This window comes from Lycorma delicatula, chromosome 1 (assembly GCF_047948215.1).
Source record: "Lycorma delicatula isolate Av1 chromosome 1, ASM4794821v1, whole genome shotgun sequence".
NCBI lineage: Eukaryota > Metazoa > Arthropoda > Insecta > Hemiptera > Fulgoridae > Lycorma > Lycorma delicatula.
Window position 1 is genome coordinate 89507088 of NC_134455.1, and position 72089 is coordinate 89579176.

Consider the following 72089-nt stretch of genomic DNA (forward strand, 5'->3'; position numbering starts at 1 on the left):
TAAAAAACTGTGTACAATCACAGGTTAATAATTATTAATAAATCAATATATTTAAATAAAAAAAAAGTTAAAAAAAGAAAGGAAATGAAGTAGGATTCGAACCGATGTGCCATCCCTTTGTAAGATAAAAAAATTTCATTAATTAAAGTCTTATTTAGCTATAACTCTGAAACCGATGAAAATAAGTACCGCTTATAAAATATCGTTGAAAAGCTCTCAAGGAGGGCTTATTACTGAAGTTAAGAAAAATTCCAAAATGCAAATTATTTTGAATTTTGAGCTTTTTTGTACATTTATGGTCAAATCGATTGCAATAAAAAGGGGAGGTGCACAATTAGATGTTACAAAAGTACTAAATCCAAAATTTTATCGTCCTACAGCTAATCGTTTTTGAGAGATATATGAATACATTCATATATGAATACATATATGAATACATTCATATATCTCTCAAAAACGTCTGTACATAAGTACAGACGTCACGCTGAAACTGGGCAAAATGAATTCAGGGATGTTCAAAATGTATATTTACGTTGAAATCCGGAAACTGACATTTTTCGTGATCACAGTACTTCCTTTACTTCGTACACGGAAATTAAAATGTTGGTTTTATAGAAAAATTAAAAACAAACTGTTTTTAAAATTTATGGAATTTAATGTTTGTTTTTACACTCGGCAAGAATTAAAAAGAACTAGGGTTAGAAGGGTTATTCAACCCTTCTATAAATATTTTTGGGTTCGAAACTTTGCCCGATTCACGTTTCTAATATTTAAATATCCTGTTGGGATATTTTACATATTTAAATTCCACGTTATTTAATTAATCGGATTATTTAATTACAGGATATATTTAATATTTAAATATCCCAACGTGGTATTTAAATATTAAAAATATGTTATTTCTTAAAATCGACCAAATTAATTATTAAATATAAAAGGAAATAGATCTTAAATAAAGAATTTAATAAACGATTTTAGAGATCGATTTCTGCAAAATATTTCTAAATGTTCTGACATCATTTCACTAGGCGATAGAAACGCTGTATATAGCGATGTTTATCTCACGTAAAAATTAATATCGCCTTATATTATTCACTGATAAGGAAATTGTATTTTAATTAAATTTTACGATTTTAATATAAAACCTGTTTTATGATATTACCAGAAAAATAATAAAATGTAATATCCGGTACCACGTTACACATTTGCATGTAGGGACCTTAATCGTAATACAATTAGGGTCTTATTCGTATAAATAATTTCACCTAATTTGATTTTTAGTGGTTAATCAGTTTTAGAATTATTACAATATCAAAAAAAATTATTTCTAAAATCCCTTTTCCGATCAAGTAGTGATCTGACTTGATAGTCTAATTGAAGCCAGATATAGGAAGAGCTTTTGTGCGATATCTTTGGTGTTAGAGGAAGGTGCAGGGATCGCGCTTCTGTAAATCTGTTAATTTGATAGTCGATCGTAAGTTGTGTAAATACATGCAAATCTGTTAATTTGATAGTTGAGGGTTGTAAGTCGATCGTAAGTTGTGTAAATACACCGATCGAAATGTCTGCCGAAGCATTTGCATCTGTGGTGCGCTGACAGAGACTAAACTGATTACCGTGTTGGGTTATCAAGTTTAAAGGGTTTAAAAGACGACCTCCGGTAAAAGCCATCAGGGCTTTAATCGGAGGGGGTGATGGTGTGGCAACCCGGATCATCACAAGGCGGCTCATTCCCTACGGGGATCATTGTTATAGTTATTGCTGGGAAACTAAAATCGAATAAATTTTTAAGTCATCCTTTTAAATTGATTTTAGGTTTCTTGTAACTTTTCGAGATTAACGATTTTCTTAAGGATCTAAGAAAAAAAATAATTTAAACAAAACTTTTATAAATATTGTTTTCCTATAATTTGTGTTTTCTTTTTACTTCATTGTACGAAGTAAAGGAAGTATTGTGATCGCGAAAAATTAAGCGAAAGATGTAGGTCATCATTACTTTCATCGATATGATTGTAATATATTTGATCGTTATTTACCGTTCAAACTTAAAATCATTGTTGGTTTTTATAATCTAATAGCTACTCAGATAACGCTGTAAATTTACAACGATGTTCTGCATCAATCAGTCTTCATTATTTTCAGCGAAAGCGAGTGATGTGGATTTTTGATTTTTTATAGTTGCGATAGCTAATTATTCCGGGAGATCGCAAACTCCCCTTTGCGATCTCCCGGAACGATAGGTCCTAGTTCCATGTATCTAGGTCCAACCGTTCTCGAGATACTAGCGCGAGCGAAATTCGCATATGACAATTCACCTCAAACCCGCTTTTCACTACGAATTTTTCAATAAATCTACTCCTTCGTCTAACAAATTTAAGAAAAATTACGATGAGGTTCTGCATCAATCGGTTATCATTACTTTCAGCGAAAAAGGGGTGCAAACATCTGATTCTTTATTTTATATGTTCCTTCAGATTTGCGAGCCTAAAATAATTTCATATAATGCCGCAAAATACAGTAAATTTGTCGATCAAACAATTTCTACATCGCAATTCATAGTTTGTTATAAATGTATTTAGTAATATTAACATACTATTGACCGTCTACGACGTCGGGGATTCTCTATAGCAACAGTCAGTCATTCATAATTAATTGCTTTTTTTTTTACATATATTGGTTTAGAATATTACAATAGCACGCATCGATCTTTAATCTGTACTTAATGTAAATTAGTTTTTCTACGCATGCGCAGTAGCATATTAATTGTTGTATGTTTCGAACAAATAAAATATATTATTCGTATGGTATTTTCACCGATTTTAAAGTAATTTCAGTACAAATACGGGTTTTTTAACGCTAAAATTATGTCAAAATGGTGGGAAACAATTTAAAGGAAGGTATAATAATAAAGAAAAGAATTAATTGAATTCTAAAATAATAAAGCCGACCCTCAGATTCGAGGATCGGCTTTTTATGAGGTTAAAGACGAAACGATTAAAATTATTTGCGACATGTTTATTTAGAGCCGTGTTAAAAACCACGACTCGCGTGTCACAACTCAAGAGACAGCTAAAAATGGACTTTGAAGCTTTTCGTTGTAAACGTTATGCTAAATTCGTGAACGTTTTTTAGTTACAATAGGTAAAAATATTTAACAAAATCATGCGTAATGAAACATAAACCGTGTAACATTTTCGCGGCGTGTCACAGTTCGCCTTTTTTCTAATTAAAATAATTAAATATATATATGTAGTAGCGGATGCTTGCCGGTTGAAGCAACAAATTTTAACGAATTGTGAACTGCGATTCTCTATCGCTATGCGAGCTGGGTTTGAACCGAACGATTCGAATCGATCGAGTGAATAATATTACAAAATTAAAAGAATTAAATTTACGTTAAATAAAATAAAATAGATCCTAAAAATCTACCTAAAATTATATTTGTGTTTTGGAAATATTAAAAAATAATGTGTCGGTTTAATTATTTCCCGTTTTTTTCAGTTCTTTAGAGCGCGAGGGTCGATCGGAAAGTGAACGCCAGCGCTATTTGAAACGCACCGCTAAACAAATTACCAAGGCATCATGATGTTAGCTTAGAGAAAAGGTGTCACGAAAAAAACTTTAAACCTGTTTTTAAACATTTTAATTTTCAACAAAATAATATGTATAAATTTGTCTATTTTCGTAAAACCGCAATGAAAAGCATAGGACGCGCTTTCGTATTAAATATCTACGTATTAAATTTGAATCTAATAATGTGTTAAACAAAGATGGTGTGGTACACCAATATATAATACGAAAGGTAAAGTCGATAGATGGGTGGAATATATTGAAGAGTTATACGGAGGAAATGAATTAGAAAATGGTGTTATAGAGGACGAAGAGGAAGTTGAGGAGGATGAAATGGGAGAAACAATACTGAGATCTGAATTTAAGAGAGCATTAAAAGATTTAAATGGCAGAAAGGCTCCTGGAATAGACGGAATACCTGTAGAATTACTGCGCAGTGCAGGTGAGGAAGCCATTGATAGATTATACAAACTGGTGTGTAATATTTATGAAAAAGGGGAATTTCCGTCAGATTTCAAAAAAATGTTATAGTAATGATACCAAAGAAAGCAGGGGCAGATAAATGTGAAGAATACAGAACAATTAGTTTAACTAGTCATGCATCAAAAATCTTAACTAGAATTCTATACAGAAGAATTGAGAGGAGAGTGGAAGAAGTGTTAGGAGAAGACCAATTTGGTTTCAGGAAAAGTATAGGGACAAGGGAAGCAATTTTAGGCATCAGATTAATAGTAGAAGGAAGATTAAAGAAAAACAAACCGACATACTTGACGTTTATAGATCTAGAAAAGGCATTCGATAACGCAGACTGGAATAAAATCTTCAGCATTTTAAAAGAATTAGGGTTCAAATACAGAGATAGAAGAACAATTGCTAACATGTACAGGAACCAAACACCAACAGTAACAATTGAAGAACATAAGAAAGAAGCCGTAATAAGAAAGGGAGTCCGACAAGGATGTTACCTATCTCCGTTACTTTTTAATCTTAACATGGAACGAGCAGTTGATGATGTTAAAGAACAATTTAGATTCGGCGTAACAGTACAAGGTGAAAAGATAAAGATGCTACGATTTGCTGATGATATAGTAATTTTAGCCGAGAGTAAAAAGGATTTAGAAGAAACAATGAACGGCGTAGATGAAGTCCTACGCAAGAACTATCACGTGAAAATAAACAAGAACAAAACAAAAGTAATGAAATGTAGTAGAAATAACAAAGATGGACCACTGAATGTGAAAATAGGAGGAGAAAAGATTATGGAGGTAGAAGAATTTTTTTATTTGGGAAGTAGAATTACTAAAGATGGACGAAGCAGGAGCGATATAAAATGACGAATAGCACAAGCGAAACGAGCCTTCAGTAAGAAATATAATTTGTTTACATCAAAAATTAATTTAAATATCAGGAAAAGATTTTTGAAAGTATATGATTGGAGTGTCGCTTTATATGGAAGTGAAACTTGGACGATCGGAGTACCTGTGAAGAAAAGATTAGACGCTTTTGAAATGCGGTGCTATAGGAGAATGTTAAAAATCAGATGGGTGGATAAAGTGACAAATGAAGAGGTATTGCGGCAAATAGATGAAGAAAGAAGCGTTTGGAAAAATATGGTTAAAAGAAGAGACAGACTTATAGGCTACATACTAAGGCATCCTGGAATAGTCGCTTTAATATTGGAAGGGCAAGTAGACGGAAAAAATTGTTTAGGCAGGCCACGTTTGGAATATGTAAAACAAATTGTTAGGGATGTAGGATTTAGAGGGTATACTGAAATGAAACGACTAGCACTAGATAAGGAATCTTGGAGAGCTGCATCAAACCAGTCAAATGAATGAAGACAAAAAAAAAATCTACATAATTTCTTTAAATACGACAAACCTGTTGATGCAAAATGTAAATGATAGCTTCAATATACAATATCTAGAGTAAATCTCTTTCGATTGGCTAAAGTTAAGGTGCAAAATAGAACTGAATTCGCACCCCGTGCTTTTCATTGTGATCTTGTGAAAATAGACCGCTTATATGTATAATTTTGTCGAAACAAAAACGTTCGAAAGAATGATTTTTAAATTTATTTTTATTTTTCAACGAATAAAACCGGTTGAAATTCAGTCGGGGATGTTATATTAGTATTTTAAAAATTGTGTTAACCGTGTAAATAAATATTTATAAATGGATCAAACAATTTAAATCGGGTAGAACAAAAATCATGGATTTTTCATCGTACCGGAAAACCGGTAGAAGTTTTAAAAATGCATTAATGGTTTTATTAATAATTTCAGCCTCGTACAAATTTGGGAAACTACTGAATTTTATAGCGGGAGTATTGGCATTTTCCATTCGGTTGCGTATTTTAATAATTTTATGGGGTCGAGCAATTAAAAACAATGAAATATTTAAATACGCTTCCGTTTGATGATCATTTTGGATGGGTAAAGAAATTTTTCCTGTATTTTATATTTCACTATAACGACCAAAATTAAAAATTTATTTTTAATTTTCAGTAAAACTTATAATCGAATCGAATGTTGTAACATTTTATATAAAACTGTGAATTAAATTGATTTGCTCTTTTGTTTGGAACCGAATTAAAAGTTTAATAATGAAAAATCTTTTCGGTTTTAATTCTCAACTAATTACATCGGTATGCATCATTACATTTTAATTTTTAAATGACCGGTATAATTTTACACCCTTTTAATGTTTAAATGAACATGTTTATTTCCTGCTTTATTAAAATTTCTTATATTTCACATCATATGGTCCAAATAATTGTAATAAAAAAAAGGTGTGTGTTTGTTTGTAACCAAATACGATATAATAATATTAAATAAAGAATAATGTATGTACTTATATTAAGTTAAAATTTTAGAACCGCTGAATCTATTTAAATGATTCTTTAAACTGTATAACTATTTTTTTTTTATTTTACTTTATTATGTTTTAGACATATTATTTATTAATACTAACTCCTTGTTGCAGCTTCGCCCGCGCTATTTGGTTACTTGCGTTTCCCGTAGCATCAATCTTTTTATTTTATGTTCTTTAGTCAAGTAACCGGAGACAAGTGGAGCCAGCCACACATACAGTAACGATGGCATCGGCTGTGTTGGTCGAGCCTCAGCGCCGAACACATTCGCACCCCTTAAAAAATGAAGTTACAAAAATCCAAAAATGGATTTTAATATTTATCTGAAGAGTATTTTGAAGCCCGACTCTACTGAATATCTCGTTTCCTATAGTCGGAATTGGGAAAATTTACAATCGTTGTTGAAAAGTTCTCTTACCTTCCTTCATCCCCTTTCAAGATCGAGTCTCAAAAATCAACACTCGGTTTATGGACGGTGAACATTGCACTCGCTAAAGATCAGAGATAAACTTGTTACCGTGAAATTAAAAAAATAACTGGATTTCGAAAAAATTCAAACATCCATTTTAACCCTTGAAACTTTAAATTTCAAAAATTCTAGAAATCGGTGTTTAGATATTCACGATCGTTCAGTTCAAATCCATCTCACACAGTGATACACACTCGCAGTTCACAGTTCATTAAAGTTTATCCTCGACCTGAAAATCTGCATTACTACGTAAGTATATATTTTTTTTCGAAAAGTGTGAGTAGTTTATAACTGTCGCTTACACTGTTGTTCCTGTTAACATTATAATAATTAATAAAAAAAGAAATTTGCAATTTGTAATTACGAAAAAGCAAAAATAACATTATTTTCTTTTTATAACAAACTTAACCTTAAAATAAAACTTCAGGACTACGGTCTATGTGTTAGTAACAGCTTTCACATTCATTTGATGCATTTTAGACAGAAGGGTTGTGAATCTTGGTGGAATTTACATTTCACACGATTTGTTTGCATCTGCTAACTTCTTCGTATTTATTAAAAAAATATAACCCGATTAATATCACCGAAGTCAGTTTTTTCTTCAAATCATTAAAAGTTTCTTTTAGTATCCTAGTGAAAAAATAATATTGGTACTTACGTATTAACGCCACCGCAGCTACAGCTTTATTTAAAAACGAAGTAGTCAATCGGATTTCGGTGGAAAATGGGCCGATATAGAGTTTAACATAGATTCAAAACAGTCTCTTTATTAATTTTAATAAATGGTTATTTATTTTATAAATATAATTTAACCAAACTTAACCTACGCTCGCTAACCTTGACTAATTAACAGGAGTGTTTTGATTATTTAAATAATAAATAATTGCAATAATTACTGAATTATTAAATAAATACTCAAAAAATTACGGTGTTAATTATTCAAGGTTAGCGAGCGAAGCGAGCGTAGGTTAAGTTTGGTTAAATTATATTTATAATATAAATAACCATTTCTTAAAATGAATAAAGAGACTCAATAAAATAAATACTCAATTTTAAATAAAGCTGTAGCTGCGGTGGCGTTAATACGTAAGTACCCTTATATTCGTATTTAAAAACGAAAATGTTATATATATTCTGATACCCGAATGGTTTGTCATTTTTATTGATTTTTCAAAGAAGGATTTGTTACTCTTCGGAACATTAATCGATTGAAATTTTTTTTAAGAACATAAAACAAGCGAGTCCCACTCGTCTGGAATATACAATTTTTTTTATTATTTAAAGTAAAATAGTTAAAAACAAATATATTACTGAAGTTTCTACAATAAAAAATAGAATAAATTAACGTCACATATATTGTAATAAAATAAATATTAGGTCACGAAAAAAGTTTCTTTGTTTTTTAATGCGAAAGTAAAAGGAATTTTTTATTTCAAATGAAGCTTAATAAACGAAATACATGTCGTTCTGATCGACCACCTTTGCTAATTTTTTAGGTAAAACATAAACCCATCGCTATACAACTTATGTGTTTTCTGGATGAAAAACTGTGATAAGTGATTTTCTCAGGCCTCTTTTGAAGTCAACGCTTATACCGTTAAGAGAGGTTCTGCAGAGACTGAAACAAGCGGTGGTATGATGTAAGATCAGGAATGTACAGCAGATTCATCAAAACTTTCTTTCAATTTTCAACAGCTCATTAAAGATGTCTAGATTTGGTCTTGGCATAATGGAAGACGATACGTTTTCTATTGACTGCTTTATCTCAAACACTTTGCGTAATCTTTCCAATTGTTAGCGATAGAAGGTTAGAATCAATCGATTGATTGGGCAGCAGCAAGTCATAGCTGTAATTCCTTTCCAACCCCACAGTGCACACAGTATTACTTTTCTTTGCATCAATCCTCTCTTTTCCACCATTTGCAAATTTTTACCTCTCTTCGACCTAATTTTTTTTGGTTTACAGATTTCACATGCATTCATGTACCCACAAAATGATGATATCATAAGCAAATTTGGGTTGGGGATAGTTATTGGGATCTTTTCTTTGAGAACAACATTGGTATTACTATTACGGTGAATACTGTGCAATGCTTGAGAATTTTTTTTGTCAGAATTTGACGTGGAAGATATATCTAACAGGACAATGCAGCCTGCTACACAAGTGAAATCACCCAAATATTGCAGACCAAATTTACAATTTCTTAGTTTGGAGATTAGAACTGGCCAGCAAGGTCATGTGATCTAACACCTTACAATTACTTTTGATGAGGTTGTTTGAAGAGTAACTATATGCCAATAACCCACAAACACTCCCTGGAATTGAAGAATTAAATTCACCACTGTATTGAAGAAACTGACTTGCCAACATATGAATATACGCTTGAAAAATTTTGTAAAAAGACACTGCCAACAGAACTATGGTGCACTAGGTGGACATATTTTTTCATATTCATACCTTCTCCTACATTGTACCTTAGATTGCAATAAAAATATTATTAAATACTGTTGAAAAGAAAGAGTATTTCTTAATTAACATACTGGTTCTTATTGAAATACCTGTTACACAAATAATGGGTAACCCATATTAAAATTACGGGTACCATTATGTCCCTTGTCCAATAGGGTTGAAAAATAAGGCCAAAACTGGGATATATATATATATATATATATATATAGCAAAATATTTGTGCCGAGTTTCAACATTTCAGTCAATGATTTTTTGAGACACGAGGTAAAAACTATTTAGAAATAAAAGACTTAAAATTTAAAATAATTTAATAAGTATTTTCATTGTACTCTAGCTCAATTATTTATGATCACCACTACACAAAAATTCAAAATGGTTAAATCCACTCCTCCCACCTTTTTCATTTTTCCAAAAATTTAATGCCACCAATGCTTGATAAAGATATTTTAGGGGCCATTTTCAAAGAATTTACGTTAGTATAGAGATATTAATTAAAATACTGGCTAACACTTTGCACGTATACACATGTTCCAGAGATTAATATGCTGTTTTGGACTCATGGGGTCGTGAATAAACGATATTTATTTAAAACAACCGACACTGAAATTTTGGATGGATCTATAAGCATTCCCTTTGTAGCTACAGCTGCTATATAGCAGCAATAGAACTATAACTACAAAAGTAAAAATTAGTATTTAATTTAAAAAAAAAAAACTGTTGAAAAGTTCATTCTATTTGAAAACATTCAGAATTTCAATAATGAAGTTACAAAAATTTAACAGATGATTTGGGCCTACCGAAATTTACACCCAAGCTTTTCTTTGCTGAGCAAAAAGAATTCGCATTGATTTTGTATAAGATTGCAGTGAACAGCAATTCTGATTTTCTTAAAGTATAATAATATAATATACTATATAATATAAGCGAACTGGGAGAGAGTTACATCGACGTCACTTTGGTGACGGATGACTTGCTTCAGAGGATAGGTAGTTGGACTGTCTGGCCCGAGGCTAGTGTGAGCGATCATAGGCTTATAACCTATGATATTGCTTACGGAGGCGGTCTAAGGGCACCAAATCCAGGTCGCTACAACCTAAGGGGCCTGGATCAGCGCAGGCTGAGGCGGGTATGCGATGCTGCATTGCAGGGATTGCAGTGGAGCATGAAGTCTAGGGAGGAGGTGGAATTGATGGCGGAGCTAATCAGCCGGGCCATCAAGACTGGTTGCGACGCGGTCCTACAGCGGCCTAGGCCAATGGACGGACCCGTCACAAGCAGCCAGTCCGCTGATCTGAGCGTGCCTGGAGCCGTAATGACCCCATTTTCCGGGGGGTCGTCTGTGGAAGGCAGATGGAGGCCCGGCAAGAAATGGTGGTCCTCTGACCTTAGCGTGCTGCGCGCAAGAGTGAGGTCCGCGCGAATAAGGTACCAGCGTAGCCCCCCAACGGGGATTATCGTTAACCACGTTCACGCTGAGCGTCTTCGGATCTACCGGCGTGCCCGTAATACATATGTTCACGCCATCAAGGAAGCCAAACTCAAGTTTTGGAGAGACTCCATGCGCGAATTGCAGCGCGATCCCTGGCAGTTCGCAAAGACTTGTTACAAGCCAAAGCCATTGCACGTGTTGTCCAGTGTTCGATGCGGGTTAGGTGGTCGTGACCACACATTAACATCTGTGGCGACTTACCGGGCGTTCCTGGATACTCTGTTTCCAGATGCTCCGGAGGGTGAAGCGGAAATCGGCGTTAGGGCGGGTGAAACACCATTCCCTGGCGTTTGGACCGTGGAACCCGAAGATATAGACCGAGTGGTTTCTCGAATGGCATTAAAGAAGGCACCGGGGATTGACCAACTTGACCCGGATATTTTCCATCATTTATTGCCTGTCATAAGGGAGCCTCTCGGCAGACTGTTCACGGGATGCCTAAGCTGGGGCTGCTTTCCGGGTTGCTGGAAGGTGGCTTTGGTAAGGGTACTCCTGAAACCTGGAAAGGATCCTGGTGAGGTCGGCAGTTATCGACCCATCAGCCTCTTGCCGGTTCTCGGCAAGTTGCTTGAAAGGCTGGTTGTGGAACGGCTCGAAGAAAGCATCGATATGAACTGTATTCTAAATCGAGGCCAGTACGGCTTCATGAAAGGGGTTGGCACCGAGGATTGCATCTTAAATGCTCTTACCGAGGTGGAAAGCGCCGACTGCAAATACGTTTTGGCTATTTTTATTGATATAGAGGCAGCATTTCCTTCCTTGTGTTGGAGTTCTGTCCTCTATGCTTTGGAACGCCGCAATGTTCCCGAAGCCACACAGGCCGTGGTAAGAGACTATTTGTCTGACAGTACGGCTCTGTTTAAAGATGCGCACCTAGTTGTGGAAAAATCCGTCACCAGGGGAAGCCCGCAGGGTTCCGTTCTCGGTCCCCTGCTGTGGAACCTGGTGTTTGACGGATTTCTGGGATTGACTTTCCCAGAAGGAGTCACGGCCCAGGCTGTCGCCGATGACTGTCTCCTTTTAGTTCGTGGAGATTCACGACCACAGCTAGAAAGCAGAGCGCAGGCGGCCTTGTCAACCGCCGAAGGCTGGATGGACATGCAAAATTTAAAGATTTCTGGGCCCAAAACGAAGTTTATGCTTCTAAACGGCGCAGACAAATTATCATGCAGTCGAAACCCCCACATTAAGTATAAAGGCTGTGTAATCAGCCGAGTAAGGGTTCATAAGTACCTAGGTGTTTTGTTTGATGACAAGTTGCTTTTTAGTAACCATATTAAACAAGTTGCGGCGGACGCTGTCTCTGTGATGCACAAACTTAGAAGGATTGCTCGGAAAGATTACGGGCTGTCGGGCCGCCAAATGTACTTGGTGTACCGAGGCGTCTTCGAAAGTATGATCGCATACGCGGCGCCAGTTTGGGCGCATAGGTTGGATAGAAATAGAGCACTACTTCAAAATTTAAGGAGTGCCCAGCGCAGAGCCATGATGGTATGCACTGGTGTATTTAAAACAACCTCCTACGAGGCTACTACTGTATTGGGAAAGGCTCTCCCAATCGATTTAGTGGTGAAAATTCGGGCAGTCATGTGGAAGTTGCGAAGAGGTCGGGAGGCCGAGGCATTTGGGATGCGGTTTCGAGCCGGGCCAGAACCGGAGCGGAACGGTGATCACAATGCACTGGAGTAAAATTTCGTCCAGTTGCACATCTCCCGTCTGCGGAAAAGGCTACAAAGCCTCGCGATGGAGGCATGGCAGCTTGAATGGCACACCACGACTAAGGGAAGATCCTTGTATAGTTTTATACAGGATTTGGGGGGATGGTATGCCTCGAGTTCTTTTTTAAGGGCGTCGGGTGCCCAGGTGCTCACCAACCATGTGAATCTAAACCAATATCTGTTTCGGTTTTGCCTGGTGGCTGATGAGTTGTGCGTCTGCGGGGAGGTCCAGTCAAATGTACATATGATGTACGACTGCCCTGCTCTTGGGGGGGCCAGAGACCGAGCCACCCTGGAACTTAGAGGTCAGGGGGAAACCTGGCCGCTCACAAGCGGCGAGGCAGTGTGGCGAGAGCCGCACTGTCGGGCCGTGTGGGAGTTCCTCGATGAGGTTGCTATGTTCAACCGTCATCGGTAAATTTAAGGGATTATTAAATGTAAATGCAAATGGACTCCTACAGCTCTGCTGCTGGAAACCAACCTTGGGAATAGGGCTGGCCATCAGCCAAATCAGCTCCAAGCGCTGTTAAATGTTGGACAGGTACTAGCTGACATACAGCGACCGAGGCGTGGCAGCCAAAATTGCTGTCTTTTTATTGATAGATATATAGTTTTAAATTGTTACAAGGGGTGCGCCTCCCCGATCTAGTTTTATGTTGGACAAGTGAACGATTGGGACAGTTAAGCGGGTGCTGTACGGCACCTTGCTTGATTCGCTCACGCATGTTAGGTAGCTCACTAGGAGCTTTTAGGATATTGGGTCGCTAAACCGATTTGAGGCACAGTAGCCGTTCTTGGCACGGAACATTTGGTCTATGCTCTAGGGCGACCGAATGGGGTGGTGGTGGGAGAAATGCCAGTTAACCAAATACGCTGCATATTCGTCTAACATTTTGCATTTGGTGTTGTCAAACTATTTTCGAGTGGTTACATTTATCGTCGGTAACATGCGAATCGGTTAACGAATTGTAAAATTTTTCTTTTACCGGCAACTGTTTTCGTTCAATTTTGATCATGAATCAGTATATTCATAAGGATACACGCCCTTTTTGTGACCAACGCTAAATCGTCCGTGTTGAAATGCTGTTTGACGTGAGCGAACAATTTCTTTGGTAAGTTGGACGCTAATTTTTCCAAATTCAGCCATAAATTGAAAATAAATGATAAATTATTAAAAGTTCAGGAGAGATTAAATGAAAAAATACATTTGTTCATGTCAGTCTTACACATAAAGATAATGATTTATCAATTACTATTGCACCTACTCCCTACTATCGCACCAAAAACAATCCACACTTACATGACCCGTTGCAAGACATTATTGTAGGCAGACATATCCAAGTCTTAGGGAGACTGTAAATACAAACACACATGGATAAACCAAAGCTAATAAGTAAGTAGCTATATGTAATTTAATATCACCCCATGAATTGGTTTACCGTATCCACAGATGATATACCGGCATAGTGCAATATAAGCAGTAAAGCTTTACTATTAAAAATTATTTTTTTCGTTTTAATCTCATTTAAATTAATCGTAATAATTATCAATTGTGACATCTTAACACTTGAATGACTAATTTTGATAGACATTCCGGACTTCCTTTCAATCATTTTAACTAATAAAAATAAATAAACAAACAAAATGTTGAAATTTTTGTTGAATTTGTTTAATTTTGCTTTTCTGGCCAATTCATATTAGTGGAATAAATGTATTTTCTATAATTCAAAATATTTTTTTATTTATTGGGTAGAAAGAATTTTTTTGAAGTTTCTTTTTTAATGGAAAAAAATAATGATATGATAATTAAGATTGGTATTAATTATTAATGCAATTACTCCACCTAATCTTCTAAGAATTAATTTTATTTATATAATATTATTAGTTTATTGATCGGCTTACCAACCTTAACCGATAACAGTTTCTTCCATGACTACAAACACTGGTTTACTCATAGTAACTGAAGTAGAATCTCAAACAGATCCATCAAAAAATTCTCTAACTTATTTACGCTACCATTACCTCTCTAATACGAGTTTAAATCTGATGTAACGTTAATTGACAGTCAGACCTAAAGTCACCTTATAAATCTGCGTCTATTTGCTGCAGAGAAAAACAATAGTGTTAACTGCTTTATGCATAAACTTAAATAATGATCAAGGAAATATTGTACGTGAGGAAACAAACACTGTCTTATAGTTTAAAAATATTTTAATGTAGGATAACTTGAGAACTTTTAATTTTTTGCTTTTTTTTTAAATAACTTATTATGTTTATGAAATGACTCAAAGACCTTATCTGTGTTTTTTATACAAAATTAAATTTCATTGATCACCTTTTATTGGTAATATTTCATTCTATTTTTATCAAATCATATAGACTACTCTTTTAATTTAAAACACTACTTAATAAAATATAATAAGCTGTGACCATATTAAAATTAATTTATTACTAAATCTTTCTTCTAATTTTGAATGCATTGTACATAACTAAATTAATCGTCAATAATTGCGATAACTAAATTTATTGATTTTACTGATTTAATTATTCTACTAATTAGCGTTTTCACAGTAGCCTTTTTACGTGTATATTACGTATTCATACAAATAAATCAATTTCTACATTTGCCCACGTTCTAGATTTAATATCTATACATTATTCTAAATACATTTTTTCATACTTTGAAGAAATTCAACAAAAGATTATTTCCTCACTAACTGATCTTTGGGTAGTGTTATTAAAAATTTTATCCGATCTGTCTTATATACATATATATATATATATATATATATATATTTAAAAAAAAATTTTTATTCTTCTTCTCTGGGCCGTATCCTACAGTTAAGTATTACACAGCCCAGGGAAGTGTCCTTTACTCTAACGGGCCTTCACGTCTCGGCCCGCCGGTCGAATCTCATTTGAGATTCTGGGGGTTTGAGGCAGGCGCCTCAAACCCCCAGAGTAGGATCTAGCAGGCCCGGCTATGCCGTCCCTGGGTCCCCACTTCGGGAGCCGGGACTCAGTCTTTATGCCAAAGTCTCTAACAGGGCCACCCCGCCAGGACTCGGTCTTTTTCGCTTGTCTTATATTTGTATTATATTATATATATATATATATTTGTCTTATATTTGTGATTCTACAACACCATTATTAATTAATTCTAATTCCCCTTCTTACAATTTTCATATTCTACATGTCTTACTGACATGCAGTGCTACAGTCAATAAAATTACTTATGGGTCATTTCTTACATTTATGTAGTATTTATTGTCAGCAGGTTTACTTTAATTATTAAGTGTGTTTGAGCTCAGAGGAAATTACATTTGATGTACTTCTTCCTCTGACTAATCTTTAGCACATTATTCCATACGATCCTACAATTCTTCAATACACTTATCAACAGTATATGTAAGAATCTTAGCGAGGAGGAATTAATTTGGATACAACCAGGTAGTTGAGATTCATTGACTTTGTAAAAGTTTATTATGTTGCTTTACGTAAAGTAATGACGAATAGGAAATCTATTTATATATTACCGACGATAAAAAAAAATTATTAATTGCAAATCAAAGTAAAATGAATTGAAATAAAGTGTTTATAATTTTAAACATGCTCAATCTTACTTAGCATCGAATTTGTGTAAGAGTTATACTCAATTCAGTCAGTCTAATGATCTCGCATGTTAACAAAGGTATTGTTATAGTGTTTTACTAGCAAGCAGAAAGTTATTTCCCCTCAAGTTACGTGAAAGTAAAAAGAATAAATCAGTTTTTATCGAGCCGATATAATTTAATTTAATGATTATGTAAAAGCTAACAAAGGGTATAAGTGTACTCTTACACTGATAGATTGTTTTTCAAACTCTCAATTGCGAAAAGGATAGGAAGAAGAACAAATGAATATTTGGATTGAAAGATAATGGATAATGGTGGAAATTATCAACAATGAATTGAATAAGAGGGTATATAACGTCAGCCCCATAACTCTAAAGTCGTTCGTGAAGCCCATTTTTACAAATATAGTATAAATAAGTACGATAAATATGATATAAATAAATAATAAATATAAATAAATAAGATATAAATAAATCTTCGTTCATATCTATGAAAGAAGACATCATATTGTAAGGACGTACACATAGTTTGGAGGAAATAGGAAGGTGATCATAGAAATGCCCGGTAAAGAGTGTCAGTCGAAAGCATCGGTTTAGGAAAGGTTAAACATGCCAAGGAAGATAAGAGCTAATGTATGAGTGAAACCAAACTTCAACAGGAAGTTGGCACAAGAGTATCTGATTTATCGATGGAATAAAAAATGCAGATCGTACATATGGAATCCACTTTGAATCGAAACAACTGAAAGCCGACGATGACATTATTAAGTTTGAAAGTAATAATATTATAATACACATTTTAACGCGATACTATTATAATTGATGATCTGTGGGGGAGTGGATTGATTACACCAGTCCTTATCAATACCATCATCGTAATAAGCCCGGTGTTAAATTGGAAATTGGAATCTCTTTTTTTTTATGAAAATTTAGAACAAATTTTTGCGTATTTGAAAACTGTCACTCCACATTGAGCTTAAATGATAATAAGGGTGTGTTAAATCAAAATATTTATAAATATTAAGAATATCTACAATGTTAACGTCATAAAACCGCATTTTTCTCTATTAGTTCGGATTAAAAATGATGACTAATTATTAATATTTTGCCTAAGTTCACTAGATAGTTGCCTAAGATAGTTGCTTCACTAAGATGGTTCAGATGATGATTATTATTAAAAGGAAGAAAATAGTTCTTTTCTGTAATATAATGTTAAATAAACGGTTCATAATAAATAATTATCTATTTATCTAATATATAATAAATAAAAGAAAAAAATTTGAAACACAAATGAGAATTGATATTGATTTTTATACTAGTCAGTTGGAGTTTCCATTTATAATTAAATAAATGTTTATCCCAGGGAGGTAGTTGTTTTTTTCAGGTTTTACCTGAAATATGATTCTAACTCCCCTTTTGTACGTCATTACCTCTCATGTACTTTATCACAATATTTCCACTATTTATCGAGGAGCTGTTGAAATATACGAATCTTTCTTACCTTACAATTTAGAATTAAATTTCAGTGAAATAGAGAAAATGTTTCTCTAATTTCGAAATTATCTTTTGATATTCTTTCTTGTTTAGAGACAAAGCAATTTATTAAAATCTAACGTTTTCAAAGATTGGTAACAATATTCAAAAACATGTAAATAACAAAATAATTAAAATGCATAATACATTTCGTGTTGCGTTGCTCTAAAATGAGTAAACAATATATTTGTGTACGAAATGCAGTAACGTTTCAGAACGTACTGAAAATCAGATAACTTCAGAAAAAAGTAGAAAAGTTTTCTAAATTTTAAGTGATTTACTTATCAGCAATATATATGTCTTATTTTGATGATTCAGTTAAGTAAATTTTTTCTTGTTTTTTTCTTTTGTAATAAAAAATATTAATTTATTCATTTACTTAAAAACTTTAAAAAAAGAAAAAACGATTAATAGCATTTGAGAGAAATGTTCAAGCTGACTACAGTATACTTTTCTAGTAGACTAGAAATTAGTGAATTACCCCTCTACAGACAACCAGATTTTTTAAAGATTTTACACATAAATTTCTTTCACATTTTTCGTTTGTAAATATTTTACACAATTTTTTTTTATATAAGTTGTTCGTTGTCATTTTGAACTGGTATTATTTTTAATGTGACTCAAAGAGATCGTTGCATAAATCTATAGAAATATTGGCTGAGAAGAGTAATGATTTATTGTCGTAACATGATCGATATACAAATTAACAAATGACTCTAGACATTAAAAAAAATATGGTTATAAACTTTGGATATATCCTGAAATTTTCTTTAAAAAAATGCAATGCATAGAGAAGCAATATAAAAGTTCCATAAAAAGGCTTGAAATACAGAGTAGAGCAGAGAAAACTAATGATTTTTAAACCACTATTACTCAGCAGTGAATGGGGGATCGACCTCTGGCGGACTACTCAGACTGCACAGTTTCATTTTCTATGAGCGTAGATCGTTGTGTATTTGCTGTCGAGCAGTTTTTTAGAAACAACGATTCCGGGGGTACGGTTCAACGACTATTCCGTCGAAATTTTAATGTCGAAGTGCAGTTCCAGATCGAAACACCATACTTCGATGGGTTGAGGCATTTAGAAGTACTGGATCTGTGATGAAGAAAATACCATCTGGCCTTCGGGCTGTAGCGTTGGGTATGTCACGTTGTTCGCTTCATCGCATCTTACACGGTGATCTCAAATTTAACCCACACAGAATAATGATCGTCCAGCAGCTGACTGAAAGGGATTTTGTGCAACGCAAAGAATTTTGCGACATAATGAACGCCATTTTTACAGAAGATGCAAGCACCCTAATAATGACGAGTGACGAAGCCCATTTCCATCTGGATGGCTATGTTAGCGTACGGAACAGTCGGTACGGTGTCGGAGAACTCGCGTGAACTACACCAAAAACCTCTCCAAAGCTCAAAAGTAACAGTGTGCTGCGGTGTCTCCAAGATACGGATTGCTTGTCCTTACTTTTTTGAAGGGGGAACCGCAGTTACAGTGATATCAGCGAGTTACATCGACATGTTAAACAACTTCTGAACTGGAACAGCATCGGGTGAACATGAGAGAAATATGATTCCAACAGGATGGTGCAACAGCTCACACGGTGAGAGCATCGACTGAAGTGGTTCTATAAATGTTTTCTGGACACGTCATTTCACTATTCGGCGACGTTTCTTGGCCCTCACACACTTCCGATCTATCGATCTGTGGCTTCTTTTTGTGGGGCTGCCTGAAATCAAGAGTATACGTGAACATGCCACACACAATCGAAAATCTTAAAATTTCCATTCGACAAGAAATTGAAGCTGTATCGAATGAAATGTTGGAGAAAGCCGTGCAGAGCTTGAGGAGAGGCTCCGAATTGCATCCGCCAAGAAGAACGTCATCTTACTGACATTATTTTCCGAACCTAGTTAAGGTATATTGATTCAGAAATGCAAAAAAAGTTATACAGTTATAAGTTGTACAGGTTATACAGTCGTGAAAAACATGCGTTTCCTCTGCTCCACTCTTTATTAAGATTTAGTATGTATATTACGAGAGCAGAAACTGACCTGCATATTTATATTTTATGAAAATAATGGAATAAACAAGATCGTATAACTAAAAATTAGTATATAGTAAAAATATTTATGTTGAAATTTTATTATCGAACTGAAACGAAAAGAGAAATCACGCAATTATAATGAATGATTACAAAAAAAAATAATTAAAAAATTATAAATAAAAATGTAATATCTACTTCTTCCTTGTTTATTCTATATCTTCTATATCTTCCTTGTTTTATTTTATGTTTTATTATTTACGTAGCGGATTACACCAGTTATCCGTTTAACACAAAACATTATTTTATAAAATTCAATTAATTCTTATTAAGCTTTTATTTATGTGGTGCAATCATTTTACTGTATTAACTGTATAAAATAAACAAAAATTAATTTAGATTTAATGTAAGAAAACAAATTGATTATCTTTACTACTTAAGATCGTAGTATAAATAGAACCGGTTTTACGTTTTTATTTTATAAATTATTTTCTATCTGAATCAAAAAATTCAACTGGAACATTTTCACTCATAATGAAGTTAGAAAATTTTATTTTTTTGTATGTAATATTAATACTAGGAGTTTTGTATGAAACCATGATCTTGAAGGTTGCAGCAGTATCTAAAGTAAGCATAACGTAACAAGACATCATATTACTAAATTATAATTTATTTTTATTAAGTATAAGATCAATAAGAAGAACTGAATTTCTAAATCTTAAATAAAGAAATATGGAAAATGGAACGTACGGTGATATTAATCTACGGTACGGTAATTATTAATCTTTGTACATTAATGTTATTTTACTGTTTACTTGATTCATTTGGTTATAATTCTATTTTACGTAAATAAACACACATTCGTTACTATTGTTGCTTTTCCGAAATAAACCAAAGAAAATACTGAAACAAAAAAAAGACTATCTATCTTAAATAAATATTTATGATAAAAAAGAAATATAAATTTTGTAAAAACTGTTTTCTGAATTGTATCCAGAATCTCACACATAACTTAATACATTACAAACACCACCTACAAGATATTCAAAAACTGTTTCAAAAAGTTAATTGTTGATCAGCTGATATTACCGACCTATGAAAACAAACTAATTCATTCTGATAAAAAAGGAGTAAATAAATGATCAGCTGTTATTTCCAATCTATGGACAAAATTAGGCATTTCTTGCTGATAAAATTCTTTTTCACAATTCAGTCTGTTTTGTTTTTTTTTAATAAAGTTAAATTTCAATATTCTGTATTCAATTTATTCTTAAGTGATTTAAATGAATCTTTACAGATTTAAATTTTCTATATTTCTTATTGAAAAAACAATACAACTTAAATAACCTTGTAACAAAGTTTTCTTACGTTAAACCCAAAAACGTGTTATTTTTTACCCCCAATTTTTTTGTTTTACGTCAGATATCTTTAAAACTAATAAAGTTACAGTATTTGAACCTATTGCTTTTTAATATTTTCAGATCAAAAACCATAAGAAAAAATTTAATTCGCCCCTTAATTTATCTTCCCACAATTTCAGGACGTCTTCATTTCATTTGCGGAACTGAAATCCGGGCGAAATTTTTCGCTAGCCGTAACGCGCTAACAAAGCGTTTGCAGGCCTATGTTTATATGATTTTTTCCTATTTTCAGCTATAGAATCAGCTTCCGAGAGATTGCCTTGTAATTTTGAATGACTCTGTATATACAGAGTCTCCCACGAAGAAATGGAGAGACTTTCTGGACATGTTCTATCGGTGAAATAATGAAAAGAGTTCATATAAATACAGGTCTGGAAACACTTTGTTTTGGAGTTTACAGCTAGCGAAAAATTTTGCCCGGATTTCAGTTCATCTAATAAAAAGAAGCTCTACTGCAATTTTTGGGGGTCCAAATTAAGAAGTAAAGTTGATCGTTTCTTACATAATTTGAGCTAGGAAATAGGATAAAACAGGTCCCAGAACCTTAACTGCAGTAGCTTTTAAGATATCCGACGTAAAACACAAAATTCTGTATCAAAGAACAAGTTTATTTTAGGTTTGTAGTACTATAGCTTTGTAGTACAGTAATAAATGCTGAAAATTTGGTAACAAACTTGTAGAGAATTTAATTTTGAGAAAATGAATCATTAATACAGCCAATAAAAAGTAAATAAAAACTTTTAAAAATCGGTTTTTTACTGAAGCAGAACTAACAGAAAATGTATTGTTCTTTGTGTACCTAATAAAAATTATTCTTAATTTAGCAAAAGAACAAAATAAAATACATGAAATGATAACTGGTAACAAAATAAAAAACCTCAGTTACATTAATTGTTCTAAATTTCTTCCTTCACAATGTACACAGCACTCTGCCCGACAAAAAATATTTCCGGTGGTTTTCCGTATCATCTCAGGATTGTTTCGTATAAATTTAATAGAATTTCGTATTTTAATGAATAAATCTTCATTAGTATTAATTTTTTATGAGTATACTATCGTTTTCATATGGCCCAAATGAAGTAATCGAGTGGCGTTGTCAGGTGATCGTGATGGCCAATGGATTTGTCCACCACGTCCAACGCAGTTTAAGAAATCAAGTGATATCTAGCTACTAAAGAAAAATGTGGCGTTGCACCATCGGGCTGGAAAATCATCTGCGATCTGTTTATCTAGTTTATAAAGGTACATCTTGCAAAAGAGTCGGAAAATTATTTTTCAGGAAATGAACGTATATACATCCCGTAAGGTTTTCATTGAAAACAAACGGTCCCTGAATTTTTCATAAATAATGCCACACCAAACATTAATGTGAAATCTACATTGGAAACTAGTTTTCTCAGTATCATGTGGATTGTCTTTGCTCCGTAAATGACTATTTCTAGAATTGAAGCCTCCGTTTCTCGTAAAAGTGGTTTCATCAGTAAGTAAAATTGAATTTACCTAATCAGCATTGTCTAGAAGCCAATGACTGGGATTAACCGCCGGAAGAACCTGTTGGCCGCAAATTTTGAACTTTTACAAGCGGAAAAGATAAAGATTTTCTTACCGTAGGATGCGCTACACCTTGTTTTTTGATAAACCATTATGACATGAAATTCGCCTAGGCTACCCAGGCACTAGTATAAGGCATATCATATCGTGTGAATCAGCAAATTCAGCGTAGCGCTGAATAACAAGATTTTTATCATTGACACGGTGATTTACTTGGAATTCAACAGAAAACAAGCTCGTTGTAAGTTACCCATTCGTTTGTAAATGCTGATAGACTGAAGAAAACATTTTCATATTTGGAATACGCCTTCCAGGAAATGTTTCTTGGCATTTACATCGAGCAGCTTCAGAATTTCCGTTACAAAATCTATTAATAAAAATTATATCGGGATATTTCTCATTAGAAAATTAAACAGGATTTTTATATGACGGTATAACATTATATTTCTTTTATTTGTGGGGTAATTTATGACAACAGATTCAAACCAAGTACACAATTTTCATTGTTGAATAGCTATTAATATTAACAACTTATGCCAGTACAATAAATTTTTTAAAGCCTTTTCTAAAGTAACATACATTTCAATTTAGTATTTTACGTAATTATTTCGTTTTACCTGCGTAAATTATCAAATATACACGGCTAAAATATTGTTTTATACATTTTGTATTTCTTTTAAAATTATTATCAGTTATTAGCGTTTTTGTTTTTAAAATGAATATTTATTAGGTACAGAAAGAATAATACGATTTTCTATCAATTTTTCGTCTGTTTTGCTTCAATAATAAAATTATTTTTAAACGTTTTTATTTACCTTTTATTGACTGTATTTAATTTTCTCAGAATAACATTCTCTACAAGTTTGTTACTAAATTTTCCACATTTATTAATAATTTAACAAAGCTATTATACTACAAACCTAAAAAAAAATTTCATTACATGAAAATACATTGCAACTGATGGACTACTGATGGATTGTTAGCAATGCACTTTATTTGGTCGTGAAGGCTACCGAATATTCTACTGTGTATGAGCGTATAGAACGTAGAAGGAAATATTGTTGAAAATGTTCGTACACTATTAAGCTAAATTTAATGAGAAATCACTAACCGAATTTACTTTAATAATTGAAAATATGAAATCAATATTCGAAAATTACATAATATTACTTTTATTTTTTTAAAAGTAATAATTTATATAATTATTTTTTATTGTAATGAACTTTGCTTATTCTTGAATAACTAACATTTATTTTACACCATATATCCTGTGCTATCTACTGGATACATAATACATTTTGCCTTATTCTACAGTATTCACATCCAGCAAATATAAAATATATACCTCTCTTCAAGACCTAATGCTAAAAACCATACCGATTAATATTTTAACAATATTCTACTGTACCATCTATTTCTTTTTTTTCCTTTAATGTTCGTTTCACTGTTTGTTCTGCAAAAGTTCTACAATCAATAGAAATTGATAAAACATTTCTTCACGATTATATTTTACCACAGAAGATTTATTTCCTACAAGTAAATATAGTCCATTTTTGTGGTAAATTTCTTTTCTTTTCAATTTTATTTATTGCAATACGTTTATAATCTTACTACGTAAGAGACAAATTTCTGAATAATGTAGATTATTTTACGATCATATATCTAGATACCATATTTTTAACATCATCTGGATATTTTTCCACATCTAGAACCCATTTTTAAGCTTTATTATGATAGTGCCCTTGAAAAAATCTAGAAACGTTAATTCTGTTGGTTGTAGTTTTGTGGCTGGCAAGAGAACATACATATTTGACCTTCTTAGCAACACCGGTATTTTCGTCGCAGAACTGTACGGCATTAATAAGGTTGTTACATATAATTAGCCCAAAATTTCGACATCTTCTTTGCTCAGATTCCAGTGCTGTACAGGCGATTAATGACGTATACTCTAGACACCGTGTTGGCTGTCATTGCAAGATTCATTGAGTCATCTTGCAAATGAGTCACCGTAATATAACAGTGAGCTTTTGCTGGATCCTCAGCCATCTTGGGATTTTAGCCAACGAGCGCGCTGATGGTGCGGCAAATGAGGATTGTTTCCACCCTTCTTTCACCAATCGCGGCGCTTCGAACGATCTTGTCTGTTTCCTGAAGAGGATAGTTCATGATGAGTTGCAAAGTGAATGGGATGCTACCATCAACAATAAACTTCATCAATTAAGAGCACAGTGTCACCGTGGAGCTCCTGATGCAGAAATAACTGTTGGGAGGAGGTTTTTACTCGTATCTGTTGTTCGCAAATAGGGCACACTAGGCTTACTCATGGATATCTGATGACTCAAACTGATGCACCACTTTATTCTCCTTTCGACTACCAACTAACAGTCACCACATCCTTGTGACTTGTATTTCTTATGCGGCATTGCGTCACAAGTTTAACCTAGGCGCTAACATGCGAACTATTCTAGGGATAATAAAATTTTGTTGTCTTATGTTTTACGATTTCTTGGGGCCGTCCGTTTATATACAACTATTTGAATTACTGTAGTGAATTCCAATTATTCATGCTATTAGCCGCAAAGCAGATGGTAATTTTATATAAATATATAATGCGATATATCTTTGTCTATTATAATAAATATGTCGTGTTCGGTCGATGATAACGTGAAAGCTTTTTCGCCCAGAAAACCCATCAGAAAAAAAATCAGTATATGTTTTTCATAATTACCATTAATTATAATACGTAAAATTGTAGTTCGATCATCTTTTGTAATAAAAAAAGAATAACTCATATTATTTTAGTGTCAATGGAAAACTGAATGTGATAAACTTTTAGTACTCCTTAAGAAAAAGAAAAAGAGTTGAATCAGGGATTCGAAATTACGATAGTAGACTAATATAGTGAAACATGTAGTATAAGTATAAAGACTAAACAATTCTATATATTCAATTTTATATGAGGTACTTACAGTTTTTCTTTTATTTCCACAGTGTGAAAAAAATTTTGACTGCCCAGATGGATTTTATTGTGATAAAATTGATGACGTATGCCTATCTTATAATTAAAATGGATGGATCATTGAAATGGATTACTGATTTTTAATAATAATGCAGTAGTTTAAAAGTATCACTACATATTTAAAAACACAGTAATGTATTTTAACGGTAAAATAAAATGGTGCAAAAACTGAATTTTTGAATAAAATTATTACTATTACTAATAAAAAGCTGTCCCTAAAATGCTGTTCAAAGGATTGTAGTATTTTGGTCACGTTGCAACGGCCATCTTGGATTTAGTCCACCCGTCCGCCAAGAGCCAGTAGGATTATAGGATCCGTCCATCCACCTAGTTATGTCCACAATCTTGGATTTCCCTTTTTACCCTGTGGGAGATTCCCTTATCCCTCGCAATGCCGCCATATTAATAATTTTTTTCACATGTTCAATATTTTAGGCAGTTAATTATTCGACGAGTATTTCAAAGGTTGTCAGAACCGGATCGTCAGCTAGGTCGTCGTCTGCTCGGTGGATTTAATAAATAATATAGATTTTTAATAAAAGTGAAAAAAGTAACTGATCTGGTAAGGTCTCGAACTTGATCACCTGGTATAATGGTATCTACTACATTATGACTCGCGACTTCATCAGTCTACAAACTCGTGGATGAGAAATTTGTTCTATATAAGCCGCAGTTTTTCTTTCTTTTTGTTATCGATAAAAGATTTGTTTGTATTCAAGGAAAAAATAATAATTAAAACATTTAATTTTTTCTTATTAAGTGAAACAAATTTAATTTGTATATATGTGTGTGTGTGTGTGTGTGTGTGTGTGTGTGTGTGTGTGTGTTACGCGCTTGCGTGTACTCGTGGATGTGAAATTTGTTTTATATATTCCGCACTCAATTTTTGTTATCGATTACATGATTTAGGAATTGTAAAAGGAAAAAATTAAATAAAACATATACATTTCGTTTCTGAGTAAATCCTATGTGGGTGTTTATCCTAAACTTGGATTTCATTGGATTACATTTTATATATTTTTCCAATTTTTTACATCTGTTCCTCCCATCCGACTGATGGCTTTGCAAAGAAAAAGAAGATACGAAGGAATGTCGAAGGAATGTCGAAGAAGGACACCTTTTCAGCTGAAAAAACAAAATGTGTAATCTTTTCTCGGCTGCGAGACCCTTCCATTCCACAAGTTTTTCTGAGCGGAGAGCTTATTGCTATCTCCCCTGATGTCAAGTTTCTAGATTTATTTTTTGATAGTCGCCTTACTTGGGTCAAACACATCAAAGAATTAAAAGCAAATTGTTCAAAACTTTTAGATATGATGCAAGTTCTTAGCAACACCAATTGGGGACCCGATCGTTCATGTATGATACGTTTTTATTATTCCTTAGTTCGTTCCCGTTTAGATTACGGTTGTGTCGCCAACTTTTCAGCTCGTCATACCGTGCTTAAATTGCTGGATGCTGTCCATCATGCTAACCTTCGGCTTGCCACAGGTGTATTTAGATCAAGCCTTGTTGACTGCGGTGAGCCATCATTTTGGGATAGAAGGGACCAGCTTTTAGCTTCTTATTTTTCCGTCTTAAAGGACAGCTAAAATACCCGGATTTTGAGTCAGTCTTTGGGAATCCTGATTTACGAACAAATGAGAACCATCCACATTGTACTGCACCTGTAGGTGTTTGTACCCGATGTCTACTGCACCTTATAAATGTCAACACACCTTCTATTTTTCCCACACATCCGTGCTCATATGCTCCATGAGGAATCGACCTTATAAATGTTACGTTTGACCTTACGATATACAATAAAATATCAACACCATCTAGTGTCTTCCAACAAATATTTCACTATAATCTCTCCAAGATAAACCCAGACGCAATAGTATACACAGATGGATCGAAACAAAATGAAAGCGTTGGAAGCACACTTATTCTTAATAGCAGAATCTACATTTTTGGTCTGCCTAATATTACAGGTATATTTACTGCTGAACTGTACGCTATTAATAAGGCATTGAACATCGTTAACCCAAAGTACCACCATATCCTTATTTGTAGCGACTCGTGTAGTGCACTCCAAGCTTTAGAAAGTTTTACTCTAGACATTCATTGGTCACTGAAATCTATAACGCAATCGCGGAGTTGAATCATCGCAACACGCAAGTGAGTATCTGTTTGATTCCTAGCCACATGGGAATTCCAAATGAACGTGCAGACTACGCTGCTAAAGACGCATGTAATCAATCTTCTTTTACCACTCGTGTTGCTGCTTCTGACTTTATTAATTGTATAAAACAGTCTCTTAAAGATTGTTTAATACGGTAGCCGTCCAGTCACCTTGCCACAAGTGGCAAGGTGACTGGACGATAACAATCTATTCTATAACAATCTATGGAACATTAAAGATTTCTGTTGCCATGGGACTCCTCATGCAAAAAAAACTTGTGAGGAAGTGGTACCGAAAGGTACCCCCCAATCGAAAGATTGGGGTTAGGACATACCAGACCCACACACGATACCTCATTGGTTTGCTTCGCATTTCTCCCGCCACCACCCCATTCGGTCGCCCTAAAGCATAAGATCGAATGTCTGTACCACAAACGGCTACTGTGGTTCGAAATAGTTTAGCGTCCAGTGTCCTAACTAGCTCCTAGAGCTAACCTAAAAGCGTGAGCAGAATAAGCGTGGTACCATACACCACTCGCTTGCGTGTCCCACCGACAACTTGTCATATATCACTAAAATGGGTAGGCACACCTCATCAACTCTAAAACATATACGCATATAAATAATTAAATTTATCTTGGTAAAGACAACAATTCGCTGCCACGTCTAGGCCGCTGAATGCCAGCAAGTACCTGTCCAATTAAACCGCTTGGAGCCTTAATCTGGCTGGTAGCCAGCCATATCTGTCGGTTAGCTTCTTACAGCAGCGCGATAGGAGTCTTTTCCCTTAGGTAAACTACTGATGTCGGTGATGAACAAAGCAACTGCATCAAGGAACTCCCACACGGTGCGAAAATGTGGTTCTCGCTACATTGACTCGCCGTTTGTGAGTGGCCAATTTTCCCCTTGACCTCTAAGTTCCACGGTGGTATGAGTTCTGAACCCCAAAGAGCTGGGTAATCGAACATCATGTGTTCATTCGATTGGACCTCCCCGCAGACGCATAGCTCATCAGCTGCCAGGAGGAAGTGTAACAAATATTGGTTTACATTTACATGGTTGGAGAGCACTCGGGTTACCGAGTGCCCTTACAAACGAAGAAGAGGCATACCATTCCCCGAGATCATGTATAAATCTATACAAGGACCTTCCCTTAGTCGTGACGTTCCATTATTGCTACCATACTTTCATTGTGAGGCTGTAAAGCCTCCTCCGCAGGCGGGAGATGGGCAACTGTTCGACATTTAAAACCGGTGCATTGAGATCACCGTTAGCTCTGGTAGTGGCCCGCCTCAAAACTGCATCCGAAATACCTCGGCTTCCCTGCCTCTTCGCAATTTCCACATGGCCGCCCGAACTTTCACCACTAAATCTATTGGGAGAGTTTCCCAATACAGTGGTAGCCTCGTAGGAGGTTTTTTAAGAACACCAGTGCATACAATTAAGACTCTGCGCTGGGCACACCTTTAATTTTGAATAAGTGCCTGATTACTTTCCAACCCATACGCCCAAATGGACGCCGCGTAAGAAGTCATACTTTCGAAGACACCTCGGTACTCCATGTACAAATGACGGCCCGACAGCCCGTAATTCTTTTGAGCCATCCTCCTAAGTTTGTGCATCTCAGAGGCGGAGTCCGCCGCTACTTGCCTATGTGGTTGCTAAACAGCAACTTCTCATCAAACAAAACACCTAGGAAGTTATGAACTCGAACTCGGCTGATTATCCAGCATTTATACTTAATACGGGGGTTACGACTGTATGATAATTTGTCTGCACCCTTGAGAAGCATAAAATTCGTCTTGGGCTCAGAAATCTTTAAATTTTGAATGTCCATCCAGCCCTCTGCGGTTGACAAAGCCACCTGCGCTCGGTCTTCTAGCTGCGGTTGTGAGTTACCACGAAATAACAGGACACAGTCATCGGCGAAATTGGTTTACTGGTATTTCTCCCGCCACCATCCCATTCGGTCGCCCTAGAGCATATGACCAAATGTCCGTGCCAAAAACGGCTATTGTGCCTCAATAACAGTTTAGCGACCAATAATCTAATAAGCTCACTGGCTTACCTAACAGCGTGAGCGTACTAAGCGAGGTGCCATACGCCACCTGCTTACGTGTCCCAACTGCTCACTTGTCATACAATAAAACTAAACCGGGGAGGTGCACCCCTTGTTATTATATTAAAAAGACAGTAATTTCCTGGCACACCTCGGTCACTGAATGCCAGATAGTACCTGTCCACCATTTAAAGCACTTGCAATTTTATGTGGCTGGTGGCCACCCATTATCTCTGGATAAGCTTCCCAGAGTAGCACGGTAGGATTCATAATACTTTACCCTTAACTAATCTACCGATTTCGGTTGACTAACGCACACGGTCCGACAATGCGGCTCTCGCCACACTGACTCGCCGTTTATCAGCGGCCAATTTTTTCCTTGACCTCTAAGTTCCAGGGTGGCTCATCCATCAGGGTGGTCATCCGCGAAAGCCTGGGCCGTGACCTCTTCCTGGAATGTCGAATACCAGGTTCCACAGCAAGTTTCATACGAGTACCTCATGTCGGCAGGATACGCACCACTATGCGTACGATGCAACTGCCCCATGACTGTGTGCCACATACTTGTGAATTGCATATTCTATTCGCCGTTGCGTCGTAAATTTAAACTACCCAGAAAAATCCGTGGAGTTTTCGTCAATGACAATGAAGTTTTAGACCGGATGTTTCTATTTTTGCGTTGTGCTAGTTTTATACAATAAAATTAATATTATTGCGCATATTTTTTGTACTGGAAGAATTTTCAATAAGTTTGTTTTTTTTTTAATCTTTGTGGTTCTGCGTTTTTGATTCTGTTATCCGAGAAGAGAAGCTTTCCACCTCTGTCGGACTTTTTTTTTTAAATTTTATTTCGGTTTTGTTATTATTTTTACTTTTATGTTCCTTTTAAATAAATTTATCGTATTTTTATGACCCGACTGTGATATTAGTTGTAAGGTTTTAGTGATATTAGTTTTAAGTTTTATTTCAGTTTTTAATTTTAGTTTTTAACATAGTTTTTATGATATGTATGGTTTATTTTTGTTTTTAAGTTTTATTTCATTTTTATTATTTTAAATTTTAACCTAGTTTTAATTTTATGTTAGTGTTCTGACAGGATCTGATGGTCTGGATTGGGTAGTGATTACGAAAGAGAAAAAAAATAATAATACAGCACATCAACACTATTAAAATTTGTTAAATTTTTAATTATATCAGAAACGCATGAAGAGTTTATGAATCAATTATACTAAACTAACGGAAAATATTACGGTAAATAATATTTATGCTACAAGAACAGAAGATTAAACTGAGAATAATGCAGTTTGCATTGAATAAACATTACATTCACGAAAAAAAATCTTGGAATTCAAACACATAATTAACGTACAGCGCGAAAACATAGCACGATCAGTCTTCTTCTTTTTTTTTTTTTTTTGGCGAAAAACGAATGATCGTTATCATCGCCCGGAAAATCGATAAATAAATAAAAGTAATTAAAACTTAAAACTACTATCACAGGAAATCAAATCCGGAATGGGTGTGAAAGGCCCATTCTCGGATAACAAAAATACTAACATGTAACTTAAAACTATGTTAAAAACTATCATATTAAAACTAAATAAAACTTAAAACTAAAAAAGGAGATAAAACTTACAACTAATATCACAAAAATCTTACAACTAATATCACAGTCAGTCTTTAAAATATTAAAAAAATAACTTATAAAATTTAACAAATTCCGATAAGGAGTGTAAAAGGCTCCTAATCGGGAAAAAAAATCAAACATTCAGAGAAAAAATAAATAAATAAATAAAAAAATAAACTTATTTAAAAACTAAAAGTATTAAAAAATATAAGCAACAATATTAATTTTTTTGTATTAACCCTATACTACGCAAAAACAGAAACATCCGGTTTAAAACCTCTTTATCATTACACAAGATACCACGGATGTTTCTGGGTAGTTTAAATTTACGACGCAATGCCGCATAACATATGCAGTCCACGAGTATGTGGCGCACGGTCACGCGGCAGTTGCATCGTGCGCATAGAGGTGGTTGTCCTCTTATAAACGGGTACTCGTGTGTGACCCTCGTGTGTCCAATCCGCAATCGACAGAGAACTACATCCTCACGCCGGGGTTTTCTGTATGAGGAGTCCCATGGTGACACAGAATCTTTAATCTGACGGAGTTTATTATCAATGGTAGCCGTTCAATCACCTTGCCAACCTTGCTCCCAATAATTGTTTTACACAATTAATGAAATCAAAAGTAGAAACTCGGGTGGTGAAAGGAGGCTGGTTACATGCTTCTTTGGCAGCGGAATCTGCATGTTCATTACCTGGAATCCCTACGTGGCTAGGGACCCAGCAAAAACTTAATTCTGTGTTGCGATTATTCAACTCAGCGATTGCGTTGTAAATTTCAATGACGATAGGATGTTTAGAATAAAAGTTTTTTAAGGCTTGGAGAGCACTGCACGAGTCACTGCAAATAAGAATTTTTCTATATTTAGGGTTAATGATGTTTAGAGCCTTATTTATAGCGTATAGTTCAGCGGTAAATACACTCGTAATACCGGGTAGACCAAACATATAAGTTCTCTCATTGACAACAAATGCACACCCAACTGTATCGTTTTGTTTCGATCCATCAGTGTATACAACCGCGTCTGGTTTCATCTTGGAGAGAACACACTGAAACATTTGCTGAAAGACAGTAGATGGTGTTGATTGTTTATTGTATGTAGTCAGGTCAAAATTAAAATTTATGAGGTTTATTCTCCATGGAGGATATGAGCAAGGATACATAGGAAAGAATGACGGTGTGTCAGCATTTATATGCTGTAGCAAACGCCAGGTACGGACACCTACAGATGCAGTACGACGTGGATGGTCCTCATACTTTCCTAGATTAGGATTTCTAAAGACCGAGTCAAGAACCGGGTGATTTGGCTGTCCTCTGAGACGAGCAAAATAAGATAATAAGAGCTGGTCTCGTCTATCCCGAAGTGATGGTTCACCACAGTCTACAAGTAAGCTTGCGACAGGACTTGATCTAAACGCGCCTGTGGCAAGCCGAAGGAAAGCACGATGTACACTATCCAGCATTTTAAGCACGGTTTGACGAGCTGAAGAGTAGGCGACACAACCATAATCTAAACGGGAGCGAACTAAGGAATAGTAAAAACGTATCATACATGATCTATCGGCTCCCCAGTTGGTGTTAGTAAGTCGCATCATATCTAGAAGTTTGGAACATTTTGTTTTCAATTCTTTTAAATGTTTGACCCAAGTAAGACGGTTATCAAAAAATAAACCTAAAAACTTGACGTAAGTAGAGATAGTAATAGTCTCTCCGTTCAGAAATATTTGCGGAATAGAAGGGTTTCGTAGCCGAGAAAAAAATACACATTTTGTTTTTTCAGATAAAAATGTGAAACCAGTAATCCTGGACCAAGCTTCAAGGTGAAATATAGTGTTCTGCAGTAGTCTCTCTGCTGTAGGTGCTGAACGGCTTGCAATGTAGATAGCAAAGTCGTCAGCAAATAGAGAGCATGAGACAGGAGCCTGCACATATTTGGTAATATCGTTTATGGCTACAGAAAATAAGGTGGCACTTAATACACTACCTTGGGGCACACCATTCTCCAAGATGACACTATCTGAGAGCGAATCATCCACACGAACACGAGCCGTTCGGTGATTTAAGAATCCCCGGATAAAAGCAAGCATATTGCCCTTGATTCCCTATTCTTTGAGAGTGTTAAGAATACCACGTCGCCAGGCTGTGTCATACGCCTTTTATATATCGAAGAAGATAGCGACGAGGTGCTGTCGATTTAGGAAAGCGTTTTGTATGGCTGTTTCTAGTGACACTAAATGGTCAATAGAAGATCGTCCTTGTCGGAAACCACACTGTTCTGGAGATAGAAAGCCGTGTTTCTCCAAGTACCATGTAAGTCTGCGGTTTACCATTCTCTCCATTATTTTACACAAAACGCTTGTTAATGAAATAGGGCGGTAGCTTGAGGGGTTCGTTTGGTCTTTACCAGGTTTTAGTACTGGTATAATAAATGCTTCTGACCAGCCGGGTGGGAAGACTTGTTCGGAGAATAAACCGTTGAAAATATTCAAAAGTTGTTGTAGTGCCGAATTAGGAAGGTGTGAAAGCATGGAAAGGCGAATGTTGTCCGGTCCAGGGGAAGTGTCCCGTGAATTTTTAAGTACATGTAACAATTCTTTAAATACGAATGGAGTGTTTAATTCACCAACCGAATCACCAATGTTTAACGATAATACTTCTATTTGTATCTTGTACCGTTGAAAATCGTTATTATATGATGAGGTGAGAGACACCGAGCGGAAAGATTTTGCTAGACTATTTGCCACTTCCGAGGATGATGAAAGGAGTTCTCCTTCATCAATAAGACCGAGAATAGATTGTTTCGGTGATCCGAAAATTGCACGAATTTTCTTCCATACAGTAGACGTGGGAGTTGTGCGTGAGATAGTGCTCACGTATTTCGTCCATGAATTCCTCTTAGCGTCCAAGAATACTCGACGGCACACCGCTCTAGCCCTGCGGTATAAATTTAGATGTTCTGTTGTAGGCCTACGATTAAATTTACGTAGTGCTTGTCGTCGATTCCTAATAGCATTTTTGCAATCATCGTTCCACCATGGAATGAAAGGACGTCTAGGATTACCCGATGTTTGTGGGATATATCTGTTGGCATTCTCAAGTATCATGGAAGTAAAAGAAAAATATTGGTCGAGGATGTTCGCTCCATCGTCATACTGAGATTGGAATGCTTTATGGTATCCGTTCCAATCTGCCTTTTCAACAATCCATCTCCGTGGCCTTCTTTTAATCTCGCAGTCTACACCGAAACCAATAATAATTGGTCTATGATCACTGCCGTGAAAGTCATCACAAACAGACCAATTAAAATAAGGGAGCACATTCGGTGAGCATATGGAAAGATCATGGTTAGATACAGTACCAGTTGATAAGGACATCAATGTATGTGATCCATTATTCAGTAGGCAAAGGTCAAAATCTTGTCTCAATCTGTTTATCATTTTTCCTCGAGTGGAGCAGAAGGTTGAGCCCCAGGAAATATGATGGGCATTGAAGTCTCCTACTATTAACGATGGAGATGGTATTTGCGTGAGGAGATTTGAGACATCTAAAGCACTAAACTCAGGGTTCGGTGAGAGATACAGATTGCAGATATGCAATTTGAAGGGAATAGAGACCTTTACTGCAATAGCAGGAATGACAGTGGTTAGTTGAATTCTTGTAGCAGACACCCCATTCTTCATGAAAATCGCTACTCCACCACTCTCCCTACTGTCTACTAGGCAGTCGTATCTCTCACAGAAGTATCCTCTGAGTGTAATTGGGTCATGTTGTAGAAGGTGAGTTTCTTGGAAACACATGATTAGTGGATCATGTGTACTCTAATATCTTCAATGCAGGACCGAATACCTCTAACATTCCACTGAATAATGTTCATAAGTGTAAAAAATAAATTTCGGAAATTATATAAAAATTAGTTGTACGTGATTCGGTTTTTCTTTTTTGTATTTTTTATTTTAAAGAACTCCGATGCCCTAGGGTCGGGTGGTTCTTCAACCATATCCTCCAGTATATGAGGTGATGGTGGAGGAGATTTATTTGAATGGGATATGGGATGCTGTAGTTGACATCCCAGAGGAGATAGTTATGTGAGTTCCCTTTATGGGGAGCTTATTAGGTGGCTTACTGCCAGCTGTGATAGTCGCTATTCGTGCCGGTACGACTTTGGGAATAGGAACTTTCGTATGTATCATACTGTTTGATTCACTAACTGCGACGGAGGACTTTTTATTCATTTTTGTCAGCTCTGAGATAGTGGCTGTAAGTGAAGCTACTTGATCAGATAGCACCTGAACAAGTTTTTTAAGCTCATTGCAGGATCCGCACTGCTGATTATTAACATTTGTTTAGATGTAGCGGTAGCAAAAGATACGTCTGGTTTAACCAAGTTCCGTGAATTGTTTATCTTTTTATATTCTCTACGTGCAGCCGGAAAAGATAGTTTTTGCTCCGTACAGATTTTGAGAATTGCCTTTTCTTCTTTAAAAGTTGGCCAATTTCGGGAGCGGGCTGTATGTGGACCACTGCAGTTTGCACATTTTTCACTTTCTTCGCAGTTAGTGTCGTTGTGACCTTCTTTACCACATCGAGCACAGATCTCAGTTTTCGTGCAAGATGTTGTAGTGTGACCAAAACCTTGGCATCTGAAACATCGCCGTGGGTTGGGTATGAATGATCGTACCCGAACCGAGAGGTAACCCACTTTAATCTTTTCTGGTGGAACAGGGAGATTGAATGTTAATATAAGAGACGGTGTTGGTTCTTCTGTTCCGTTCTGCCGTTTCATTATACGTTTCACTTTAACAACGTTTTGGTGGCAAAGCTCATCAACTATTTCCGAGATATCTATATCTAGAAGATCTCTACAAAAAATTACACCCCGGCTCGTATTTAACGTTTTGTGGCATTCTGCACTTATATTTATACCACCCATATTACGGAGACGTAAGATAGATCGACTCTGTTCATCGTTGAATGTTTCAACCAGAATCGATCCGTCGCGTAATTTCCTGATATTCTTCGGGGAGCCACTTGCACCTGTTATCGTTTTGTTAATTAAGAAAGGTGAAACCTTTTGAAGGGAGCCACCTTCCTGACCATTTCTGAGAACAACGAATCTAATATTTTTGTATTTCGATTCTAACAAGTTGTAGTTCTCTTCCATAGGACTTTTATCCTCGTCAGACAAAGCTGATCGAGGTCTCTTCGCAAGACAATTTGGTGGTTTTTTCAGATGGACCACCAACCATCTTGGGATTAATTATAGGATCAGAAATTTTGGTCCCACGAGTACCGGCGAAAAATGGACCACTCCAGCAGAGCGCACGCGTACTGGAGCTAAAGCTAAATACAACTGGGTTCGCCCTGGTGCCCAGAGGACATCGTTCGTGACTCACTACGTAGAGCCATTCACCCATCGGCACGATTTGTTCCCACCTTGGATTACGGTTGCGTTTCGTAAGATGTCGCAACACCACCGAGTGTAAATGTAAGAAATATCAGTGTAGGTTGTTGTTGTGTAATTGTGTATGTGTGTATGTTGTAATTTATGTAGTGTTCTTGGTGTAGTATATGTGTAAATGTAAAGTGTTCCGCAGCTCATTGTATAGTGGGAAGGAAAGCTGCGGAGGCTAGGCCCGTGGGGACGCCAACCCCCAAAGTCTTAAAGAATAAGACTCCCCGTCAGGGCGGATCAGTCTTACCGAGCACAACATTTTACTTATAAAATAATCTAATTTTAGTTTTTATATATTATATCCGACAATACAGAAACAGCCGCGAACAGTAAGTAAAGAATTAAATAAAGTCTTTAGATAACTTAAATCTTGTAAAGAGCTTAACCCGACGATTTATTGATAACAAAAAAAATATACACAGCACAACCGAAGCTAACACACCCAACACACGAAGAGAACTGCTCGACAAACAGCTGACATCGTCATTCCCACACTCTGAACAGAATTGTAATAATAAATAATCTTGTGTTATGTTGATGATGCAATTTTCGTTGGTAGGTTGTTCATAACACCGTTCACTGATTTGTTCACAAATTCTAGCCCGTTATTGCGAAGTCGGCAAAACTGTGGTTTCTCGAACAACGTTGTGTCTGCAACCTTGATCAAAAACTGAACAGTTAGTTATAGTTTTTTAGTGCTTTTTCTGCTGTCTGCGAAGGGGCCCTTTACACCACTCTCGGAATATGTTAAATTTTATTTATTTTAAGTTAAATGTTAGATTACAGCGGTGATATTAGTTGTTAGTTTTCTTTTTTGACTGGTCTTAGTTTCCCTCATTTTTTTATAAAAAAAATTTATTCTGGCGATGATAACGCGTAAGCGTTTTTCGTCCCCCCCCAAAAAAAAAGGACGCCAAGACGCTTTTATAGTAAAAATAGCAGGAGGCGTGGGACGCGGCACGCTCGGGTGAATGGACTCGCCTGCTAAATCCCAGACTAGACTCTTGGCTGGAGATGGGTCATAGGGATGCGGGTTATTACATTATCCAGCTTCTTTCCGGTCATGGGGAATCCGGAGCGTACTTGCATAGATTTGGGCGAAGAGATAGATTTGGGCAGCCGCCCAATTGTATACATTGTGGATTGATAAACTCGCCTCATTATACCTTTTACGAGTGCTACAGTTGGGGAAGACTCGAGCAAAGACATGGTTTGGGGTGGATTGCTCCGGAAACCACTGTGGCATACGTGTTACAAGGCACCGCAGAATGGGAATCAATTGAAACACTGGTTACGGAAATAATGCAGCAGAAGGAAATTGAATACCGAGAGTGGTGGATGGTCTGAAAAAAAGCAAGACCGAGCCCGGTTACTAGGGGGGAATCCGGGAATGACATAGTTGGGCCCGGCCTCTCCCGTCTCAAAGCTTGAGGCAGGCAAACAAAGTTAATTAAAGACCGAGTCCCGGCTGGCGGGGTGGGGACCTCGGGAACGGCATAACCGGGCCTGAGTTCACTCCTGTTCCGTCAGTTAGAGCAGGCTAATTATGGTAAAAGATCCAGAACCGGTGGGCCGACCTGCCGCGCCGAACATATTACCGGCGGGTGAGAAGGCTCATTAGATTCACAGGACACTCATCTGGGTTGAGTTAGTATCCACATGCTTGATTGCAGGACCAACCCAGAGGAGCAGAGAAAAAATTACTCGAGCCGAGGATCTGGCTGGTAAGGCGGAACCAGTGGGTGGAATGAACATCGTGGTAGCAGTCGATTCTTCTGACGGTAAGGAGCAGTTGGTCTCACGTATCATGGAGTCCGCCAGGTTATAAGGTGGCTGAATTTGCCCGGAGGAGTACCATTAAGCTTCGTATGCATTACGATTGGTCTTCGTTGGTAGCTAAGGGGAGTCGACCACAGGGGAAGAAATCAGTGGGGCCCCCAACCACTACTGTGGTGGTGAAGGCGGCGGGATGACCATTCGCGGACCTTCTTCGAACGGCTTGAGACACTGTGTCGACGGATGAGGTGAACATCTTGTCGGCGCACAGAGGTCAGGGAGAGGACCTTCACATCCGGGTCCAAGACGCAGGATATGTGGCTACCATGTTAAGGCAACAAATATTGGACAAGGTTGATGGCACACCGGGTATGGGCGTTCGGCGAGTTCGCATTGACCATTGTTTCATATATCGAAGAATCATTGTTTAAAGGCACGCATTGTACCCAAGAATCATTTTTGCATTAATAAAGTTTCATACATAATTGCTCAATTTTGATTTTAACTTTTTATTTTCATTTTATTATTTAATTTTTGTTTATAAATATTTATCTAAAATTTTATTTCTGTTTTGGGGATAAAAAAAATCTTTTCCGGCTCGCCGGAAGGCTGAGGTAGATTTCACCGGTGCTAAGTAGGGGATAAAAAAGATTTCCACCTCAAAATTAAGAAAAACTTTAAATTTATTCAATACGACAATGGTTGCATGTGGAAAACCTTTCACGTGTTTAGCATACGACAAGCTAGAAATAAAGTTTTGGGTAATGTTTAGAGGACTAATGACCACTTTAAACGGATTCGATACTGTGCCTATTAAGGAAGGTATGATATTTATGTCTTTGAAACTCCATTTTTTCCACTCCCTGGGCCAATAGTTGGCGATATCAAAAAACTTTACTTAGATAAGGGTTTTAGGCCCTTATCCAAAGAATAGTAGGAACTTTAAACGAGTTCGATATTTTATTTAATAATTTGTAGTAATATTTTGTTTTTTTGAAAAAGCTCCCCATTCCACCCCATGGTCCAATTTTGCCCATTAACGAACTCGACCGAAATTTTGGGTCGTTATATTTTATGTATCAATTTGAAAGTGATTGGCGCAAAATTACGGTAGTTATCATGTTCACAAGAAAGTGAAATACATATATATATATATATATAAATGTATATATAAACTTTTGAACTAACTGTGGTTGTGGGGTCTGGGGGATGTGAAACGGAAAGATATGTCGAAATTTTCCGGAAGTCGAGTCATGGTATCGATTACAATACGTAGCTTTCTTATGAAATCTACCTAAAAAGGAAAACATTAGAGTAACAACTGTGTTAAAAAATCACTACTGAGAAACAGCTAAAAATTTTCAGGATTTTGAAGCTTTGCGTTGCAAAAGCTTTTGTTGTTGTTAGTACGCTAAATTCATTTTGTTATTTAGTTACAACTGACAAAAACATTTAACAAAATCATGTTTTTAATTTGTGGCCGAAAAACGCCTAGGCGTTATCATCGCCAGGAATTTTATTAATAAAAGGGTAAAATAACTCCAAAATAATATAACATATAAGGTGTAAAATTAATATTAATCATATAATAAAAATTTATTAAAACAAGAGTCAAGAAGGTAAAATAAAACTCAAAACTAATACCGCAGACGAAGTCTTTAAAATATAAAAGTTAAAATAATCGAATAAAGAAACTATATAAAACTTACCTAATTCCGATGGGTTGTGCAAAAGGTCCCTTCTCGGATAATAATATTAAAGACGTAGAATCAAAAAATCAAAATTGAAAGTAAAGGTTAAAAATTATCAACAACTCTTCTAGCATAAAAATATATATGATAACATTACATTTTTTCTGTAACCTGGTACTATGCAAAAACAAAAATCCGGTCCAAAATTTCGTTATTATTGTACAAGATTTCTCGGATGTTTCTAGGTAGATTAAACTTACGACGCAACGCCGCATAACATATACAGTCCACGAGAATGTAGTGCACGGTCATGCGGCAGTTGCATCGTGTGCATAAGGGTGGGACTTCTCCTGACATTAGGTATTCGTGTGTGATCCTCGTATATCCTATCCGTAACCGGCAGAGGACCACTTCCTCACGACGAGATTTTCAGCAAGAGGAGCCCCATGGCAACACTGAATCTTTAATCCGTCGGAGTTTATTATCGACGGTAGTCACCCAGTCACTTTGCCACTTTGCTCTCAGTGATTGTTTTACACGATTAATAAAATCAAAGGTAGTAACTGGGGTGGTGAAAGGAGGTTGAATACACACTTCCTTGGCAGCATAATCTGCTCTTTCGTTACCTAGAATCCCTACGTGGCTAGGGACCCAGCAAAAACTTACTTCTGTGTTGCGATTACCTAACTCAGCGATTGCATCGTAAATTAAAATCATGTGTAATGAAACATAAACTATGCAACATTATTGCCGTGCCCACCTTTTTTCTAGTTCTATAATGTTTTAATAAATAAAAATAACACAACTGTTCTCTTTACTGTGGCTTCAACAATTAGTTTTTTACAATGATTTTGCCATGAAAACCCAGGTTTCACTATCGTAAAGCAAAAGCGCTAAAGCCATTAATCATACAACCTGAGAGTGGTGACGTCTTTTCTGGCTTTATGTCCAAAAATTCTATTGATATAACCACAAACCGACTGAATTTTAGTTATAATTTTTGTTTTACTAGATTTCAAGGTAATTTTCTTTCTTTAGCATTCTGTTCAACCTTTTATTGTTGTTCTTCTTCACTCTGTCCACTGTTTATTTAGCCAATCCAAAATTAATCGATTTTATCTTCCCCTCCTACTGTAATACATCAGTAATATTTATAGCAGTTGATATCTAATTACCAAAAATATTGATTAGACGTAGTCTAATCAATAAAAATATTGATTAGACGTCATTCCTACATTCTTGTCTACCACACCTTCCGAATTTTTATATTCTGTTTGCTTACCCTTAATCCTTAGTTACTTTTTTCTGTACAAATATGATTTTTATCGCAAATCAACCATCTGTAATACTCACAACCTTTAACTTTTAGGATAATTAGTATTAGATTCCAATTTATTTCATAAAATTCTTTTTACTTAATAAACCATTTATAAATCTCCCTAATCTCTTCAATGTAATAAGAATTAACGTTTTAATTAATTTTATGTTTATTATAGTACGAACTTAATATCTCTGTAGTATTCATCATTTTTTTAAGAATTAATTTAATAATGATTATAATTATACTACTTATACTTACGTTTCTTCTATATTAGTTCTGTATTAGTTATATCGCAATGAGAATTCTAACAATCAGCTTTTCTCTTGTATTATACTTTTATTAATGATACTAATGTTTGCTATATTCCAGTGATTTCAAGTGACCCAATTTTTGGAAAATTTTCAAGTCAGATTTCGTATAGAACCACAAAATTTATCCCTTAATTTGGGTCTAAAGAGATATAGGATGGCTTAATTTTTGCAAAGGCACAGAAATCAGGGCGAAATTTTACGCCAGCCGACAGTCGTTAACGAAGCGTTTCCGAACGCATCTTTATATGAACTTTCTTTTTTATTTTCACGAGTAGACCATTTCCCGAAAGCTTTGTTACATTCTTCGTGAAACACTCATTATATGAATATAAAAATATTTGTGTATTGTAACAAGACCAGTAAAACAGACCTGAGTAACGGATTCCTACCAATTAAAAAGAAAGTAGTAGGAAATAAAATAATGGAAGGAATCCAGAAAGGGGCTAAAGGAAACCCTTTTAGTTAAGGTAACAGGTCCGTTTAACAATGGTCCTCTGAAATACTGCTCACTGACACACAATAAACAAATGTTTGTACCGTGAGAAGTGTAACCGGACTCAGGTTTGGAATGCATGGGAACTAAAGGGCTCGATCGATCTTTCTCCCCTCAACTGGGATCTGGTCCGGCGGGTAAAGAAGATAGGTGTATAAATATTCCGGGGAAGACGAATTAAAAGTCAGTTCCGCGAGGAGAGTCTGCAATGTGAGTCTGCGAGATGAAAGTCTGCAGGTGTGAGTCCTGCGAATAAGTCCGCAAGATGTCAATCAGCGAGTATATTCTGCGAGGAGGTCAGTGAAGGAGGGAATTTCGAATTCAGGTTCGATGCAACTAAGGTAACGTCAGAAGTATTGGTTCGGTGAGTTACTGTAAGACTATAATTGAAAGAGATAATGTATTGAATTTCATTCATAAACTGTTAGGGTAGTTTTATTTGTAAAAGAATTTTATACTTGACTTATCTATTGTTAATACAAGACTAGTGGTTAAAATTGTTAAGAGTAGTTTCTTTTGTCAATGGGATTGAATTCTGCTTTTCCATTCTATTTATCAATCTGTGAATAAATCCTGACGAGTATTTTAAATTCTGTTTTGTATTATTATTATTATTATTGACATTTATGATTGTTTGTTTGTTATTGACATTTAAAATTATTATATTTTACTGTTGTCATTATTCTAAATATTATTGTGAGATTTTTTTTTTTATTGTCTGTTATCATTATTACTATTATTCTGATTATTATTGTGGTTGCAATTACTATAATTTTTTATTATTTGTTTTATGATTTTCGTTTACTACTATTGTTACTATTCTAATTACATTGATTTGTCTTGTTTTACTTATGTTTTAAAACCAATAAGTTGTAATTACATAAACATTTTCAATTGTCAATCTCTCAATATCCTGATCGGCCTGCAAACACGCGACAATATATGTAAACTGGATACGATAACTGAGTGTTGTCCATCAATTTTCTAATTAATAATCTTTAAACAAACTTAAATCCATGCATGCATGGATTAAGTTATTAAGTTGAAAATATTCAATTTAAACTAAAAATAATTCTTATGATATAAATAAATTAATAAAATTTTCATAAAACGTTTTATTTTTTTGTTAAAATATAAAACGTTTTTTATATTGCATTACATCAGATTTATTTATAGAATTAATTTCATTGGTTTAATTCTTTTTTAAATATTCAACAACGATAGATATATATTATTTATTTTAATCTATTAATATCCCATACATATTTTTAGGTCAAAGTATTCGTCGAGAAAGCTGTGAGGATTACTGGTAATTTAATAATAAATGAGAAAGAAACTACTTAATAAAACACCAGATTCTTTTTTTTATTGAAAATGGGACTCAAAGATTTCATACTAGAAGTTATCACGCTAAATACTATAGTAATCTTTCATCTATTTATTCATTATTTTAAGAACTATAAAGATTTGTACTCATTAAGATAATCTTATTTGTGCAAAAACAGCATCATAAAGCAATTTATTTTGTTGTGATAAGATTATCACCAATCTTAACCAAAAGATCTCTGGGATGGAGAGGTACTTAATATTTTTTTAAATGTAAGTTTTCCAACTATTTTTCATGAATTTTCTTACAAAATACTTGGAATATGAAAATGAAATCAGACTATATTGTCATTAAGCTATAAATATTTTTTAATGGTCAGCAATTACAATGAGAAAATAAAAAATATCTTCAAAACATTCATTAGACAATGTGATAATTTCATTAAAATATCTTTTTTTTAGTTATACGAAAGAAAATGATTACGAACCACCAGGAAAATTTTCTTTATAACAAAAGAAACCAATAAAATCGGTAAAAAGATATGTAACAAAAACAAAGGCTGTTCGACCTTAAAACTTACTTTTTTCTTTTAAGTGAATTAAAAACTGGCTATAGACATCAAATTTATAACATCCTTTGAGACTGGTCGTACACACAGTATTAAATTCGCTTCATGATTCGTTAAAAAAATTAAATATGAAAAACATAATTTTGAGGATGAATTAAATAAAACTTAAATTAAAATCTGCGAGAAAAATATTATTTTCTGTTTATTCCTAAAATAAATTCGTTTATTTTGCGGAGATAGTGAAAATATCTTTACAATTTGAATACAGTTCGACCCCGAAATAACCCGGTTCAAAATAACGCGGATAGAAGGATGTTTCTCAACAACAAAAAAAAATCAGAAATAAATAATTTGTCTTACTTTTTAATAGGTATATAGAGATGCATTTTAAGTAGTTGTATATATTTAGTAACAAATTGAACAGAATAAATAAATACACTAATATTATGATATTGTGCCCTGAGGTAGATAATCCCCACGTCCGGAACACAACATCTACGTTCCACCTCCAGGGCGGCAACAGCTGTACCTTCGTACATTACATATAGCTGGCTAACCGGGTTCCGAGTAAATTTCTCGGTTATGCTTTGTTAAGTTTGACCTGGTTCCAACTTCAGGTCACTAAACGGACTGGAATTTTGGCTACCTGCAGGAAATGGAATAACAAACGATTTTGGAAATGGATTCATACCACTCTTAGAGCTGGCGATGTGGCGGCCAGGGTCAATGTTATTGCAGGTGTAACGGAGACCCTTCCGTTGTCCACATGCCCCCTGCGATGGCAAGCATGTAGCAATGGTGCCCATGTATGTCGGTGCATGGGAGCTCTGAAAGCTTCGGTGAGTAGGAGCCTGGAGCCAGTGCAGAGACTGCGCATCCGCTCTCTGCCAGGACATATGCCGGTTCCACCGGAGTATCGGATTGGACCTCCAAGGTTAGTAGCCCTGGAGTGGGGGTGTACCCAGGCGGCTAGCCTTGCTACAGAAGGGATCAATGTTCATGAATATTCCTGAACAAACTAACGTGGCAGAGGGTGCACGTAAACACCCTCGTTTAGAACCGGCCGTTTCGCCTGAGGTGAAACGCCGAAAGAGTGTAGAAACCAGAAGGATTGAGATTGAGGCTAGGAAAAGCTTGCAGAAAGCTTTTTTCAAGAGCAGCATTCCAAAACCTAAGTATTTGGTTATCACTAAGGAAGAAGGTAATTTCTCGAAGGTGAGTCCTTTCCTCATTACTCGAGAAATAAATAAATGTGCTGGAGGCCCTGTTAAAGAAATAAGAAAAACATTCACGGGACTTCATGTAGAGACTGTTAATGATATACAGTCTCAGAAGATTCTAGGACTGAAGAAAATTGGAGAACTAGCTGTACGTGTTGATCCCCACGGCACGCTCAACACCTCAAGGGGTGTTGTGGTCTGTCGGGATCTTTTAAATTGTTCGGAGCAAGAGATTGTAGAGGAACTGGCAGCACAAGGAGTAATAGAGTGCCGTCGATTGAACATGAGAAGGAACGGTGAGGTCTTACCCTCAGCTTCTCATGTCCTCACTTTCAACCGGCCTACTTTGCCGGAAAAGATAAGAGCAGGGATTCACCGTTTGGATGTGCGGGCATTTGTCCCACAGCCAATGAGGTGCTTTAAGTGCCAACGCTTTGACCACACCGCTCTTAGATGCGAAAGACCGCAAATATGCGTGTGCGGTGAAGAGGTGCATGAGGGAGAGCCGTGTAAAGAGCCTCCTACATGTATCAACTGCAAAGGAGCGCATTCTTGTAGACCAAGGAATTGTCCTGTCTTCAAAGATGAAGTAGCTGTGCAGGAAGTAAAAACCCTGCAAAAGGTCAGCTACTTCGATGCAAAGAAGATAGTAAACGCCCGTAAGCCTAGAGCAACAACAACCTACGCTCAGGCTGCGGCTGCCTCTCCTGTCCCTGCTCCAGTTGCTGTCGATGAAGGTCAACTCATCAGTAAACTTGCTCCGACCTTGGCTAATATGATCGAAAGAATTATTGACAATAAAATGAAACCTTTCAATAGTAAAGATCCTATAAAGCCAAAGATATTAGTACAGCCTCCTCCCGAAGATAAAACACCGAAAGCTGCTCCTGTTCTGAAGAAAACTGACGCCAAAGCAGAATACCAAGTCCGACGCAGTGAGATTCTTGATGACAAGGAAAAAGTGATACCTACAGAGACTGTTATGGGGGCTCCCAAGCCTCGTGTAACTGAAGTGGCCTCTAAGCCTCAGAGGCCACAAAAAATCACACAGGGGGGCGAGTGTCCCCCCTCCCACAGGCGGTGACCGGTGCGACCCCCGTGTTGGGGAGCGGCCAGGTTGCCGCCTCTCAATCGGCGCCTGGAACCGGCGCCGATCCATGCCCGTCGTCGTCGGCGGCTTCGGTAGTCTCCGATACGGAGACCGGAAGCCTTACAGGCGACGACCTTCTCCGCGAATGCTGTTCGTAGGATGGAGAAGAAAAGAAAAAGAGGATGGCCGAAAGGAAAACCCAGACAATAATTTAATTAAAAATTAGCGAGTCGATTGTACAATGGAACATCAATGGATGTTTTTCAAACATCCATGAGCTCCAACGCTTGGTACATGACGTAGACCCGATTTGCATATGTCTGCAAGAAACGCATTTCCGCCGAAATGAAAATTTTAAATTAAAAGGATTCGATATATTTCGGCGAGATCAACCGCCAAATGTAAGAGTTAGAGGTGGAGTAGCTATATTAACATCGACTAGAGCTACCACCGAAGCGGTTGTTCTAAACACAAACCTACAAGCGGTCGCCGTTAGAATGAAGCGTCCGCTTCAGATTACTGTTTGCAGCATATACTTGCCGAATTTTGTTTGGAATAAGGATGACATAGCAAGACTAATTTCCGAGCTTCCCCCACCTGTTTTACTGCTGGGTGACTTTAACGCTCATAATTCTCTTTGGGGATCGGATCGAGTAGATCCCCGTGGAAGAGAACTGGAAGGGTTCCTGATGAATTCAGGACTTATTATTTTAAACGACGGATCAGGAACCTTTTTCAATGCCAGAGATGGATCGACGTCCTGTATAGATCTTGCACTTATAAGCGGATCGATAGCACCGAGGTACAACTTCCATGTCATAGACGATCTGCATGGAAGTGATCATTTCCCGGTGCAAATTGTAACTGATGTTACAAGAACAATATATCCCATCCCTAAAAGATGGTTATTTGAAAAGGCAGACTGGACGAGCTTCACAGCTAGAACGATACTCCCAGAAACAACTGGAGTTATCGGAGACGATGTCGACGCCATAACAAATGCAATAATTGAGTCGGCATCGAAATATATTCCCAAAACATCTGGGAAACTTACGAAAAAACCCGTTCCACCCATGGTGGAACGATGAAATAAGTGAAGCTATAAAAGGAAAGAAAAGGGCGTATTACGCCTTTAAGAAGCGTTCTAGTATAGAAAATCTTGTTGCCTTTAAGAAATACAGGGCGTATGCAAAACGTCTTATGATAGACTCGAAAAAACGATCCTGGCAGCAATACGTGTCATCCATCGACAAAACTATTACTGCATCAGATGTTTGGAGGAAAGTGAAGGCGATTTGTGGGCGTAATGATTTTGTTCCCATAACTAGCCTTCAAGATGAAGATGAAATAAAAGACACTCCATATGAAATTGCAGAGCTGTTATCCAATCACTTCGAAAAGGCCAGCAGAACGGCCAACTACGAAGAAGATTTTCGTACTAAAAAAGAACAACTTGAAGGTCTACTAAACTTCAGAACTGAGTATAATTACTCATATAATGTACCTTTTAAAATGGAAGAATTCGCGAAAGCGTTGAAAAAATCAGGTAACACAGCTGCTGGTCCGGATGAAATCCACTATAATATGATCAGGCAGCTGAATACCACTGCAAAGCGTAGATTATTAGAACTTTATAATAAAATATGGCGGGATGGAACATACCCGCAGCAGTGGAAAAAAGCCCATGTTGTTCCAGTACCAAAGAAAAATAAAAATTTAACAGACCCCCAATAGCTATCGTCCTATTTCTTTGACGTGTGCTATGGGAAAAATACTGGAGAAAATGATTAATAATCGAGTCGTCTGGGTTTTGGAAAAAGAAAACCTGATATCACCGTATCAAGCAGGTTTTCGGCAATACCATTCTACCACTGTTCAAATGATCAGCTTAGAGAACGTTATATATAACAGCTTCATTAAAAGGAAACATTGTGTCGGAGTCTTCTTCGATCTTCAGAAGGCTTTCGATATGACCTGGCGTCATGGTATAATGCTCCAGATACATGAATGGGGCATTCGTGGCAATCTACCAGTCTTACTGAGCCACTATATGAATGACCGTACTTTCCAAGTACGAGTCAGTAGCGAATATTCATCTCGATTCCCCCCCGAGGGGAGAAGAACCCACCTCGTAGCGTGTCCGGTCGCTACACCACCCCCTCCGTTCCTAGCCAGTAGTGGCTTTAACGGAGGACTTCTTCTCGCCCTCAAACTGATTTTGCCACATAGCTTTCAGTCTAGGCCCCGCTGAGATGCCACCGATGCAGATGCCCCGAGGGACATCTACATCGGTAAAAGTTCACCCCGAGATAGATTTACGTGTTTATGCCTTCAGAATGAAGACAACGGACACCTGCAGCTACCACGTCGCCCTCAAGAACTAAGCTAGGAAACCTAACCGCGGAAAGAAGACCCCGCGCCTAGATCCTACTATAAAGAGCCACTTTCTGAATGTCTCAGATCCGCACTAACAACCTCATTATAAACTTCCCACTAAAGTTTGTACATCGAAATTTAGACCTAGTTCCCTTAAGAACCCCGCTTAATACTCAAAATGAGTTAATATCTGACTCCGCTCCGGTCCGCCCGGGAGAGGAGATTTAACACCTACCCCCGCACAGGCCATCGCGGAGTCCCGCGTGACATTCACCATCCTTCGCAATTGCCGCCGAGACTCCCCTACGTACCGCCGGAGCGGCACCCAGAGAAGCCCCAGCAACAGTGATTTCGGCTCAAAAAACGCCCTCGTCGGAGCGCAACCGCACCCGCCGGGCAAGAATAGTCCGGCCCACCGACAACGGCCGCAACTCCGCCGACAGCCTAATTCAATGCATACCACAATACTTCTAACCGAGGCACGCTGCCTAAGCGCCTACCTTCGGCCAGTCAACTGCCCAGGCGGTCCCTAGCCACCCAGGTTCCTAACACCTACTAAATTCCTTCGGCGGTCCTGCTCAGGGCGAGGAAGCGAAGGAAGCCAGCAACTATTTTCCACTCACTACGAGTCCTCCAGTTGACTCGTAGATCCAAAACTGAGTTTACTCTCTCGAGCTCCCTACTAACTCTGGTACGTTCAGCTTCGTACCGGGGACATATGTAAAGGACATGGTCCACAGTTTCATCGACCCTACAGTCCGGACAGAAGCCGGAATCAACCAACCTAAACTTAGCCAATTTCTCCCTAAAAGCACCATGTCCTGAAAGGAACTGAGTGGTATGCCGATTGGGGGATACCCAGCTAATAGCTCGCAACTCCCTAACATCGGGGAATATACCATGCGTATAACGACCAGTTACAGAAGCAGTCCACCTATCTTGCCAAGAGTCAAAACCTTGGTCTTCGATCTCACGCATACGCCCAGTAGTAAGAAGGCCAGCCTTCTTAGCAACATACCGCTGGCTACGTTCCGTAGCCGAAATATCCGCAGGTTTGATGCCTGCAATCACAGTTACCGCCTCTCGCGAGACAGTCCTGTAACCACCGACAACCGCTAACAAAAGAAGACGCTGGGCTCGTAATAGAATGTCCCTATAACATTGGTGCCGCAAACGATGAGCCCAGACGGGCGCAGCGTACAACATAATGGCCTCACAGACGCCTTTATAAAGAATCCGCATGGTACGGAAATTCAACCCCCAATCAGGATTGACCACTCTTCGGACTCCGAAGAAAGCATCAACTGCCTTCTTCGCCACATACTGGAGGTGCTCCTTGAAGAGAAGCCTCTCATCAAGGATAACACCCAGATACTTCTGAAGGGTGACATACCTAATTGAACGACCGTTCATCACAACCCGCGGATGACGAGTTGCAGCTAAACGGCCCTTCAGAAACATCATAGTGGTTTTCTCCGCACTGAAAACCATCTTATGCTGAAGACTCCACAACCGCAAAACCCTACATGCCTGTGCCGCTCTAAGCTCTATCTCAGCACGCGAATTACCCTCAACCAGCAGCAGCCCATCGTCGGCATAAGCCACGACACGACAGCCACCAGGCAAGCGCAACCGCATGAGAGAATCGAACTCGATGGTCCAGACGAGTGGACCTAATACACTGCCCTGCGGACATCCTTTAGACAGGGTCTTTCCTACTTCCGAACTGCCGTCACGAAGGACGACAGTTCTGTCGCTGAAATAGCTCGAGAGAGTACTAATTTCTTCCTGCGTGCAACCACGCTTCTGCAATTGAAACAAGGCAGAGGGCCACCACAAGTTATTAAATGCCCCGGATATGTCCAAAAAGACACCGAGTACATACTTGCACTCGCTGTCCGAAGCCAGATTCAGGACCCTAATAATCGCATCCTCTGTGCTTTTACCGGGTCTAAAGCCATACTGGTCGTCCATCAGCATGCGATTCGAAGTGAGCCTACTATTGATGCGGAGGTAAAGAACCTTCTCGAAAACTTTTCCAACAACTGGTAAGAGCGTCAGAGGACGGTAAGAAGAAGTAACGGTGGGATCCTTGTCGCCACCCTTGAATAACAACTTTAAAACACCTCGCTTCCAACAAGCCGGGAAATGTCCGGCGAACAAACACCTATTGAATACCCTAGTCAACGGGCCAAGAATTACGGGCAGGGTGCGAACAAGGAGCTCCACCGTGATACCATCATATCTGGGGGCTTTGTTCCTAGCAAGGCTGCAGATTACCTGGCGGACTTCCGCCTCGGTAATCTCCATAGACACAGAATCTGTAGCGAAACTAACAACCGCCGCTCGAACTCTCCGGTGATACGAGGTCTCACCAACCTCGGTATCATCGGGGAGCAGATCGTCCATCAGAAGAGATAGAACCCGATCCTTCTCAACAACAACGCCGTCCTGGGTCGAGAGAGCCGACAGAAGACTGTCCTTTCTACGTTTGTGACCAAGAACACGATAAACAACACCCCAAGGGTCTTTATTCCCCTGCTCTTGGACAAAAGAGCGCCAGGAATCTCTTTTAGAAGTCCTAATTCTATGAAAATACTCGTTCCTTTTCTGACGGTACTCCGCAAACAAGGCCTCGCGCCGGTCAGGATCACGCGCACGCTGTGCGGCTCTCCTGAGTCGGCCCACGGTCCGTTTTACCGCAGTCAAGTCCCGAGACCACCAACCAGCTATTCTCTCTCGACCCGTACTTCGGGGGATTGAGAGTTCTGCGGCCTCGACCACCGCAGAAGAGAAATCCTCTGCCAGGTTATCTAATGGGACCTCGTCCAGGGTACGAGTGAATACCCGCATCCTGGCCGCAAGAATGTTAGAAAACTGGGGCCAATCCGCCCGCCTGTGCAGGAAGCGCCCCTGCTGAACAGGGACGTCCGCCCTATAGACATCGCGCAGCCCACCTATCCACTCAAAGACAATGAGCCGATGATCGCTTTCGCAATCATCGACTACAGACCAGTCCTGAATCCTGCCTGGGATATCCTTACCTATGGTAACATCAATGTTGGTACCAAGGAAGGCCCTCCGCAATCCCACAGCGCCGGCGAACGTTGCCGACTCGCCGGCGATGTTAAAAACCTCTAATCGATGCTGCGCGATGAAGCCTTCCAGCAATTCTCCGCCGTCGTCTGTGATCCCACTGTGCCAAAGAAGCGATTTGGCATTCGCATCAACACCTATAAGAATAGGACGACCCGCTACCAGCCTGATAATTCTATCCCATCTTTCCAAATGTAATTCAGTGGGATCTCTGTACTGAAAGTACGAACTAACCACAACAAGGTCGAAACCATCCACAGCAAGCTTAACAACGACATGATGCGTGTCAGAGGCCTGCCGTATGAAAACACTATCTATAGACTTCCTGCACAGAACAGCGGATTTACTTTCGCCAACGTGGAACTTATTCCAGCCTGAAAAACCTGGCAGATCACCCTTGACAACATACGGGTGCTGAAGAAGCAAGACATCGAGGCTCCGGTTTTCAACGACGTTCCCTAACTCTACTTGGACTGCATAGGCACCCTGGGCATTGAGTTGACCGAACCTAACCATCGAGCGAGTTGAAGTAGACCTCAACCGCTCTTAAATAACTACCACACTCCTTACTGTTGATGGAGTGCCTATGATTTCTGCGCAACCTCTTACAGTTAACGCAGACCGGAGCCTCCTTCTTTTGCGGGCAGTCCTCACGCTTGTGGCCCTCTTCACCACAATGCGCGCAGACCGACGCATATCGACAAAACTTGGCCCTGTGGCCAAACCTACAACACTTGAAGCACCTCTGCACATCAAGGTATTCCTTGACGCGGCAAGAGGCAAAATCAACGTAGACCCTACCCTCGGACAAAAACTTCTGGTGGAGACCAGCACCAAGCTCAAACACTCCGTGATACCGAGAGGCATCACGCTTTCCGGTCTTGAAGACCAACCTACACTGCTCTTTGAACGCAGCCGCATCCAAATCAGTGTTCTGCTCTCGGATGAGAGACAGAACCTCCTCATCGGAGAGACTCCGCTCGATGTCATAAATTATGACCCGGGGCTTCCTCATTCGCTTGGGGTCCACCTTGACCTCAAGCTTCTGCACCGCAGGAGAGTCCTTGATGACCTGGACTGTCTCCTTATTGCCAGCAACGACGACTAAACCCTTGCTGGTCTCCCTAATGTCACGAATCCTAAGGCGATTCCGGTCACCACGAAGGGCTTCGCGGAAATCGCGCTTCAACTCCTGACTTGTGGCTTTAGACCCCTCCGCCTTATTTACGAAAATAACCTCGGGCTTTTTCACTGCCTTGCTGGCCTCTCGCTTGGTCTTCAGAACCTCGGCGTAGCGCCTGGGCTGCACCGGGGCCTGGACAACCACCTTGGGAGTCTTGACCTCTTTGGGTTTAGAGGCCAAGACCTCGAAACCCTCGCTTACCGCCTCGAAAGCTTCCCTCAGCTTGCCTAGCCGAGGGAGGACCTGCTTCCTCACCGCCGAACTGAACCCGCCCGGAAGTGAGAAGAAATCTACTAGGTAGTCAAGGTCCTCCTTGACTACCTTCGACAACGGGGCAGAACTGCCAGGTCTGCCCTTGGAACTACGAAAAGCCTCAACTACAGGGGAGGGCCGCACCTGGGTGGGTGCCCCTGTGTCCATCGCCTCACTTACCTCGTCCTCGGAGGAGCTCGTTGATGGCACCGGCGCAGGCTTTCTCTTCCGCCTGGACTTCTTTACAACTTGGAACTCCGACATGGCCGAAGTTTCCCTAGCTGAACTAACTGAGTAATCTCGCTGTCTCCTATTAACTAAACTGGGCAAGCCCACGGTGTGACGACTGTCCGCAGCGAGCCACGGACAGCTGGGGACCTTCTTTATTCCCCTGTCACGCTTTATACCTTTTAGCCGCTTCTGGATCGATTGAGTGCAATACTGAAAACGTACGGCACAAAACCACGGACAACGGCCCTCGCTCTGAAAAGAGCGCAAGCAGGACTAGGGAAATATTCCCTTGCTTGTTACGGGGACTTATGACCAGAAGTCGTTGCCACCTTTCAGCCCCGATGAGGCAGGTACACGTCGATAAAACTACTCCAGTTACTTTCCGAGGAAAGTGGTTGATGAGCCTTAAATGGAAAGTACTTACTGCGATCGCAATTTCTCTATTCAGCAAGACTGAAACCACTGGAAGGTCCACACTCGACCAGCAGCCAAAAATACCAAATAGCAATCTAACCACAGCACTCTGGACGTACTCAAGGAGACCAGAGTATCGAATATTCATCTGTAAGAAATTTGGAAAATGGCATACCACAAGGTTCGCCGTTGAGCGGTACCTTGTTTACCATTGCCATCAATAAATTGATATTAGCCATTCCAGCAGAAATCAGCAAAAGCGTCTATGTTGATGATCTGGCAATTGTGTATGCCAGCAACAAGACTGCTATGGTGAGGTACAAATTTCAACGAGCGATCAATGCTCTAAATGAAGTTGCAAAGAATAACGGATTCCAATTCTCACCAGAAAAACGTGCTGTGTACACTTTTGTAGGAAGAGAATTCCTCATCAAAGTCCTGCGTTGACAATTGATGATAATCCAATACAATATAAAGACAATGTAAGATATTTAGGATTAGTATTGGATAAATCCCTTACATGGGGATTACATATACAGGACTTGAGTGATAGATGCAAAAGAGCCCTAAACATTATAAAATGTTTATCGAACTTAAATTGGGGCTCAGACAAAGAGACATTATTGAGATTGTATAAAGCATTGGTTCAATCTAAACTAGACTACGGATGTATCGTATATTCATCCGCTAGAAAGTCGTATTTAAAAAAGTTAGACATAGTTCATAATAGCGGAATAAGATATGCAACAGGCGCTTTCCACACAAGTCCGGCGGCTAGTCTGATGTCTGAAGCCGGAATAATGCCACTACATTATAGAAAAGAGCTCCTCTTGTTAAGATATGCAGCAAATGTATGGGCTTTCCCTGCTCATATAAATAATAAATTGTATACGAATCATCCCATGGCTCATTATACGAACGTCGTGGTACCTATTCCAGACCAGCCGGAATTAGGTACCACGAATTAAGAAATAAATATGAAATTGCCATTCCAGATACATTGGCAATTTCTACTAGAGAAATACCGCCATGGCTCTTGCCAGCGGTAAATACAAGCTTGGATCTCTCTGAAGGAGAAATAAAAAAGAAACCAGCAGTGATCATCCAGCAGGAATTTTTGGCAACCGTCAGTAGCTACGAAGAACATATTAGAATTTATACTGACGGTTCTAAAACCGAACATGGTGTTGGATGCTCAATATATGTAAATGAAGAAGCCCACTTTTGGAGACTGCCAGATGTGGCCAGTGTCTACACGGCAGAACTCACTGCAATTCAGCAAGCTCTTCGCTACACTGAACACTATTGCGAAGAGAGAGTGCTAATATGTTCCGATTCATTAAGTGCACTCGTTGCAATTCGGAACAAGAACATTAAGGATGTCCTAATTGCAAACATCCTGTCCATTTTATACGTACTAAAACAACGAGGACAGCGATGCGTATTTGTATGGACTCCGGGGCATGCTGGTATTACAGGTGATGAAATCGCAGACGAAGCTGCCAGAAAGGCAACAGTCTGCGATGATTTGGATGCATTTCCTGTAAGAGTGGCAGATGTTAAAAACCGTCTAACAAACATAGTAAGAAACAAGTGGAACGCTGAATGGAGGAGTTTAAATACAAAATTAAACTCAGTAAAAACTTCTCCTTATAAATGAAAAAGCGACTTTAAGTTGACTCGCCGTGAACAAGTAGCTGTGACCAGACTTAGAATCGGTCACAGGCGATTAACAAATTTATATTTGTTAACCGGCGAAGTAAGACCAATGTGCGGTGTTTGTAATAAAACACTGACAATCAAGCATCTAATAGAAGAGTGTACCATATATGAGGACCTCAGAAAGAGGTTCCGTCTTACAAATAATATTAGTGCTGATCTGGATAATGGAAATGAAGAAAATATAGTTGCATTTTTACACGCCAGTGGACTTCTTAAAAGTCTATAAAATGAAAGTTTAAAGCTGTGGTAAAAGATACTCGAAGCGGTAGTTTATATATATATATAAAGAAAGAAAGAAATGGTATTGATAAGTTTAATTTTAATTTTAATTTCATGGTCTTTTGAGAACCTTATCTCAAATTTTAATATCGGGGCCCTTTACACCCCGTAAGTGTTTGTGATTGTCCTTGTCTTTTATGTCTTAAATGTTTTGTGTAGTTTGTGCTTTTAAATAAAATGTAAGGGCCCTTTACACCCTTACATATGACGATCTATATGGTGATAGTAATTTCTTTTAAAGATTGTGACGAGGGCTAATGACCTTAGCAGTCGATGCCCGTAAAATTCCATATAAAAAAAAAAAAAATTATAATATTGCCGGCTAACGCGGTAAACCAACAACGCGGGTATAAGAGCTCTGTATGGCCGCGTTATAGAAAGATCGTACTGTTCTAATCAAATTAATATATCCTATTTCTTGGAATTTATAAGAAAAATATTTTTGGTATTTATAATAAAATTGAATTAGCTTTCCAGCTAACAGAAAACACATATTATCATGAAACTTAAAATTTCTACAGTATAAAACTGTGATAAAGCCGGAAGTACTCTATGAGGCAGAACCCCTAAGACTGTGCAACAAAGGCCTACTAGAAAATCCAGAAAAAAAGAAAGTAAAATTATAAGACAAATGTTAGGTCCTAAATTTCAAAATAAACAGGTAAAATTAATTTTAAATAACAAATTTTATATTAAAATTGAAAAACCATCAGATACGATAAGAAAAAGACGAATTGCATTTTACTCCCATTTATTCAGAATTAATAACAAACAGTAAGATTGACTAAACAATTTTTTTATTTTTTCCAAAGAGAAAACTAAAAACAAATGGATCACATAAGTATGAATTCTCTTAAAGAATATTAAAAGATGAAAATAAAAGGTTCCAAGAAGCGCCAAAACGCAAGAAGAACAAAGCTGAACTTTTTGAAGAACGAAGGAAAGAGATATCAGAAAGAATGACGAGGTATTGTGCAGATAGGAAAACAGAAAAAAAGAAACAATCGCAAATAAATAAATAATCTAACGTGTTCCAAAGTGAACTATTCGGAGGAAAAAAATGCGGATAATCTAATAATAATATAAATACAAATTAAAAACAAAATCTTTATTACTCTAGAAAAAAAAAAGTCTAAAAATTTAGTACGACATATGCTGTGTACGTCGTAATAATTTTTTAGCAAGTCTTTTATCTAGATTTATTTTTAGGAGTAATACGCTTACAAGTTAAGAGTTTTTGCTATGAGGAATGTCATGATGCAAAGACTATAAAAATGTTAAGCGTAACATCCACTCTTGTAAGCATTCTAAAGATCGCTCTAATCTTTAGAACAAATATGTAATATTATAAGTTACGTGAAATTATTTTTCATACAAACAACAACAAACGTATTTATTTACGAGATAATATATATATCAATTAATAAATGAATTAATAAAAATAAAGAAAACTCGTACGAATATAATGTATGAAAGTACATTACATTACATTACATTACATTAAAATACATTTTATTATGAATAAAAAAAAAATTAAATGTAGTTATAAAAATAAATTATTTAGTTTAAAAACACATCAAACTGCTATAAATAAATTTAATGATAAATAGGAAAAAATATATTAAATACAATAACGTTTCAAAGCATAAAAAGAAATGAAAAATAAATATAAATATTAAAAAAAAGACTGCATCACGATTTTAAAGAAGAAATATTGAGGCAAAAACAGAAGTACTACAAGTAGTAAAAAATCGAGCGGGAGAACATTCTAGTGCTGTTTCAGTGAACGGATTGGTCTATCAAAAGTTACACTCGTATTTATTGGTGCTACAGGCGAGGGTCATCGCATAAATTATATCTGAAAAAAGGCACGGAGAATGGTGTTAAAGAGAGAATGCAAATTAGAAGGTAAGTGATTAGAATATTATCGTAATCTATTTCGCTTTTCATATGTTGGATTGTATAATACTTCATGTTTTTCAATAAAAAATATGTATCAATTTTCTTTTATTTTTTTCAATGTTATAAACCTCTATAGCTTTAATATGAGAACATTGTTGTACTTCATAAAAGCAGTGGTAACTAAACTGAGAACACGATGACTATTTTACTTTTAAAGGTCTTATGAATGAGTTGAAATACTTTGCAGGATCCTTAACCAAAACATTTTTCTATTAAACTTAGACTAAGGTATTATTGGATTTACGGACGTTTGTGTAGTACATAGTGTAATCGAATGCATGGAGATTAATATTCTATTTAAATAAGATAAATAATAATATAAATTATGTTGTTAATAAAGAACAAACTTTTAAACAATATTGGGTTTCATCTCATGGACGCACTTTTATATATACAATAACTACCGCTTCATATATTCTAAAGACATAAAACAACACGTTATAGCAGTAATACCTGTTGAATCTATCAAGTTTGAGAGAATAATTTTTGACATAAACGTATCTCAAGTTCACGGTGGTTTATTACATTTTTTCTATTCTTAGATTAAGTTCAACGGTTATGTATCTCGATGTGGAAATAAGGATGATTTAGTTAAACACATGATGATAAACTCTGCGTCCGGGATCGTATCCACAGTACAACAGAAATGAAATCCGAGCTGATCTCGAGAAAAAAGATAAACGTTAGCGATGCGAAATGTACCAGTCTAGATTATTACTATTATGATATTTTCATTTTAATTAAATACAAATATAATTGTGAAGATCATACGAATTTCGTAATAACAAACTGATGGCAAAGGTGGTAGCATTTAGCTCATTGCCTTATTGAATACATAGTAACTGAGACCAATCGAAATTGTACTTGGGAATGTATCATACTCTTTCGATTTATCAGCGTAAATTAATAATGCTGATTTTGCTGTGAAAAGATGGTTATAAATTTCCTGTTGCAGCATAAGTTGATATTTATTTTGTCTTACAACTTTGTACGTTAGGTTAAAATATCTGTTCGGACTGCCAGATGGGTGTTCTATCGGATGATTGAAAACATCATGTAGAGGTTGACGAGTTGTCACGTTATTAAGTCACACATAAACAACCTCAAAAGGGAAGGATATTACAATCCGTTGAAATACTACTATTAACCTGGAAGCATTGCACTAAATTTTTTTATTTTATTTTTGTAGTTACTACTGAAAATGAATGCCTGTTAGTTGTTGACATAAGCAGCGTTCTATAAAATCTATTTAATTGCATTTTAGGTCTACCTTAAATTTCAATCAATGTAAGGTATTTTTCCTTAATCCTCTGCATTCAGAGAATACTATTTTCACGCACGGATATTTCATATTTAAAGATAGTTCTCAAAATAATGAACACTCATTTCTCCCATTTTCGCATAAGACACCGCTGTATTTGTATCAGAAAAACCTCATTAAAGGGCTTGAAAATTCAACGGAAATAGTTCAAAAAAATTATTTTTTTATAAGATAGCAGGAAATATTAAGGTTGTGAATGATTCTTTTTTTAGTGACAGTATTATTTACTAATAATTCTATTTACAAATTTAAATTTTCAGACATTTTATTTCATGGTAATCATAATTCTGTTTTTAAATATGTAACGGTATTCTTAAATGCTTCACTATTAGTAAAGTAAATCAGTAATCCATTTTGAAATTCAAATATACTCGTAATTTTCTTCAAGCGACAAAAGGAAAGCATACGTAATCAATTTTATTACAATAAAAACCTTGTGGACAGTCATAATTTTTCTCGCACTGTGGAAATAAAAGAAAACAGATTATAAGTATCGCATGTAGTATCGAATACCGTGCTTTGTTTATTAAAATAAAATATGCAGTTTAAAAATAAGCTCGATTATTTTCTTTTTCTTTTCCTTAAGGACTTCAAAAAATATAGCACCTTCAGTTTTTCCATTAAGTTAATAATTTTTCATTTGTATTATATTACAAAATTTGTTAGTTCAAGAAAATTACATACCATTCAGTAACTGTTATCAAACTATTATAATTTCTTCTTTCTCTATTGGACATTAATATTAAAACTGTTTTTCAAACAGAGAAAAACTGCTGTTGAAGCATAGAGTACTTTAAAAAACTTCCCCACAATAAGCTTGATGAATGTTGTGTGTGTGTATATATATATATATATGTGTGTGTGTGTGTGTATATATATATATATATGTGTGTGTGTGTGTGTGTGTGTGTTTAACAATATGTGTAAACGGGACTAACTGATAAGTGACATTGGAGATGAATTCTACATTGATCGGAACCTGTTTATGTAATCATGAGTTTTTGTTTATGTAATTGTTTCGTAAGAAAAAGTAAAAATTAATAGGAAGTATGAATCAAAGAAATATTTTCAATTTTTATTTTATGTATACCCCAAAATAAAGGATCAGTAATTTGTAGAGATTGGAGTTTACTTATTCTGAAATACTAGTACTAATAATAATAATAATGAGTCACTGAAATAAAATGAAATATTCTTTTTTATTACAAAAGATGATGGAATTTCTAGATGATGGAACTATCAATACGTATTTTTATGTATTATTAAAAGATAATTATGAAAAACTTATATTGATTTTTTTCATAGTACAATCAGAAGCAAGCTTAAAAATGTCTTCTCAATGTGGAAAAAATATCCAGATGATGTTAAAAAAGTGGTATCTAGATATGTGATCATACAATTATCTACATTATTAAGAGATTTCTCTCTTACGTAGTAAGTTTATTAACATATTACAATAAATAAAATTCAAAAGAAAAAAATTTACCGCAAAAACGGACTATATTTACTTGTAGAAAATAAATCTGCTATGGTAAAATATAATCCCACATTCCGTAAAGAAATGTTTTATCCATTTTTATTGATTGCAAAACTTATAACAGTGAAACGAACATTAATGGAAAATCTGAAAAGAAGAAATAGGTGGGACAGTAGAATATTGAGTACTTGTTTGTTATTAAAATATCAATCTATGTAGTTTTAAATCTTGAAGAGATAAGTATGTTTTTCATATATGCTGGTTGTGAAATCTGTAGAATAAGACAAAATGTAGTACATAATCCAGTAGATAGCGTAGGATATACATGTAGAAAAAAATGTTAGTTATTCAGAAATAAGCTCAGAGTTGATTAGAATCAAAAATAATTAAATAAATTATTACTGTAAAAAAATATAATAATAATAAAAGTAATATTACGTACGTATTTTTTACATAATATTTTCATATTTGAAACAGATTAAAGTAGATTCAAGGAATGATTCTTTATAAAATTTAGCTTAATAGTATACGGAGAACATTTTCAACAATTTCCTTCTACGTTTTATTCCTGTACACAGTAGCCATACACGACGGCCAGCTGATGTAAATTGCTACCAATCAAACGTAGTTTATTGGTAGCAATGTGTTTTCATGTAACATAATTTGTAATTACAAAAAAGTAGATTTTCTTGCATGTCTTATTTATTTTATTCTTCATAGATATCTATTTAAGATAAACATTCTTATTTATATATGTTTTTTTTTATTATTTTCATTAATATAATAGACTCACAAAAACAAACAAATAAAACGCTTTTTAAACAGTTACAAGTTTTTTTCAGTAAATTATCGATTTTTTTTTGTTGAAAAACAAAAATAATAAAGTGTTAATTGATTTAAAACAGAATTATAACAATATAAAAATAAAATTAATATAAAAATTTTATTTTATTTTTCATGTTTCCTTATTAATTATGTAATTTATGGGAATGGTGTTGAATTTACTATAGATGTATTATTATTCATTTCATTTTGTTTATATTATTTTAACCGTTGTTTAAGTTTAGTTGATTTTGTTATTATGTTACTGTGCAATTTTGTATTTTTCACGGTTTTAGAAACTGATAAAAATTCAATTCTAATTATTGAAGTGATATCTAATAAAAAATAAATTTTAATTTAATTACATCAAGACCTGTTACATTGTGCTTACCTTAAATACTTTTGCTGCAACCTTCATGAACATGGTATCATACAAAAACCCAAATATTAATAACACGCAAATAACAATAAAATTTTCTATCTTCATTATGGATGCAAATATGTCTATATTTGATTCAAAAAGAGAATTATCAATAAAATACAAACGTAGAACAGGCTGTATTTATACTACGATCTTAAATAGTAAATCTAATCAATTTGTTTTTTGTTACAATAAATATAAATTATGTTTTTTTTTTATTTTACAGAGATAAAATAGGAAAATGACTGCCTCACTTAATTAAAAGCGTAGTAAGAAATAATTAAATTTTACAAATTAATGTTTTACGCTTAACGATTAAGTGCTGAAGTAAAAAATAAAACAACAAACAAAACAACGAAGATATGAAAGGATTTGATGTAAAACTTTGGTTTAAAAATTTTTTTAATGATTTTTTTGTGCCATCATTTAATGGATTTGTCTGATGTTCTCTCTTCTCTTTTGTTCTGTGCTAAAATTTGAACATCAAACATTCTACAATATACTAACTACAACTTTGATTGCATGTTTATGTACATTCCAGTATTTTTCATTAAACATATATGTATTATAAACATAATACCCATATATTACCAGCTTACCCATATATTACTTGATTTCCTCTAACGTTTTCGGCTTTTCTGCCATCTTCAGGAGGAATTTATAATAAATAAGAATTAAAATATTTAAAAAATATAAAATTCACAAGATAAAGTTAGAGACATAAAAATTGATCGTCATAAGACAAATATTTTGTAAATGTTAAATTAATAAGTTGAATTAAAATTATTTCGTCCGTTTTGTCAGAGTGCCAAAATTGTTATCTATAACAATGTTTGAAAAACTAAATATATACATCAATTTCTGCCCATAAGAATACACACTAAATATATCTTATATTTCAGATATTTTAATGGAAATTTTATATTGATTTTTTGTGTATTGCATTATTTAAGATGAAAATTTCAAGATAGTTTATCTACATGTTATTATATCCGTCTAACTTTTATAACTATAGTTTGGTTAGCATCTAGAGACCTCTTTTGATTTTTTTATATTGTTCATGTTATACCAGTATTTCATTACTTTTTCAGCCAATTTTTTTAAAGATTTATTGAACGATCTCTTTCGCCATTTGCTACCTGAAAAATAATGCATAGTACAGAGTACATAACAAACAATTGTTATAAAGAAACTGGGGAAAATATTTGTAGAAGAAAGTTGGGAAAAAATTATTGTGTAAAATCTTTTGGATATCTGGTTGTCTGTACAGCGGGTAGTTCATTGATTGCAGTTCTCTACTACACTAGTGAATTATACTATAATCAGTGATGAAGCTAGAATATTTATCTCTAATACTATTACTATTTTTTAGCTTTTTTGTATCTTTTAAAAGGTTTATTCTTAGTCATTTATATTATTAAATTAGCTTATGTTATTAAATTAAAAAGAGAAACTAGAAAAGATTTAGTAAACTGAATCGTCAAAATAAAATATATGTTGCTGATAAGCAAATCAGTTATACGGGAGAAAAATCTTCAATTTTTCTGAAGTTAATATGGTTTTTAAACGTTACTTCGTTTCTTTGAATAATGTATCGTTTACTCATTTAGATCAACGGAACTCCAAATATTAAGAAATAAATATTTTTAAAATTAAACAAAAATTTTAATATTTTTATAAAATATTAAATATTTTCATTATTTGTTTGATTTTCAATATTGTTACTAATTTTTGTAGATAATTTTTGACTTTCTTATTAGACTTTAATTAGTTATTAAATAATGCAAGAAAAGATAATTTTGAAATTAGAGAAAATTTTCTCTAATTTAACAAATTGGATTTATTCTTCAGCTCTTTTTCCCTGAGTTTCTTTGGGTAATGGATTTTATTTATGTTTTGGAAAGTAACCGTTTAAGCACAATTTCAAAAAATATATTTCATTGAAATTTTTTTGTACATTGTTAGGTAAAAAAATTTGTTTGTTTCAACAGCTCCTTGAAAAAACAATGGAAATACTGTTGTGAACGACATTAGTGAAATTGAAGTAAAAAACTGGAATTTAAATCATTCTTTAGGTAAAACGTGAACAAAACAATATTTTCCTTGGGATAAGCATTTATTTAAATGTAAATTCAAATTAACTGTTATATAAATCAATATCGACGTTCCCTTTTGTTCATTTTTGCTTACTTACTATTTTTTTATTGAAGTAAAATTTTAGTATATTCTTCAAAAAATTAATTATAAAAAAAATTATGATTACGAGACACGATTAGAATATCTTTAATCAAATTTTATTGAAAAATGTGTGTCGTTTTATTACTAAATAGCTGTATTTTATTAATAAATTATAATCTTGGTCTAACATTTTCAACCACTTCTTACGATATATTTTTGTTGTGTTTTTCGTTTAACAAAAATTTATTTATTATCCTCTAAAAAGTTTATATTTTAATGAAAATTTTGCATAATTAGTTATTTATTAGAAAGCTTTTATTAAACATCATATTCCCTAAAAAAACTATTTTCTTCCTTTTAATAATAATAGTCATCATCTGAACTCTGTTAGGTGAAGAGGCTAATGATATCCAATCTTCTACATAAAGAAAAATAATTCAGTCAAATATGTTATTTTATGGCGTTAATGGTATAGGAATCGTTAATATTTATAAATATTTTGAAGTAACACGTCATTATTATCGTGTAAGCTCATTGTAGAGTGACGGTTTTCAAATTCGCAAAAATCTGTTCTAAATTTTTCGTAAAAAATAAAATTCTAATTAGAGCTGAACGGGGTTATTTCAGTCGGTCTGCAGGCAGTGGTTACATATTGAGTGCAAGTACTGGGTATTAAGGCGTATGAGGAGTTGTAATCTTTTTGCCGCTATTTGTTTAAAAGGGTTTTTTGTTTGAAACGTAACACAAATTATATTGTTTTGGAAACCGAAATCGATCTATTAAGGATGTATACATTACAAAGAATTTCAAATTATTTATTGAAAACTTAGAAAATCCGGAGTGTGGGCTACACTGTACGTTATGGAAGATGGTGTCAACCAAAATACAAGAGGAGTGGTGTCCGTTCCATCCAAGTAGAATACGAAAATTTTAACATTATTCTGCGGAAAAGTTTTGGTGATACGTTGAGCAATGTAGACCTGAACAAAGTTGTAGGGATGAAGTTAAAGTTGATCTTCAAGGGTCGAGTGGGAAGGACGTTCGTACATCCTTATAGGAATAAGTGATCTTAGAATAAAGTGTTTTTTCATGACAAGGAAAATAATAAATGAAAGGCCCTTTATTTAAACTTATTTAAAAAGTCCAATGACATTATGATATAAAACAGATTCTGACCCGACAAAAGAGAGTGGACCCAAAAGTGACAGATGCCTCAGTTTAACGTGTACTTCAGAAAGTCCCATCTTTTATTAACTCAGATTTACTGAATGCCTTTTTATACCCAAGCGAAAATAATTATTACATGATGGTTTGAATTAAAGACTTTACACCAAATTAGATTCCAGATAACAGCAAGAAAATATTAAGATTTACAATAATTAAAAGGAACCTATTGCTGACTATCGCGGTTACAATAAGTTATTATTACACGTTTAATTTATTCAGTTTTATATTTACAGTAATTATATCAGATTATCTTTTTTCTATTTGTAATTTAAGGTTGAGATATTATAGGAATAAGAAAAAATCTTAATTAATGTGCTTCGTAATTGTATGAAATAGAAAATGTTCTTAATTATTTGCTACAATTATAAACAATATACAAGCACAGTTATAAGTATGATTATGTTACTTGTTACCAATTAAATATTTTTCAATAAAAACATATAATGAAATGTTATTATATGTTTTTTCTTTTAAAACCTGTTGGTATAAAAACAGCTAACTCCATACCAGTAATTATTCTGTAAAAAATAAAACCTTCTAAATCCTGTTTTCTCCTTAAAATTGGATAATAGTAATACATTCTTCTGATTTTTCTTGTAAAATTTGTTAATACATGGAGATTAACACATTTTATTATTTTTATTTTTAAATTTTTCAGATAAGAATGTTCTCCAGAGATACAAAAAAAAATCTGATAAAACAAGTAATAAATAAAAAGAAAACAATTTATAAAAGTTAAATAAAAATGTTATAATACATAAAAAATAAAATTGTTTAAAAATATTATCTTCAAAATAAAATCCCTTCAATAAAACCCAGAAAAAGCAGAAACTGGCACGTAAACATATTAAAGAAGCAAAAACATTACACTAACAAAAGGACACTGACATAATCATAAAACACCCCATTAATCGAATATTTTGGTTATCAAAGAAGCATTGAATAAAAAATCCAGTTTAGAAAAAAAGGAGTGATATAAAACTACCAATTAATCAAGAAACGACGTAAATAAGCAATAATGAACCAAAACACAGAACAAAAAATATAAATCCTATTGTCATGAAGTAGAAAAGACAACAATTTTCGACATAGACAAAAACAAAAAAAAAAGGTGAAATTAACTAAAAATTAAAAAAATTCAAATCCCTTTTTTTAAATCTATTACCAATTCAATTTATAAATAAAATAATTATACAACAAAAGACAGGATTAACATTTTGTTACTAAATAACTAATTAGCAAGAAACAAGTTCAAATTCATCTCAAGCTATAATTAAATATAAAATTAAAAAAAATAAAAAACAAAATAAAACTAAAGAAGATAAAACACAACCTGTAATTTAATAAAACATAAACAAAAAAAAAAAACAAGAAATTCGATCAACATTTATTTTACTCGTATCAGATTTACAGTATTTGAATTGATAATTTTCTTAGATTATGCGTGGAGCATTTGACATTTTCTTAGGGATATCATTTTTTATGTTGCCACCACTGAAAAATATAATATTTCCTTGTCACTATCTGCTTTAATGTATGAAGCAATTTCACATGGTTTGCTTCATAACAGTCTTCTTACACATACACTGCTATTATTTTTTGAAGCGAGTAGATGTATACTCAAAGTTTATTGGCAGTATTATATTTATATATTTATTGAAATTAATTCTACTTTAGAATGTGTACGTAATTTTTCCAATTTCAAAGCTGAGTGTATTTAAATCTCTAATCTATAAATAAATAAAAAAATTAGTTTCAAATGTTGTCTATTGGTCTGAACTTTAACTAACGTATGTTACTAGAAACTTATTAGATTTGAATGCTTAACGGGGTGAAGATTGTAGAGTAGGTAACGTAAGAAAGTGTTTAGGTTCAAACACGGTTTGTTAGTTCTATATAGTTATCAGGTGTTTCGCAATTTTTAACAATGATAGGAAAAAAATCGTATTATTTGTATGGCGATCATAAAACTGAAATACTATTATTAATTTTTTTTTCTTTTTATATGGGCATCAACATTACAGTCATTAGCACTCACATATTCTTTAAATAGGGTTTAAATCACCACCAGCTTCGTCATATGTAAAGGTGAAAAGGGCCCTTATATTTTATTTAAAATATATACACCAAAATAACAACACAAAACATTTAAGCATTCATATTTATTAATACACTGATAACACTTACAGGGCGTAAAGGTCCCTGATACTAAAATAAAACAGTAAATAGACACAAAAGCAAAATGAAGAACGAAAGGGTTGACAGTACAAGTATTACTAAAAAATATCCATATTCATAGAAAAACTACTTCATTTAAAGATTCGTTAAACACAACTTGAACTGAGTTATAGACTAGTAAAGACTAAAGACTAAAGTTATAGACTAATAGTTTGCAGGCGTGCAGCAACTATTTTTTCTTCTTTTCCATTTTCCAAATGAGTAGCAATATTATTTATTAGACCGATTCCTCTATCTGAGGTCCTCATATATGGTACACTCTTTCGTTAGATGCTTGACTGTAAGCAGTTTATTACAAACATCGGATGTTGGTCTTTCTTCGCCGGTTAATAAATATGAATTTGTTACTCGTGTGTGACCGATTCTGAAACTAGTCACCGCCACTTATTTTCGGCGAGTCAGTTTCACGTCGTTCTTCCATTTATACGGAGAAGTTTTAATTGGGTTTAGTTTCGTATTCAACTTTCTCCATTCATTACTCCACCTGTCTCTTATTGTATTAAACAATTTTTAACATCTGCCACTCGAACAGGAATTATATTCAAATTATCACTGTTGCCGTGGCAGCTTCATCTGCACTTTCCTTTCCTGCGATACCTGCATGCCCTGGAATCCATACAAATGCACATCGCTGTCCTCGTCGATTTAAATCATACAAAATCGAAAGAATGTCTCCAATAAGGGCGTCCGTAAACTTCTTGTTCCGAATTGCATTAAGTGCGCTTAGCGAATCGGAACATATAAGCAATCTTTCTTGGCAGAAATGTTCTGAGTAGCGAAGAGCTTGTTGTATGGCAATAAGTTCTGCCGTATAAACACTTGCCATATCTATCAGTTTCCAAGAATGGGCTTCTCCCTTTACATATATGGAGCATCCAACACCATTTTTGGTTTTAGAACTGTCAGTTTAAATTTTTATATATTCTTCATAACTACTAATGGTTGATAAAATTTCCTGTTGGATGATTACTACTGGCTTCCCTTTATTCACCCATGAGAGAGATCCAATCTTGTGTTTACCTCTGGTAAGTGCCATGGCGGTATTTCTCTTGTAGAAATGGCTAACATGTCTGGTAAAGCAATTTATTATTATAAAACATTAAAAACAATTTTACGTAATGAAACAAAGTATTTAGACAGCAATGGATATATTGATGTATTGAGATGTATAGAGTTCTTGAATAAAAAAAGAAAATATAATTCAATCTGTAAAGTGACGGATCATCTGCCGGTGCAGTAAAAAAATTCATATAATTAAATATCATAATTATGTTAGATGAGTAAAGAAGTGATTATTCATTTATCAGCTCTGGTTTACCTATATTTCTCTTGAATTTGTAAAATTCAACCTTCCTTAGAATTTGCCAAGACTGCTTCCAAAAATAATATCTTGCAACGACTACAATACTTAATGTAATGTAGGGTTGTGGATGCTGGAAGGATAATAGTGATTTTACACATGAGTGATTCGTACTTGAACCAGTTATCTTCTATCATCTGCGCCTTTCATAAGAGAGCCGCTTGGCAGGCTGTTCTTGGGATGCCTAAACTGGGGTTGCTTTCCGACTTGTTGGAAGCTGGCTTTGGTAAGGGTGCTCTTAAAATCAGGAAAGGATCCGAGTGAGTTCAGCAGTTATCGACCCATCAGCCTCTTGCCGGTAATCGGCAAGTTGCTTGAAAGGCTGGTTGTAGAACGGCTCTGGAAAAGCAGCGGTTTGAACTCACTTCTAAATCGAAGCCAGTATGGCTTCATAAAAGGGATTGGCACCGAGCATTGCATCTTAAATGCTCTTGTCGAGGTGGAAAGCGCCGACTGTAAATATGTTTTGGCAATCTTAACTGACATAGAGGCAGCATTTCCTTCCTTGTGTTGGAGTTTTGTCCTCAATGAGTTGGAACGCCGCAATGTTCCCGTAGTCCTGCAGGCCATAGTACGTGACTACTTGTCTGATTGCACGACTCTGTTTAAGGATGCGCACTATTTGTGGAAACATCCGTCAACAGGGGAAGCCCGCAGGGCTCCGTTCTCGGTCCCTTACTGGAACGTGGTATTTGACGGATTTTTGGGACTGACATTTCCGGAAGCAGTCACAGCACAGGCTTTCGCCGATGACTATCTCCTCTTAGTTCATGATAACTCACGGCCGCAGCTAGAAGACCGAGCGCAGGCGGCTTTGTCAACCGCAGAGGGCTGGATGGACATTCAAAATTTACATTTCTGTACTCGGAGACGGAGTTTATGCTTCTCAACGGTATCATACAGTCGTAACCCCCCTATTAAGTATAAAGGCTGTGTAATGAGCCAAGTTCGAATTCATAAGTACCTAGGTGTTTTGTTTGATGAAAAGTTGCTGTTTAGCAACCACATTAGGCAAGTAGCGGCGGACGCCGTCTCTGTGATGCACAAGCTAAGGAGGATTGATTGGAAGGATTACGAGCTGTCGGGCCGTCAATTTTACATGGTGTACCGAAGTGTCTTCAAAAGTATGACATCTTACGCGGCGTCCGTTTGGGCGCATGGGTAGGAAAGAAATCGAGCATTTATTCAAAATTGAAGGAGTGTCCAGCGTAGACCCTTAATTTTATGCACTGGTGTTTTTAAAAAACCTCCTACGAGGCTACCACTGTATTGGGAAAAGCTCCTCCAATCTATTTAATGGTGAAAGTTCGGGTGGCCATGTCTAAATTGTGAAGAGGCATCGAGGCCGAAGTATTTCGGATGCGGTTTTAAGGCGGACCAGTACCGGAGCGGAACGGTGATCTCAATGCAGCGGGTCTAAATTTCTAACAGTTGCTCATCTCCCGCCTGCGGAGGAGGTTTTACAGGCTCGCGATGGAAGCATGGCAGCAAGAATGGCATACCATGACTAAGGGTGTGCCATTCCTTGTATATATTTTTATTGGATCTGGAAGGATGATATGTTTCTCCTTCGTTTTTAAGGGCAACGAGTGCTCTCCAGCTATATAAATTTAAACTAATATTTGTTTCAGTTCCGCCTGGCAGCTGATGAGCTGTGCGTCTGCGGGGAGATCCAGTCGAACGAACACATGATGTTCGACTGTCCAGCTTTTGCGGTGTCCAGAAGTCATACCATCTTGGAACTTACAGGTCAAAGAGAAAATTGGCCATTCATAAGTGGCGAGTCAATGTGGCGAGAGCCGCATTGTCGGACCGTATGGGAGTTCCTTGATGCAGTTGCTTTGTTTAACCAACATCAGTAGTTTAGGTAAGGGAAAAGAATCCTACAGCGCTGCTGTACGAAGCTAACCGAGAGATATGGGTGGCTACCAGCTAGATTAAGGCTCTAAGCGCTTTAATTGTGGACAGGTACTTTCTGGTATTCAGCGGCCTAGGTGTGGCAACGAATTGCTGTCTTTGCCGAGGTAAATTTAATTATTGATATTCGTATATGTTTTAGTTGTTGACGGGGTGTGCCATTCCCGTCAACATAATATACCCACTTGTCAGTATATCATTTTCCTGATATATGACAAGTGAGCGGTGGAACACGCACGCGAGTGGTGTATTATACCACGCTTATTCCGCTCACGCTTTTAGATTAGCTCTAGGAGCTGGTTAGAACACTGGTAAACCGTTTCGAGGCTCAGTTGCCGTTTGTGGCACAGACATTCGGTCTTATGCTTTAGGGCGACCGAATGGTGTGGTGGCGGGAGAAATGCCAAGCAAACCATGAGTGGTTGGTAAGTCATTATCTGTAAGTTAAAGATCGTTATAAATGGTTTTTTTTCTTCCAATCTGACTTGAAAGTTTCTCGTTCATGACAAAAAAGTGCATCTGTTTTCTTTGTTTTCTATTTAAAAGAGTTGTTAAAATGTATTAAAAATGAAATATAAAAAATTGGATGCAATATAAAAGTAATAATGTAAGTATTAATAATTAATTTAATTATTTGGTTGAATGGAGATTATATAAAATCTGTTAATGGCCCTGAATATTTTATCAAGCTAATTAAATTTTTTTTCATGCAGAATAACACATACGGAATATGTCTAAAATAATT